The sequence below is a fragment of the Schistocerca cancellata genome, chromosome 10 (assembly GCF_023864275.1).
Source record: "Schistocerca cancellata isolate TAMUIC-IGC-003103 chromosome 10, iqSchCanc2.1, whole genome shotgun sequence".
Classification (NCBI taxonomy): Eukaryota; Metazoa; Arthropoda; class Insecta; order Orthoptera; family Acrididae; genus Schistocerca; species Schistocerca cancellata.
In genome coordinates, this window is record NC_064635.1 from 79826092 (window position 1) to 79898180 (window position 72089).

The following is a 72089-nucleotide window of genomic DNA, read 5'->3' on the forward strand; positions in this document are numbered from 1 at the left end:
AGGATATAATGCTGGTATTATTGAATAAAGAAAGTCCTTTTTTCGTTGTTTTCTACATTAAGTACAGATTTTTTATGTTTAATTACTTTTGGTAAATCGATATAAACAGAACCAAAAATTATATTGTGTTTATCATCATTTAAGTCTAAATTATCTATATAAAATAAAGACCTATCAGATATTTTCCTTTACACTTCTTCCATTGAAGTTAGTAGCTTATTTGTTAATGTTTGGTAATAATCTTCTAAATCTGTTCTTCTTAATAAATTTTAATTATATGCTTTAAAATTAATACTTATACTTCATTTTGTCTTTTAAAATTACAATAAAATTTAACTTTAATTCCTCTTCTTTGAGTCAAGGTATTCTTTAATTTGTTGATTATTTCTTCTTTAATTTGATTTAAAAATTCTTGTGGTTCCACAATATTATCAGTTTTACTAATTCCACAAGTTATTATTCTTTATGTGACAGCAGAACCTTTTCTATAAATTTATTTAGTTGATTTGAAAAAACTTTCATCACCTAGAAAACTAAAACCTGGTAAATTTTTCTGAGAACTTTTTTGTTCAATTTCTTGATTTTACCTGGTAGAATGTTTCTAAAATAATAGCTGTTATCGATATTAACACATTTACCCACATATCTGTTGATTAATTCATTCAATTACTTTTTAAAGATTAGGATATTTTTTTAAAATTTATGTTTACAGATTTTATGAAGATCATTCAAAGATTTTTTACTCAAATCTTTATTGTTACTTATTTTAACTTCAGTTCCTTTGGTAAGTTAGATTATTTCCCTTTTTTAAATTTAGAATAATTATTATTTTTGGCTTTTTGATAACCTTCTTTTACAGTTGTTTCACTTAATTCATTATTTCATTGTTATTACTAAAGTCAAAAGAATTTGCAATAAATTCAATTGATTGACTTTATCTAAGTTTAGAATAATTCCTCAACTTTTCTTCTTTTAGTTGATCAAACTTCGTTAATAAATTATAGATTTTAGTTTGCTGTACTTTATTTCTTTATTCATTTCTTTCCTGTTAAAATAATCAATAAAGTCAAATGGACAGTCACATTTCAATAACCATTTTCTGGACATAAATTTCTAAACCATTTAAACTGAGTCCATAATTTCCTGTACAATAATTTTCTAAGCTATTTAATAGCTCAGCTTTTGTTCACCATTTTTTACACTGTATTTACAGACAACGAAATTTGTTTTTGTTTATTTAAACGTTTTCCGTTAAATGTACCTTTTGAGATTTTAGGTTTGATGGTTCTTATTTATAAAGAATAAAATTTATTAGATTTGAATTTTTTATGAAAAATGAGAATTTGGTGTTTTAGATAGAGGCAAATGAGATTTTTTGGTTCTTACTTATAAGGAATAAAATTAATTATATTTAAAAATTATTAACTTATGAAATGAGAATTTGATTTTTTGAACATGGCAAAATGAGATTGTTCAGTTCTTATTTATAAAGAATCAAACTCATTAGATTTAAAAAATTTTAACTGAGCAAATGAGAATTTTGTTTCTTTTTTAATACATCAAAATGAGACTTTTTGGTTCTTATTTATAAATAATAAAATTTATTAGATTTGAAAATTTTCAAGTGAGGAAATGAGAATTTGGTTATTTGAGTATAGGTAAATGAGATTTTTTGGTTCTTATTTATAGAGAATAAAAATTATTAGATTTGAAAATTTTTAAATGAGGTATTGAGAATTTTGTTTTTCCAGTATGGGCAAATGAGATTTTCTAAAAATTTTCTATTCTTCTTTTAACTAAATCAGATTTCCTTTTCTATAATTTTCTAAATTGTTTCAAATAGAACAGCTTTGATCGCCATTTTTGTTCCCCTTTATTTACGTGGAATTTAATTTTTGGATGTAGGGAAATGAGACTTTTTGGTTGGGGGAAGCTGCGAAATTGGATTCTTGTTTGGCATCCTGGAAATTTGACTCATAAATTCTCTTTGTGCCAGCCTCTCTTAGACATACTCGCCCACCATATGGCTTGGCGACCAGAAGTGATGGTCTATGATGCCATTTCTTTTCATATCATGACCCCTTTGGTTGTCACGCACAGCACACTCATGGAACAGCATCGAATATATTCTACATCCCGTTCATTTTTTCTTAATTGCAGGTCACCCTTACATTTCAACAAGAAAACGCCCACCCGCTCACAACGAGAGTTTCTACTGCATTTCTTCGTGCTTGCCAAACCTCAACTTGGCCAGAAGGAAATCAGATCTCTTTCCAATTGAGAACGTTGGGAGCATGGGATTTTGACGTTCTATCGCGCGAATTTGATAGTTGAGTATGTCATCGCCCAGGAGAACGTCCAACAACTCTTTCAATCAATGTCAATCCGAATAAATGCCTGCACGAGGGCCCGAGGAGGACCAATGCGTTATTTACTTGCTCAGTCTGTGAAGCTCTTTCTCTTGAATGAACCATCCAATTTTACTGAAATTATAATCACTTATTAGTCTGTACATGCACATCAGATTTAGCGATCCATCCCATTCGTATAATTCCCCCATAGTGCGTCGATTTTTCCTTTTCTTTCTTTCTTGTCTTTGTATGTACGTGTAACTACTCATTAGTGATTGGAAGCAGTTACACACACCGGAAGATTACATTAAGTTTTATCCAGGTGGTCCAAATAACCTTTTACGATATGCTTGCATCAGTTATCTCTTCAGTACCTAATTTTTAAACCTTGACTGGTGTCACAGCGTGCGAGATGTCATTCCTTGCTCACAACAGCTTCTGTCTCTTGGCAGAAATTTTTTAACATTGGAGCACAAACTAATCTAATGCTATTAATGAGGAATATTCTTTTAGTACTCCATGTGAATTTTTTGTGATCTAGCTTCAATGTAATCCATTGGAAGCTGACTATAAAGCCTACACCACATGTCAAAATCGATGAAGATAACGACTGCCACTGTAACCTCTCTACTTAAGGCGTATCTTTAGAATATTTTCAAACAAATTCCATCTGAACACCGAGCCTTCTTCCAACTACAAAAATATTCTTCACCATTTCGTACAAATACTGTGTCTGAAATATCTTCACTACACAAATAGCATAATGCTGCAAATACACTTTATATTTAGATATATGACATATTTCGTTATAGTTTACTTCTGTAGAAGTATCTTTCAGACTTCTCTTCCTAGAACAATTTAGCACTTTCATTAAAATAAAAGCTTGGAAAAATCTCCCAACTCAGTTTCATACTCTTTCAACAACATCCCACACACATGACTTTATTGCATATCAGTTGTATGCTATTACATATGATATACATAATTACTGTATTCATGTCAAGGTACATACTATACATAATATTTTCTGGTTAAATGTAAAGATTATCAATTCTTATTAGGATTGTAACTGCTGGAGTTGGTCACAATGCCGACATCTTCTTCTCCTGTATTTCGTAACAAACGATGTCTTAATGTTGATACCACTTACCATGCATTGTAGTGCACATGAGTCATGGTGTGTTGATCATCTAAGTAAATATCAGCACAACTGTCATATGACGATGCATTGATGCAGTACCCTTCCAGCAACTCAGAATGGATTCTTACGGCGTTGTTGCCCTTCAAATGCAAAAAACTAATTTAGCACACAAAAGTTTATTTTATCAATATGCAGGGCCATTTTGCTTCTGTCCTCCTAGCGCCGTGCAGCGGGACTGGGCGTGAAAGAATCCAATGTGTACCAGGTCCATAGACAAGAACCTGCAAACAATTAAAAAATTAATTACATAAATAAATTTTTCATGGTCACAATCAACAATTCTTGATGCCGCCTCGTATATAGATATTTCTTCTATCTTTTAATGCTGGTATGTCCCACAAATGCACTAGCAGTCTTCTCAAACATGGAGCCAGGCCCAAATGATACGAGGCACACCTTGGGGCACGAAGCTGACAAGTGAGACGTCCGCCAGAGATGGCACAACACTAAGATCTCCGCACAGGACGTATCACAATAATATACCGTCCAGTCAGATTAATGTGAGCAGCTGTCAGTGGCCTGAATAACGACTTTCTGGAGCACCACTGAGAGATGTGCAGAAGAGTGTCAGTGAGGTTCTGGCAGGTAGCGATAGGGATGTGGAGCCATGTGTCCAGTGCTGTTGTAAGTAGGCTGTTTAGGTTTTTATGTTGGTAACGTCATGTAGCGCTCTGTATGAAAATCACTGGCTGTGCTGTGTGCAGTCTGTGGCTGGTTGGCATTGTTGGAATATTCGCTATTGTAGTGTTGGGCAGTTAGATGTGAACTGCACGTAGCGTTGCGCAGTTAGAGGTGAGCCGCCAGCAGTGGTGGATGTGGGGAGAGAGATGGCGGAGTTTTGAGAGCGGATGATCTGGACGTGTGTTCATCAGAGTCAGTAAATTTGTAAGACTGGATGTCATGGACTGATATATATATTATGACTTTTGAACACTGTTAAGGTAAAAACATTGTTTGTTCTCTAACAAAATCTTTCATTTGCTAACTGTGCCTAACAGTAGTTAGTGCCTTCAGTAGTTTGAATCTTTTATTTAGCTGGCAATATTGGCGCTCGCTGTATTGCAGTAGTTCGAGTAACGAATATTTTTATGAGGTAAGTCATTCATGAAAGGTATAGGTTATTGTTAGTCAGGGCCATTCTTTTGTAGGGATTATTGAAAGTCAGATTGCGTTGCGCTAAAAATATTGTGTTCAGTTTATTGTTGATCTGAATAAGTAAAGAGCGAAATGTCTGAGTACGTTCAGTTCTGCTTAGCTGTTTGAAAATCAAATAACGTAAGAGTTTTATCAGCACAGACATTCATAAATTTTTCTACGGGGAGGTTTCACTGTTGCCAACTGAGTTACATTTCGCAGGGGAGGTTCCGTGGCGCCAACATCCCGATTGAAGTGGTCCCTCACGTTCCAGACTGGGATTTAATCAAGGGGTGTTTGGTGGCGATAGGGAGGATGGGAAACTCGCCCTGGCGCTCTTCAAATCACGCATGAAACAACACAGCCGGTGACAGGATTCGCGAGACCCCTCTCGACGTTGTGCTGAACTCCAAACCTTTACTGTCTGTTAACACAGCATAATATGCAAGGAGATGAAGTGCTACGAACATATTGTCTATTGCCATGAAGTCGAAAAAATATCTGGACACGGTCAGACTATATAGGCAATGTGGGATACTCTCCTCTGCTGATTAATTGATCTCTTTATTTTTCTGCTGTGTTCAGTGAACTAAAGAAACACACTGTTTAGAAATCCGCTATGCAATAGGAATGAACTACAACTTATCATATTAACGTTTAGGAAAAAAAATATTTTTTAATAGAACAGAGTATCACAAACTGTCATCCATTAGCAGGATGATACACACATTCGGCTTCGAAACGTTCTGTGTCTACTTTCAGTCTACAGAAATAGCGTTACAGAATGGACAACCACGAAATTATCAAAGTGTAGCAGTAGGTATAGGTACGTAACAAGAACCAGTTAATAAAAAAATTTCGTTACACAATGAAGTCAGTACAATCGAAAGAAGCAGAAAAATCAGGCCTTAACAAGTGTGTAAATCTGCAAGTTCTTCACCTTTGGATCTACTGAGTACAGAATTAACATAGCAACAAAACGTATGGAGCAGAAGTTGTCTTAGAATTTGTTTCCTGATTTTCGATGTGCCTGCAAGTGACTCTTTCACAGAAGAGGTAAAAATACTGTCTATAGCGAGATGTATATGTAGTTGTTGGCAGAGTGTATCTCCTGCATCCAGTCAAGGGAGTGCTGTCTTGGTTCGATATTTGGCCATTGGGACGGTTGTAGGCATAACTCTAATAAACACCATCCAGGGCACCAGATGGCAAGATTCCATGAAACGTTTTGACAGTAAATATTAAAAATTGTCTGTAATATCCACAAGCACATTCATAGAGCGTACATGCTACTTTAGTGGGCACATAAATTGTAGCAAGGCAGCGAGGTTCTTTTTTTTTTTTCATAGTAGAATTTCTACCAACTGCCTGTTTTTAATTTCTGATAATTTGGTTCAGTGATTTAGAACATGAGGTTATGGTAGTAAGCATTCACCCCATTTGTCCCATGCCCAGATGATCATTGTCGGTGACTATATTTGTGACCTGTGGAGAGGTGTCGTTCTCCCAGTGCAGTGCAGCTGGCGTCAAGGTGTGGGGAACCGTCTTGGTGTGACTTCAACTCACGCCTGGTGGTGACTGAGGGAACTCTGCTGACACAACGGTACCTCACGGACGTCATGCATCCTCACGTGTCACCCCTAATGATGTAGTAGAGCAGTGCAATTTTTCAACGGAACAATGCTCGTCCACCCATGGCAAATGTCTGTTTGAAGTGCCTCCGCGATGTTGAGGTACTCACGTGTCCACTGAACTCCCGAGATCTGTTCCCGATGCAATGTATGTGGGACGAGGTCAGATGTCAACTCACTCCCAATGTCAGCATCCAGGATATGAAGGATCATTTGCAACATCTGTTGTCCAGTTTGCCTTAGGAAAGGATACTATCGGCCTTGTAATGAACTTCCCAATCATGTCAGTGCACGTTTCCAATGTCATACGGATAACTGTCTGGATTATTGGCCTGTCCTTGAAACACTAACCAAAACGGCCTTGCTGTGTGGTATTGCGAACAGCTGAAAGCAAAGTGAAACTACAGCCGTAATTTTTCCCGAGGGCATGCAGCTTTACTGTATGGTTAAATGATGATGGCGTCCTCTTGGGCAAAATAATCCGGATGTAAAGTAGTCCCCCATTCGCATCTCCGGGTGGGGACTACTCAGAAGGACGTCGTTATCAGGAGAAACGAAACTGGTGTTCTGCAGATCTGAGCGTGGAATGTCAGATCCCTTAATCGGGCAGGTAGGTTAGAAAATTTTAAAAGGGAAATGGATAGATTTAAGTTAGATATAGTGGGAATTACTGAAGTTCGGTGGCAGGAGGAACAAGACTTTTGGTCAGGTGAATACAGGGTTATGAATACAAAATCAGATAGTGGTAATGCAGGAGTAGGTTTAATAATGAGAAAAAATAGGAGTGCAGGTAGGCTACAACAAACAGCATAGTGCAACGCATTATTGTAGCCAAGATAGACACGAAGCCCACACCTACCACATTAGTACAAGTATATATGCCAACCAGCTCTGCAGATGACGCAGAGATTGATGAAATGTATGATGAGATGAAAGAAATTATTCAGATAGTGAAGGGAGACGAAAATTTAATAATCATGAGTGACTGGAATTCGATAGTAGAAAAAGGAAGAGAAGGAAACGTAGTAGGTGAATATGGAATGGGGGTAAGGAATGAAAGAGGAAGCTGCCTGGTAGAATTTTGCACTGAGCATAACTTAATCATAGGTAACACTTGGTTCAAGAATCATGAAAGAAGGTTGTATACATTGAAGAAGCCTGCAGATACTCGAAGGTTTCAGATAGATTGTATAATGGTAAGACAGAGATTTAGGAACCAGGGTTTAAATTGTAAGACATTTCCAGGGGCAGATGTGGACTCTGACCAAAATCTACTGGTTATGAACTGTAGATTAAAACTGAAGAAACTGCAAAAAGGTGGGAATTTAAGGAGATGGGACCTGGATAAACTGACAGAACCAGAGGTTGTAGAGAGTTTCTGAGAGAGCATTAGGGAACGATTGACAAGAATGAGGGAAAGAAATACAGTAGAAGAAGAATGGGTAACCTTGAGAGATGAAATAGTGAAGGCAGCAGAGGATCAAGTAGGTAAAAAGACGAGGGCTGGTAGAAATCCTTGGGCACCAGAAGAGATATTGAATTTAATTGATGAAAAGAGAAAATATAAAAATGCAGCAAATGAAGCAGGCAAAAAGAAATACAAACGTCTCAAAAATGAGATCTACGGGAAGTGCAAAATGGCTACAAATGTAAGGATGTAGAGGCGTATATCACTAGGGGTAAGATAGATACTGCCTACAGAAAAATCAAAGCGACATTTGGAGAAAAGAGAACCACCTGTAAGAATATCAAAAGCTCACATGGAAACCCAGTTCCAAGCAAAGAAGGGAAAGCAGAAAGGTGGAAAGAGTATATAGAGGGTGTATACAAAGGCGATATAATTGAGGACAATATTATGGAAATGGAAGAGCATGTAGATGCAGATGAAATGGGAGGTATGATACTGCGTGAAGAGTTTGTCAGAGCACTGAAAGATCTAAGTCGAAGCAAACCCCCTGGAGCAGACTACATTCCATTAGAACTACTGATAGACTTGGGAGAGCCAGCCCTGACGAAACTCTACCATCTGGTGAGCACGATAGATAACATCGGCGAAATACCCTCAGACTTTAGGAAGAATATTATAATTCCAATCCCAAAGAAAGTAGGTGTTGACAGATGCGAAAATTGCCGAAATATCAGGTTAATAAGTCATGGATGCAAAATACTAATACAAATTCTTTAGAGACGCATGGAAAAACTGGTAGAAGCCGACCTCAGGGAAGATCAGTTTGGATTCCGTAGAAATGTTGGAACACGTGAGGCAATATTGACCCTATGACTTATCTTAGAAAATAGATTAAGGAAAGGCAAACCTACGTTTCTGGCACTTGTAGACTTAGAGAAAGCTTTTGACAATGTTGACTGGAATACTCTCTTCCAAATTCTTAAGGTGTCAGGGGTAAAGTACAGGGAGAGAAAGGCTATTTACAATTTGTACAGAAACCAGATGCAGTTATAAGAGTCGAGGGACATGAAAGGGAAGCAGTGGATGGGACAGGAGTGAGACAGGGTTGTAGCCTCTCCCCGATGTTATTCAATCTGTATATTGAGCAAGCAGTAAAGGAAACAAAAGAAAAATTCAGAGTAGGTATTAAAATCCCTGGAGAAGAAATAAAAACTTTGAGGTTGGCCGATGATATTGTAATTCTGTCAGAGACAGCAAAGGTCCTGGAAGAGCAGTTGCACGGAATGGACACTGTCTTGAAAGGAGGATATAAGATGAACATCAACAAAAGCAAAACGAGGATAATGGACTGTAGTCGAATTAAGTCGGGTGATGCTGAGGGAATTGGATTAGGAAATGAGACACTTGAAGTAGTAAAGGAGTTTTGCTATTTGGGGAGCAAAATAACTGATGATGGTCGAAGTAGAGAGGATATATAATGTAGTCTGGCAATGCCAAGGATAGCGTTTCTGAAGAAGAGAAGTTTGTTAACATCGAGTATAGATTTAAATGTCAGAAAGTCGTTTCTTAAAGTATTTGTATGGAGTGTGGCCATGTACGGAAGTGAAACGTGGACGATAAATAGTTTAGACATGAAGAGAATAGAAGCTTTCGAAATGTAGTGCTACAGAAGAATGCTGAAGATTAGATGGGTAGATCACATAACTAATGAGGAGGTACTGAATAGAATTAGGGAGAAGAGAATTTGTGGCACAACTTGACTAGAAGAAGGCGTCGGTTAGTAGGACATATTCTGAGGCATCAAGGGATCACCAATTTAGTATTGGAGGAGAGCGTGGAGGGCAACAATCGTAGAGGGAGGCCAAGAGATGAATACGCTAAACAGATTCAGAAGGATATAGGCTGTAGTAGGTACTGGGAGATAAATAAGCTTGCACAGGATAGAGTAGCATGGTGAGCTGCATCAAACCAGTCTCAGGACTGAAGACCACAACAGCAACAAGTAGTGCGTAAGCTTAGGGACCGATGACCTCAGCAGTTTGCTCCCATAAGACCTTACCACAAATTTCCAAAATTCATGCTTCTTTCAGGTCGTCTTTCACTGGCGTGGTCCATTTATTGTCTCAGTTTTAATATCATTCCTAGTACATTTAGGCTCATTCATTTTTCATGTTATTGATATACTGATAAGGCTTTATACAAGAATTTATTATTATGGTAAATATGTTCTCAAAGAACTGGACGACGTGTTCTGCAGGTGTTCAATGCAGCTACGTTCTGTACACGACAAAAGTGTGCAGGATGCTGTTGGGAGCATGTTGGTATTATTACTGAAACGTTACGTCAATAACCGGCGCATTCATGAAATTTTGAATTTTTATATTCTGCAACAGTGAGACGATCATATCTGTGGAAAGGAAGAAAACCTTTCAGTAACTGACACCACTGTGCTACCACCTGCTGGATTATCAACATACCTATTCCATTGGTGCAAGTTCTTTACATCGAGATGCATTCTACTATATCTACACCTATACTGCACAAACCAGCTCATGGCGTGTGGTGGAGGGTACTTTGTCCAACACCGACACTTCTCCACTTTTCTGGATTTTAGTTCTTTTTAGCCACACTACTTGGACGCAAACACACGTCAGTTTACAACCGAGTTCCCTGTGTGATGATAATCTATAGATCTTTTTTATGATGGGAACGTAGTATACTAAAGTAGTAGGACACACTGGGAATGAGAACACCTTTTGAAATCATATTGATATCAAATTAATTATGCAAATTAATTAATTTGATCTATTAATTACCCCCATCTCCTTGATGAAGTCATGAGTTTTTCCCAGACGACATGGATCCCTCCACCACAACCCCTCTGCAGACAAAATGGTGGTAAATTCAGTATTCACCAGGAAATTCAAAAAATTGCTCAGAGGCAAAAATTTCGTGTTAAATTCAAATTTTGCAGGTAAATTCAAATGCTAATTACATTGTATTGCAGTAATATTTTCTTTATCTATAGAAATTCAATTTGCATATCATCTTTGGAATTATACACTCCTGGAAATTGAAATAAGAACACCGTGAATTCATTGTCCCAGGAAGGGGAAACTTTATTGACACATTGCTGGGGTCAGATACATCACATGATCACACTGACAGAACCACAGGCACATAGACACAGGCAACTGAGCATGCACAATGTCGGCACTAGTACAGTGTATATCCACCTTTCGCAGCAATGCAGGCTGCTATTCTCCCATGGAGACGATCGTAGAGATGCTGGATGTAGTCCTGTGGAACGGCTTGTCATGCCATTTCCACCTGGCGCCTCAGTTGGACCAGCGTTCGTTCTGGACGTGCAGACCGCGTGAGACGACGCTTCATCCAGTCCCAAACATGCTCAATGGGGGACAGATCCGGAGATCTTGCTGGCCAGGGTAGTTGACTTACACCTTCTAGAGCACGTTGGGTGGCACGGGATACATGCGGACGTGCATTGTCCTGTTGGAACAGCAAGTTCCCTTGCCGGTCTAGGAATGGTAGAACGATGGGTTCGATGACGGTTTGGATGTACCGTGCACTATTCAGTGTCCCCTCGACGATCACCAGTGGTGTACGGCCAGTGTAGGAGATCGCTCCCCACACCATGATGCCGGGTGTTGGCCCTGTGTGCCTCGGTCGTATGCAGTCCTGATTGTGGCGCTCACCTGCACGGCGCCAAACACGCATACGACCATCATTGGCACCAAGGCAGAAGCGACTCTCATCGCTGAAGACGACACGTCTCCATTCGTCCCTCCATTCACGCCTGTCGCGACACCACTGGAGGCGGGCTGCACGATGTTGGGGCGTGAGCGGAAGACGGCCTAACGGTGTGCGGGACCGTAGCCCAGCTTCATGGAGACGGTTGCGAATGGTCCTCGCCGATACCCCAGGAGCAACAGTGTCCCTAATTTGCTGGGAAGTGGCGGTGCGGTCCCCTACGGCACTGCGTAGGATCCTACGGTCTTGGCGTGCATCCGTGCGTCGCTGCGGTCCGGTCCCAGGTCGACGGGCACGTGCACCTTCCGCCGACCACTGGCGACAACATCGATGTACTGTGGAGACCTCACGCCCCACGTGTTGAGCAATTCGGCGGTACGTCCACCCGGCCTCCCGCATGCCCACTATACGCCCTCGCTCAAAGTCCGTCAACTGCACATACGGTTCACGTCCACGCTGTCGCGGCATGCTACCAGTGTTAAAGACTGCGATGGAGCTCCGTATGCCACGGCAAACTGGCTGACACTGACGGCGGCGGTGCACAAATGCTGCGCAGCTAGCGCCATTCGACGGCCAACACCGCGGTTCCTGGTGTGTCCGCTGTGCCGTGCGTGTGATCATTGCTTGTACAGCCCTCTCGCAGTGTCCGGAGCAAGTATGGTGGGTCTGACACACCGGTGTCAATGTGTTCTTTTTTCCATTTCCAGGAGTGTATATTGTATGATATTTTTTATGAATGTCGTGCTCATTATCTTAGCTTGAACATGTGGTCTCAAGACGAAAAAAGAAGGGCTGACCAGGCACCTCCAGTCCAGTCCAGCGCCACATATTGAGTGCCTGAAGAGACGGTCAGCTGGGAAGCAGCTGCTGACTACAGTGGTAACATTCGACATTCGGTCGCCCGACACATTCGGGCCCACTCGCCGCCAGCGGAGGCACAATGCCCCGTGCTTCGACGAACTGCACTTCCACACCCGCCATACACTCCCCAGTTTAAAATAATCCACATTACCCATCTGGAATGGGGTGTTGTGTGTCAAATACACCTCAAATTTCTCACGCAATATGCAGATTCCTTCCTTTAATAGGAGTGCTTTTCAAAGACAGAAGAAAGTGGACCATACACGCTTTTTCACGTCGTAAATGTAATGTTACCTGTTGTGGAAACCCCGCACAATACTACGGCATAGGGTATATTTCCTCTAAGTATTTTCTCGTCAGGTAAAAAGATATCTTGTGTTATCAGCTTTATATCTGTTATGTCCCGCATCAGATTCCTGCAATACCAAACTCATTTCTACCTCATGATAGAGTGATAGAGCAAGCTCTACCTCCATAGGATGCCTCCACACTTTCGAACTCTCTTAAAGCAAACAAATGCCTCATCACACACAAAGTCTCTCAAGGAAACAGCACAGAGGGCTTGTAAATATCACTTTTATAATACGTATCATTTTATAAATTCGGTAATATAGCTATTTTATTACGATGGTCATCCCTTTCTGTGTAGGTGGGAGATTTAAATTTCATTGGAAGATCTCGACGCAGCGAAAACCCGCCTGATTAGCGCTCCAAATCTCGAATCATAACTGTGTTACTCACATACTCGCTTCCACCAGCCAGCAGCACGTCTTTGATAACAGATTTCTAGGCTCATTGATTCAACTGATCATGAAAGCTCCTGTGCATGTTGAGTAATTTTTCCCTGCAGTCAGATTACACTCGGCGGGTAACAGTTACAGACGATTCCGCGACGTCTCTGGAGGCTTCCCACAGGCTAGGTAGTCACTTCCTTCGATACCAAAATGGCTGTCAACCGTTGTCAACTAGCTGAAGATACCCAACGCTAGTTGCGTTTTGTCTCTCGGTTGATTTATCATGCTGGTGGAATTAAGTCATTTAAAAATCTGGTGTACTGCTCCCAAACTAATCAACCTGCGACCTGTCATTCTATGGGGGCAGTTGGGTGTTTCCCTCTCTTTTCCGTCCCAACGAAGCCACAGCCTCTGGGTCCGCGTGAGGGCTGTACCGTTCCCGGCCGACACTGCACCGCTCGTTGTGCTGGACAGCTGTCAATGATTGCAGACTCGCGCAAAAGTTGTACTATTCTTCTCAGAAGGTCAGGGTGCTTAAATGTCTCTGGGATTAATACCAGGATGCTGCTCCTGCAAATCGAAACGTTCTGTTCGAAATATCCAAGAAAGGCTGACACAGTCTGCAATACTGCCCGCCACAAGTCTGCAGTCCTAGGCTTCCCTCACAGAACAGCCCCATAGAGTCATTCTTAATGACTACCACCAAATTAGTGGGCAGATGCTTAAAGAACTCAAATGGGAATCCCTGTAGATGATACGACGTTATTTTCAAGGAATACTAGTGAAAACCAACAATTGAAGCTAATTGCAGAAGAATTAAACTGCTGCCTACATAGATTTTCAGTGTGGACCACAAAGTTGAGATATCAGAAATTAAACGCAAAAATGCAGACGTAAAGGGAGTCATATCATGCCTCGCTCTTATTGCAATTGGAAAGGAAATGACTCGTGGTGGTACAAGGTACCTCCCAACACACACCATACGATGGCTCGCAGTTTGATACATTGTTCTTTGCCGTAACACCTTGGAGCAGTGTATAACTACAGCAGTGTATGCAGCCACACATTTCCTTTTTCTGCGTGACTTCGAGGTCTGTGTCAGGTGTTAAAACCACATTAACATGATTCGATGCACTGGCTCTCGCCGAAAAGTGGACACCACATGGTGTAAGATATCTGCTCCCACGACACATATAATCGTTGAAATGAAAGAATGAGTCAGTGTTTCTTATTGACCAAAATGTGGGAAACATCGCAACATTTGGAAACTGGAAGAGTTTGTGGCATAGTGGAGTATTCGCAGGTGATGACCTCTATAATTAATATCATGTTCCACAGTGACGGGACATTCCATTTTGAAGAGACCAAGAACATTGATATTGCTGCAATGTATGTGATAACTTTTTTGGTGCTAGTCTTCACCAAGACTCTCTCCATCTCAAACAACTGGTCTCTGTCAATCATTATGTGATAATCAACAGCGTACCAGTGGTCATTTGCGATGAAAATACAACCATCCATAAGGGACGATGTACTGTAACAAGTCCGATAGTTGATCTTGCGATCAGTTTTAGCAGTTTTATCAGTTTTGCCGTAATTTCACCACCAACCAATGACACGGCAGGATGCTACACAATTTCTGCATCATCGCTGAATCACCCTTCCACCACTTTGCGAGTACCGTAGACTAGACTGAGAATGTAGATGGATGACTGTGCTGTACATTCATTCATGGTTAATTCTCGGACATGTAGATCAAAGTCTATCAGACAGCGCCATATACCGATGCAGTTAGGATATCTATATATATTTAGCATCATAGTCCTGAATTTACGTTTCTGACTGGCCATTTTTCCCCCTATGTGAATGGGTGCCACAGAGTATTCTCGCATTCATAGCTTAATGCAGTAGATTGAACGATCTCTCGACATTCTCTAAACCGACCCTGCCTGCAACACTGTCGCCGATTAAACTTCCAACTGACCAGGAGTGGGCGCGTACTCTACCCACTAAATTCCACGTTTTCTGAAGTAACAGAGCGACCCGAGTCCATAACTGCTGTTGAGCCGAGACTTTTCCGCACCAATCTTACTTACGATACCAATCCAAGCACTGTGGTGAAATAAAAGACAGTTAAGAAGAAAGGTGTGGTTTATGAATGGTGAACCGCCAGACGATCATAGTTTGAAGTACATTACGAAAACCAAATATGCTATCAATTCTGTGCTATTGTTGTAGTGTCTGGGGTCAGTACCACGTAGGTATTGGGAAGAGAAAAACGATCGTAAAACATAAGGCTACGCAGTTCTGCACTTAAACACACTATAACGTTAAAGCCATAATGTTAAAGCCATATGGTCGGCGAAATACTAGTCGTGTTGAGTGCAGCGCAGACCAGGACAGGTATGCCCAAACATCTGACATCCATCCGTCCACCAATATTTCTGCTGCACTTCCCTACCTTGCCAAACTTTAGGATGACAAAATTACTCACATCAGTTCCACTGTATAAAATGACTGCCAGCAATGGAAACTACACGTTATGGGGGAACATACAAAATCATAGCACACACCAAGCTTCACTAACTCCGTAAACAGGGCAACTGTCAATGTACATGCAGGTTTTTCAGTACCTCACAAATCACTGTCAGTGAATCAGAATCAAATTAGCTATCAAACCGACGACTCATGTAAAAGAAATGCAGTACTTCGCATGCATCTTCGCTTAAAGGAGGGTGTGAAATAGGTTTTCCGTCGGTTTGGTTGACACGAGTCGTCGCACATGCGTTGGAAGTCCCCTGTTGGCTTGGGTGTCGAGGTGTTTGCTGTTAACGATTGAAGGTAGATAGCGCTCTAACTCGAATCCAGATCAAATATCTATAAAACCATCAAATACAGCGGGTATTCCTACCACTTCAGTAGAGATACTGCAGAATGTATTTTATTTTAATCTTGCAGCATATGTTCTGTAAGGTAATTGTTACCACTAAAAAATGGTCGTGATTGGTCGGCAGTACAGAGAAGTACATTGTAAATATTGTTTGTTGGAGTTTAAAACGCTGGGACAGTATTGTCACAGAGTGAAACACACGACGTATGTCGCTGTTTAATGCACCCCAAAAACCGGTAACGCAATAGTCTTTATCTAAGGAGAATGTGAAAGTGTTTCATAAGCACATGTCGAGGCAATTTATAGGCATCAGTAAGGTCGGTGGCTACAGACAACTTTTTGGTCGCACCTATTTTAGTGGTCTGCCATTCATCAATTTGTTACTCTACATTTATAGGTCATCCACGTCAAACTGTCTATTCCAACCGTATATCTTTGTCCAGTTTGCAGCACGATTTAAACGGCTATCTAGACTGCACTCACAAAACTCAAAGCATATTGTAATACGCTTCTTATGGACTCTGCTTTAGATGCGTAATGAATATGATAATCATCATCATCATAGTTGAGTATTGTTTCCTTCAAAGGCAGTTTACGTATAGTATTGTATCTTGCCAAGACGTATACAACCACTCCACAACTGGTGGTCAGATCCTGCTAATGAACTGTACCTCCCCTGCTGTTGGGCTTCAGAGGAGCTATCAAAAAAAAGAGCATCACCACTGAAGTCTGTGTCTGCGATTTTCCTATTAAAGTTCGCATTATGTAGTACCAGAGAGCACGGGAAATAATGTGTTGTGGGTTTAATTTATCTGCCTGTACTCAAGGCTTTATTAGATTCATTTGAGGTAAGTATAATGTCACATGTCAGTTACACACTTAACGACAGGAAAAGTAATCTTTCCAAGAATCATTATTAAGTATCAAGTTGATTTGTAGCGTAAAATGAAATACCACACAACACTGAAAAGGTCATTTTATTCAGTGTAACTGTTTGCATTATTTGTCGCACAACATTTATGCATATGTATGCTCTTATTTACAAACCACACTTGTTCTCAAAGTTACATCGCCAAAAATAGCGACTGGTAGTGTCTCCCGAGTAGCGAAAACACCACCATTTTCTGCCAGTTCACAGAACATAGCGTCACAACACTAGTCAATTTTTATGCAGACAACTCAACTCCTTCTGTGGAGGAGTACTGCCGGATGAGTTGTAGCCAGGAAATTCCTCTTCTTAAGTGCCGTAAGTCTAACACCCAAAATTTATTTTGCAGATAACTTGTCCACATCACGACTGTAACTACAGCACAGGTGTCACACCAGTCAATGAATTAATCTCAGATCTCCTGTGCTCGAATTGTCTGTGAAAACAGCAGTAGTAACTGCACACACTCCACACACAGAGCTACATGACGGTGTTACACTTGGGTGGCCGACTGGGACGCGCCAGCTGCGGGTTCTCAACACCCGATCACAACAGGCGGAACGGCCAACAGAGAGCCAGGGAGACGCGCACATCGACGCGCCACCGACTCTGGCGGCTGACATCCTGCTGATCCTGCTGTGGCTGCGGCTTCGGCTCCAGCTGATTCTGGATCCAGCACTCCAGCTTTCCTTCCACCCAGTGATCCAGCTTCCTCTGCAGATAGTTGGCCAGGTGGTTCGCCAGCTGGTTCTCGAACTCCAGCTCTGGCCACGGTCCCATAAGATCGGCCACTTCGTCCCATTTCTCCATCACCGCCACTGCCGCCACCTGCACCACGTGCAGAAGTCTCACCAGATCCAGCATGAGGACTCTTCTTGTCGTATCACCTAGATTAGGCACTACCGACGGATGCGTCCGTTGAACGCGTCTATCCTCCAAGTTTGGTGCTGTAACCTAACAACAAAAGCAAGCATTTAAGTAGATGCTGCATTGTTCCGTTGCACTCCATGACATGTATAGAACACTTTTTTATTTCCTATCGTCGATTACAAGGGAAATCAACATCATCGATAATTCGCATCACTACAACAAGGAGCAGTAATCCATTTCATAGCGTAAAATGGGTCAGCGCGTTATTAATTATTATAGTGACTGGATCTGCGATTGCCTCTAGGACATTTACATTGTAGCCACTACGTAGCTCCATAATATTAATGACTGACTCGTTCCTATTCTTAATGTTTAATTTTATTCTCAAGCAATGCCGGACATTAACATGGAACATCTAAGACAAAACAAACAAAACGCAAAAAGTAAATGATTATGTGCACTCTAGAGTCTTTGCCGCTGCCCTGTACTGTGCACACGCAACTATTCGTCTGCGTGCTCCCACACAGCCCCCTCCCTGAAGATCGGAGCTCCAGGAATGTCCGGAAACTTGTACCGACCCTTCGCCCGGCTCTTGTGCGAATTTCCGGCTGTACTTCCTCCATCGTCGTACTCTCTCGCAGCTTCATCTGGCTCGCTGTCCTACCATCCGTTGCATTTTCATTTAGACGGTGCGGTTAACAAACAAAATGTACGCTTTTGGGCCACTTAAAACTCACAAGTGCTTCATGAACGACAACATTATGCTCTTAGGATTACAGTCTGGGCACCAGTTTCCAGTCACGGACTTATTGGACCCTTTTTCTTTGAAGAAACTGTGAACAGCGAGCATTATTTGAGCATGCTTCGCAATATCTTCATTTCACAGCTTCTTGCTACTGCCTTGCCCTTCAACGCGCAGTGGTACATGCAATATGGAGCAAAGCCACATACTGCAAACACTATGTTGGAGTTTTTACACGAGCATTTCGACATGCGGATCATTTCACTCAGGTTTCCAGGTCGCTTCAACGGCAGACAATATTGGCCTCCCAATAATCCAGACCTCAATCCATGTGACTTTTTTCTTTTGGGGTACCTAAAGGAAAAAATTTACCCGAAACGTCCACGTGATTTAATGGAGCTCAAAAGACTTATTCTTCAAGCTTGCAGTGAAATTACGGAAGACATGTGCCGTAGGGTAATCACTAACTCTAGTGTTCGTTTGAAGGAAGTTAGGAAACGAAATGGTGGACATATTGAGCATGTGCTGAGTTGGAACAAATCTCCATGGACGGCTCTTCATTGTAGTATATGTTCCTTTCAGATTGTATTGAAAATAAAGTTTATGTTCAAAAACAAAATGGTAACACACTTCGCGCGCCACCCTCATCAGCGCCTGTTACAGAGTCGGAGCATAATGGGGCTGTATATTCTTGTCGTTGAGCACATGGTTGTTGTTTGCAATCATTTCCTCAATGCAAAGCCATAGCTGCTTCGCACGTGGCATCCTCTCCCTCAGTGCACGTTAACGGAGCCACACGTCAGCACACCATACCACACTCAAGAAAAGCACGCCTTCACTCCAGAATTGAATTACCTAACGATTTTCAAAATCGAATGTCCCATGCGTCTAGCCCCAAGTACCAACCGGCGTTCAGAGTTTGCTGATTCCCGTCGTGCCACCATTATCGCGTCGGAAATCTTACCACATGAATCACCTGACTGACAAATGACAGTTCCGCCAATGCACCGCTCTTTTATAGCTCGTGTGCACATACTACCGCCATCTGTACACGTACATGTCGCTATGCCATGACTTTTCACACCTCAGTCTATGCTTTGGGCACTCAGTCACAGTGGCGGTTGCCTGCGGCGACGCATCTTTGAAGCGCGAGCTTCGTCAGTCCTGGCCAGCTCAAGAAACACATCAGCTCCGCTTACATATTCTGCCCTGTCACTAATTTAATGGAGGATTGGTGACGTTGTAGAATACCTTATGCAGCTGCGTGAGCGCCATTTACTTCCTGGAGCTGTTCGAATTACAATGATAAACTGTCGTGTTTTCTTTTCATTTAGATTACACTTTCAGAGTATTGTCACTCAAGGGGTGAGTTACAGATAGCAGATTTATGGGTTTTGTTGGGAAGAGACGAAACTACACTACTGGCCATTAAAAGTGCTAAAGCACGAAGATGACGTGATACAGACGCGAAATTTAACCGACAGGAAGAAGATGCGGTGATATGCAAACGATTAGCTTTTCAGAGCATTCACACAGGATTGGCGCCGGTGGCAACACCTACAACGTGCCAACACGAGGAAAGTTTCCAACCGATTTCTCATACACAAACAACAGTTGACCTGGTGAAACGTTGTTGTGATGCCTCGTGTAAGGAAGAGAAATGCGTACCATCACGTTTCCGACTCTGATAAAGGTCGGATTGTAGCCTATCGCGATTGCGGTTTATCGTATCGCGACATTGCTGTTCGCGTTGGTCGAGACCCACTCACTGTTAGCAGAATATGGAATCGGTGGGTTCAGGAGGGTAATACGGAACGCCGTGCTGAATCCCAACGACCTCGTATCACTAGCAGTCGAGATGAGAGGCATCATATCCACACCACTGTAACGGATCGTGCAGCCACGTCATGATCCCTAAGACAACACATGTGGAAGTTTAGAAGACAACAACCATCTGCACGAAAAGTTCGACAACGTTTGCAGCAGCATGGACTATCAGCTCGAAAACCACGGCTGCGGTTACACTTCACGCTGCGTCATACACAGGCACGCCCGCGATGGTGTACTCAACGACGAACCTGGGTGCACGAATGGCAAAACCTCATTTTTTCGGATGAATCCAGGTTCTGTTTACAGCATCATGATGGTCGCATCCGTGTTTGGCGACATCGTGGTGAACGCACATTGAAAGCGTGTATTCGTCATTGCCATACTGGCGTATCACCCGGCGTGATGGTATGGCGTGCCATTGGTTACACGTCTCGGTCTCGTCTTGTTTGCATTGGTGGCACTTTGAACAGTGGACGCTACATTTCAGATGTGTTACTACCCGTGGCTCTACTCTTCATTCGATCTTTGTGAAACCCTATATTTCAGCAGGATAATGCACGACCGCATGTTGCAGGTTCTGTACGGGCCTTTCTGGATACACAAAATGTTCGATTGCTGCCCTGCGCAGCAGCACATTCTCCAGATCTCTCACCATTGAAAACGTCTGGTCAATGGTGGGCGAGCAACTGGCTCGACACAATACGTCAGTCACTACTCTTGATGAATTGTGGTATCGTGTTGAAGCTGCATGTGCAGCTGTACCTGTACATGCTATCCAAGCTCTGTTTGACTCAATGCTCAGGCGTATCGAGGTCGTTATTACGGCCTGAAATGGTTGTTCTGGGTATTGATTTCTCAGGATCTATTCACCCAAATTGCATGAAAATGTAATCACATGTCAGTTCTAGTATAATATATTTGTCCAATGAATACCCATTTATCATCTGCATTTCTTCTTGGTGTATCAATTTGAATGGCCAGTAGAGTATTTTCTCATCAAGTAAAAAGATATCTTGTGTTATCAGTTTAATATCTGTCGCATCCCGCATCAAATTCCTGTAACACCAAACTCATTTTACCTCATGATAGAGTGATAAGAGCGTGCTCTACCTCTACCATAGGATGCCTCCTCACTTTCGAACTCTCTTAAATCAAACAAATGCCTGATTACACACAAAGTCTCTCAAGGAAACAACACAGAGGGCTTGTAAATATCAGTTTTATAATACGCATCACTTTATAAATTCGGTAATATAGCTATTTTATTACGAAGGTCATTCCTTTCAGTACAGGTCGGAGATTTAAATTTCGTTAGAAGATTTCGCCGCAACGAAACCCCGCCTGATTAGCGCTCCAAATCTCGAATCATAACTGTTGTACTCACATAGTCGCCTCCACCAGCCAGCGGCACGTCTTTGATAACAAATTTCTAGGCTAATTGATTAAACTGATCATGAGAGCCCCTGTGCATGTTGAGTAAATTTTTCTTGCTGTCAGATTGCACTCGGCTGGTAACCGTGACAGGCGCTTCATGACGTCTCTGGAGGCTTCCCATAGGCTAGGTAGTCGCTTCCTTCGATACCAAAATGGCTGGCAACCGTTGTCAAATAGCTGAAGACAGCCAACGCTAGTTGTGCTTTGTCTATCGCTTGCCTTGTCATGCTGGTGTAAATAAGTCACTTAGAGATCTGGTGTACTGCTCCCGAACTAATCAACCTGAGACCTGTCAGTCTATGGCGTCAGTTGGATGTCTATCTCTCTTTACCATCCCAACGACGCCTCAGACACTGCGTCCGCGTGAGGGCTGTTCCGTTCACGGCCGACACTGTACCGCTCGTCGTGTTGGACAGCTGTCAATGATTCCAGACTCGCAAAAGTTGTCCTGTCCTCCGCAGAAGGTCAGGGTGCTTAAATGTCGCTGGGATTAATACCAGAATGCTGAATAATATGCTCCCCCTAATCCCTCCTGTAAACCTAAACGTTCTGAGATGTGTTTTCGAAATAGCCAAGAAAGGCTGACAGAGTCTGCAATAACAAGATACCTGACTACTGGCCGTCCCAAGTCTGCAGTCCTAGGTTTCCCTCAGAACACAGCGCCATAGAAGCATTCTTATTGACTCCCACCTAATTAGTGGGCACATGCTTCAAGAACTCAAATGGGAATCTCAGGAGGTGATGCGATGTTCTTTTCAAGGAATACTAGTGACAACCACAATTTGAACCTAATTGCAGGAGAATAAAACTGCCTACATACATTTTCTGTATGTACCATGAAGTTGAGATATGGGAAATTAACGCTAATATGGAAACATAAAGAGAGTCATAGTGTCTGTCGCTCTATTTGCGAGTGGAATAGGAAAGGAAATGACTAGTATGGTACAAGGTACCTTTGGAGCAGTGTATGACTACAGCTGTGCACTCAGACATACATTTCCTTTTTCTGCCGTCACTTGGAGGTCTGTGTCATGTGTTAAACAACACATTAACACGTTTTGATCCACAGACTTTCACGGAAAGGTGAACACCACGTGGTATAAACTATGCTTCTTCCACAACACATATTATTGTTGAAATAAAAGATTGAGGCCCTGTTACTTGTTGACCAAAATGTGGAAAACATCGCAACACTTGGAAACTGGAATAGTTTGTGCCATAGTGGAGTGTTTCCAAACAGCTGTCCAAAGGTGATGAACCATATAATTAATCTCATTTTCCACATTAGACGTCTCGGTGTTCCATTTTGAAGAGACCAAGAACATCGATGTTGCAGCATTGTATGCGATGACTGTTTTAGTGGTCAGTTGCGATGAAAAACACAACCATCCATAAGGGACGATGTACTTTAATAAGTCCGACAGTTGATCTTCCGATCACTTTTAGTAATTTTATCAGTTTTTCCATAAGTTCACCACCATCCAATGACACGGCCAGATGCTATACAGTTTCTGTATCATCGCTAAATAACCTTTCCACCACTTTGCGAGTACCGTATATCAGACTGAAAATGTAGATGGATGACTGTGCTGTACATTCATTCGTGGTTAATTCTCGGACGTAATCGACCAAACTATATCAGACAGCATCCTATACCGATGCAGTTAGGATATCTACATATATCTAGCATTACGATCATAGTCCTGAATTTAAGATTCGGACTGCCCATTTTTCCCCTATGTGGATGGAAGCCACAGAGTATTTTCTCACTTAGAGGTTAAAGCAGTAGATTGAACGATCTGTCCATAACTGCTGATCAGCAGAGCCTCTTCCACACCAGTTTTACTTACGATACCAATCCAAGTGCTGTGGTGAAATAATAGACAGTTAAGAAGAAACGGGTCGTTTATGCATGGTGGAGCGCCATACGGACATAGTTTGAAGTGTATATTATGAAAACCAACTGTGCTATCACTTCTGTAGTATTGTTGTAGTGTCTGGGGTCAGTACCACGTAGGTATTGGGAAGAGAAAAACGATCGTAAAACATAAGGCTACGCAGTTCTGCACTTAAACACACTATAATGTTAAAGCCATGTGGTCGCCGAAATATTAGTCGTGCAGAGTGCTGCGCAGACCAGGACAGGTATGCCCAACATCTGACATCCATCCGTCCACCAAGATTTCTGCTGCACTTTCCTACCTAGCCAATCTTTAGGATGACAAAATTACTCACATCAGTTCTACTGTATAAAATGACTGCCAGCAATGGAAACTACACGTTATGGGGGAACATACAAATGCATAGCACACACCAAGCTTCACTATCTCCGGAAAGAGGACAACTGTCAATGTACACACAGGTTTTTCACTACCTCACAAGTCACTGTCAGTGACTCAGAATCAAATTAGCTATCAAACCGACGACTCATGTAAAAGAAATGGAGTACTTCGCATGCACCTTCGGTTAAAGGAGGGTGTGAAACAGGTTTTCCGTCGGTTTGGTTGACACGAGTCGTCGCACATGCGTTGGAAGTCCCCTGTTGGCTTGGGTGTCGAGGTGTTTGCTGTTAACGATTCAAGGTAGATAGCGCTCTAACTCGAATCTAGATCAAATTTCTATAAAACCATCAAATACAGCGGGTATTCCTACAACTTCTGTAGAGATACTGCAGAATGTATTTCTTTTTAAATCTTGCAGCATATGTTCTGTAAGGTAATTGTTACCACGAAAACATGGTCGTGATTGGTCGGCAGTACAGAGAAGTACATTGTAAATATTGTTTGTTGGAGTTTAAAACGCTGGGACAGTATTGTCACAGAGTGAAACACACGACGTATGTCGCTGTTTAATGCACCCCAAAAACCGGTAACGCAATAGTCTTTATCTAAGGAGAATGTAAAAGTGTTTCATAATCACATGTCGAGGCAATTTATAGGCATCAGTAAGGTCGGTGGCTACAGACAACTTTTTTGTCGCACCTGTTTTTGTGGTCTGTCATACATCAGTTTGTTACCCTACATTTATAGGTCATCCACGTCAAACTGTCTATTCCAACCGTATATCTTTGTCCATGATTATATAACTGTTTCCTTGGCTTTGCTATGCTACGCCTGGGTGGTTATCAATCGTATTGTCTAGTGTACTTCATGTCCAATGTTGCTCTTGGTGCATGACAGATCACAAATCCGCCTCTTCAGCTATACAGAACATGGTAATTTTAGTTTCTTACCGCTTTTGTATGAATTTCTGCTTACAACCACGTTCACTGTGACTGTGTGTGTGTACGTATTTGGGTAAGTGCGTGAGTGAGTGTGTGTACTTGTGTTCTACAGTCTAGAACTGAATTTATACACAGTTTGCAGCACGATTTAAACGGCTATCTAGACTGTACTCACAAAACTCAAAGCATATTGTAGTACGCTTCTTATGGTCTCTGCTTTAGATGCTTATTGAATATGATAATCATCATCATCATAGTTGAGTATTGTTTCCTTCAAGGGCAGTTTACGTATAGTATTGTGTCTTGCCAATACGTATACAACCACTCCACAACTGGTGGTCAGATCCTGCTAATGAACTGTACCTCCCCTGCTGTTCGGCTTCAGAGGAGCTATCAAAAAAAAGAGCATCACCATTGTAGTCTGTGTCTGCGATTTTCCTATTAAAGATCGCATTATGTAGTACCAGAGAGCACGGGAAATAATGTGTTGTGGGTTTAATTTTTCTGCCTGTACTCAAAGCTTTATTAGATTCAATGGAGGTAGGTATAATGTCACATGTCAGTTACACACTTAACGACAGGAAAAGTAATCTTTCCAAGAATCATTATTAAGTATCAAGTTGATTTGTAGCGTAAAATGAAATACCACATAACACTGAAAAGGTCATTTTATTCAGTGTAACTGTTTGCATTATTTATCGCACAACATTTATGCATATGTATGCTCTTACTTACAAACCACACTTGTTCTCAAAGTTACATCGCCAAAAATAGCGACTGGTAGTGTCTCCCGAGTAGCGAAAACAGCACCACTTTCTGCCAGTTCACAGAACATAGCGTCACAACACTAGTCAATTTTTATGCAGACAACTCAACTCCTTCTGTGGAGGAGTACTGCCGGATGAGTAGTAGCCAGGAAATTCCTCTTCTTAAGTGCCGTAAGTCTAACACCCAAAATTTATTTTGCAGATAACTTGTCCACATCACGACTGTAACTATAGCACAGGTGTCACACCAGTCAATGAATTAATCTCAGACCTCCTGTGCTCGAATTGTCTGTGAAAACAGCAGTAGTTACTGCACACGCTCCACACACAGAGCTACATGACGGTGTTACACATGGGCGGCCGACTGGAACGCGCCAGCTGCGGGTTCTCAACTCCCGATCACAGCAGGCGGAACGGCCAACAGAGAGCCAGGGAGACGCGCACATCGACGCGCCACCGACTCTGGCGGCTGACATCCTGCTGATCCTGCTGTGGCTGCGGCTTCGTCTCCAGCTGATTCTGGATCCAGCACTCCAGCTTTCCTTCCACCCAGTGATCCAGCTTCCGCTGCAGATAGTTGGCCAGGTGGTTCGCCAGCTGGTTCTCGAACTCCAGCTCCGGCCACGGTCCCATAAGATCGGCCACTTCGTCCCATTTGTCCATCACCGCCACTGCCGCCACCTGCACCACGTGCAGAAGTTGCACCAGATCCAGCATGAGGACTCTTCTTGTCGTATCACCTAGAATAGGCACAACCGACGGATGCGTCCGTTGAATGCGTCTATCCTCCAAGTTACGTGCTGTAACCTAGCAACAGAAGCAAGCATTTAAGTAGATGCTGCATTGTTCCGTTGCACTCCATGGCATGTATAGAACCCTTTTTTATTTCCTATCGTCGAATACAAGGGAAATCAACATCATCGATAATTCGCATCACTACAACAAGGAGCAGTAATCCATTTCATAGTGTAAAATGGTTCAGAGCGTTATTAATTATTATAGTGACTGGATCTGCGATTGCCTCTAGGACATTTACATTGTAGCCACTACGTAGCTCCATAATATTAATGACTGACTCGTACCTATTCTTAATGTTTAATTTTATTCTCAAGCAATGCCGGACATTAACATGGAACATCTAAGACAAAACAAACAAAATGCAAAAAGTAAATGATTATGTGCACTCTAGAATCTTTGCCACGGCCCTGTACTGTGCACACGCAACTATTCGTCTGCGTGCTCCCACACAGCCCCCTCCCTGAAGATCTGAGCTCCAGGAATGTGTGGAAACTTGTACTGGAACCTTCGCCCGGCTCTTGTGCGAATTTCCGGCTGTACTTCCTCCATCGTCGTACCCTCTTGCGGCTTCATCTGGCTCGCTGTCCTACCATCCGTTGCACCCTGCAGGGGCCCCTCGTCTTGCTGCAGGCCCGCCTCCTCTTTTCTTGTCTTACATCTTCTAGCAGTAAGTGAGCCGGCTTCACCCGGTCTATTGACACAGTAACACTCTTATCGCGAACTAGGATAGTCATGGCCTGGTCCGTACGGTGTAGTGCTTTGCAAGGTCCCGTATATGGCGGCTGCGATGGAGTTGTGACTGCGTCGGTTCGCAACATTACATGCGAGCATTTGCTCAATTCTCGATGTACAGCGGCGGCCTAACACCATACCGTGTCACAGGTTGTCGCCTAAGCTCGACCAGTTGAGCCCTTACTCTCGTTAACAAGTACGGTAGCTTTATCTCGCTTGTACTCTTTTGAGAAAACTCTCCAAGTAGGCGTAAGGTTTCCCCGTATACTAATTCCGCTGTAGATGCTCCGAGGTCGGGTTTGACAACAGTGCGTCAGCCTAGTAACACTAGTGGCAAAGTTGCTGACAAATTCTCGCCATGGCACATTAACGCGGCCTTAAGTGTTCAGTGCAAGAGACTATTTACAATTTGTACAGAAACCAAATGGCAGTAATAAGAGTAGAGGGACATGAAAGGGAAGCAGCGGTTGGGAAGGGAGGGAGATAGGGTTGTGCCTCTCGCCGATGTTATTCAATCTGTATATTGAGCAAGCAGTAAAGGAAACAAAAGAAAAATTCGGAGGAGGTATTAAAATCCATGGAGAACAAATAAAAACTTTGAGGTTCGCTGATGACATTGTAATTCTGTCAGAGACAGCAAAGGACTTGGAAGAGCAGTTGTACGCAATGGACAGTGTCTTGAAAGGACGATATAAGATGAACATCAACAAAAGCAAAACGAAGATAATGGAATGTAGTCGAATTAAGTCGGGTGATGCTGAGGGAATTAGATTAGAAAATGAGACACTTAAAGAAGAAAAGGAGTTTTGCTATTTTGGGAGCATAATAACTGATGATGATCAAAGTAGAGAGGATATAAAAAGTCGACTGGCAATGGCAAGGAAAGCGTTTCTGAAGAAGAGAAATTTGTTAACATCGAGTATAGATTTAAGTGTCAGGAAATCGTTTCTGAAAGTATTTGTATGGAGTGTAGCCATGTATGGAAGTGAAACATGGACGACAAGTAGTTTGGACAAGAAGGGAATAGAAGCTTTCGAAATGTGGTGCTACATAAGAATGCTGAATATTTGATGGGTAGATCGCGTAACTAATGAGGAGGTATTGAATAGAATTGGGGAGAAGAGGGGTTTGTGGCACAACTTGACAAGAAGAAGGGACCGGTTGGTAGGACATGTTCTGAGGCATCAAGGGATCACAAATTTAGCATTGGAGGGCAGCGTGGAGGGAAAAAATCGTAGAGGGAGACCAAGAGATGAATACATTAAGCAGATTCAGAAGGATGTAGGTTGCAGTAAGTACTAGGAGATGAAGAAGCTTGCACAGGATAGAGTAGCATGGAGAGCTGCATCTATCCAGTCTCAGGACTGAAGCCCACAACAACAACAACAAATGTTCGGTGCCACTGCTCTATCATGCCGTTGCTTTCCGGATGATAACTTGTGGTACGGTGACGGCGGAACCCGCACATGTTTGGCAGCTCCAGGAACAAGGAGGATTCGAACTGACGTCCTTGGTCCATCGTGAGATGTACCGGACATCCGAACCGTGCTATCCACGTTGTCAAGAATGCCCGAGTGACTGTCTCTGCTGATATGTCTGAAATGGGGATTGCTTCTGCACACCTCGTAAATCTGTCAATTGCTGTCAGTAGATACCGATAGCCTTCGGACATTGGCAACAGTCCAACAAAATCCGAATGTACATGTTCGAAACAACCAGCTCGCCCGTCAACTTTACCCACTGGTTTCTTCACATGCATGGCGTCTTACTTTACATCGCTGACAATCCAGACACGTCTGCGCTCACTTCCGAAAGTCTCTCTTAATTCCTGGCCACACAAAACGCTCTGTCATTAATTTTACACTCGCTCTGGGTCCCTGATGAGCCAAACCATGTAACCCTTCGAATACTTCCCATTTCCAACACCTGTTCGAACTCCGCTTTTGTGTCTGCAAATCTGTCTGGGGCCAACCTTCTCGGTCTGAGGGAGACCGGAGGCCCGGGCACGGTGTTTATGTGGTGAACTGTACGATGGGCCACCATGGCTATCGGCTGCGCTGACGGTTCTCTAAGCCGGCATACTTCTGTCACTCCAACAGAACCGCGTACCTTCTCCGTGATTAATCCTACATGACCATGCACCACTTCATTGCCCTTTCTAAGCTGCGATAACCGAATGTATACGGCAATACCGAATGCATATAGAAAATTGCCCCTAATATGCACTCTGGCACATCCGCAATGACAAAAGTCCAATGACAAATAATACTAGGTCCTAAATTCACTTCTTTGATACAACTGCCATACGTCACTATGGGCTGTTTAATTGCAGCCTTGAGGCAAAACGATGTGCTGTCACTGAGGGAAATACATTTCCCCTTTGGCCACGTGCTGTCATCAGATCCCGTGTCTATCAAATAATAACACGAAGATGTCACATCCCGAACATAAAGACGCCGAGATACCGTTAATAAAGGAAGATCCGTACTTACAGTCTCCATGTTATTTACGCGGCGAGCGTGACTGCACGGTAGAATGCAATTTGAGGCCCGCTCCCCGAATCGTTGATGATACCAACACAACTGCTCCTTCCCGGCATCTCCGCTGTCCTTACGTGTCGGAAGGACCTCCGAACCGGTAGCTCTCAACGCCTCCATCTGCCTCTGCAGCCCGTCTAGCTACTCCTTGAGTGTTTGATGTTGTGTACCAGTAATAGCGCGCCGCTGCTTATTCATCGCCGCCGCTTCGTATTCTTCCGTCGTCGCCTCCACCTTTGCTATACTGAGACAATTTGTTGGATCAACCGTCGCATGAACCCTGTCGGCCAGTTTGAGTAGTGCTTGTATATCGTGTCCCTCATTCGCTGCCACAGCTGCTCTTACTGCAGACGGAAGCTGTGCTGCCCAAACGGAATGAAGTGTAGTGTTCGAAAATTCATTTTCCGTCACGATTCCACGCAAATGCCTCCAATATTTGGAGGGAGTTCTGTCACCTCTACGTTCACCTCGCAACACTTGGCAGACTCTTTGATCTAGCGGTTAAGTAAGCCGGCTTATTAAAAAGCCAATATCGCTGCCCTGGCATCCAGACTGTTTGCCGTTATCATGAACTTTTCCCGGTCGTCAGTTACCCGATTATGTACGAACGCCAGTTCTAACACGGAGAACCAAAGTTCCTGTTTATCGGCAAGGAACGGCGGCGGGAGTACTTCCATGCGTTGTCCCAGCGAATCCTCCTCTCGTATGTGTGTTCCGGCCGCGGATTTTGTCCTGGTAATATCACTGTCCCGCTCCACTGAATCCATTCCGTGGTGTCGAACGTCGTTCCATAACTCCCGAACCTGGCCGCGCAGCGTACCCTGCCGGTGTACTGGTCGTGCTGTAGAGCTTCTGCTGTCTGGCGCATGTTGTAGTGTACCTTCGTTGTCCTTCTCCTCTGCCTCTTGCCGTACGTGTTCTTTTGACTTTGGGGTCACCACTTTCTAGCCACTACGTAGTTCCATGATATTAATGATTGACTCCTTCCCATTCTTAATGTTCAACTTTATTCTCAAGCAATGCCAGGCATTAACATGGAACATCCATGACAAAACAAACAAAAAGGAAAGAGTAAATGATTATGTGCACACTAGAGTCTTTGCCGCTGTCCCTGTACTGTGCACACGCAACTATTCGTCTGCGTGCTCTCACAACATTAACCATTTCCGTTAAGAGACGCTAACTGCTCAAGGAAGGGACAGAAGAAGGGAAGATAGATGTCAGTAGAACGTCACGTAGTTTTAGGACATGGGAAAGTAGCAGCTGAGGATATCTTCATTTGACACATAGCAACTCTCTGGTTGATACTTTATTGACAGCTAAATTCCGCCACTAGGATTATCATTAAGTCAACCAAACGTTACCGGTGTCAATTCCTGGTTTTGGTACAAACTTTCTGTATGATATAGAAAGAGGAAGTGTGAGTATTTGAGATCTGAAATTCTGGTCCACAGTTGCAAAAGAATGTAATAATTACGTCCGTACAGTAGTTTGTGAGAAAAGTTAAAGAACATTTCTTGTTCACTGAAAAATGATTTACCTGATTTTGTGAACGGCGCATACGGCTGTAGGACATTCGGAAAACGATTTTTGTTTGCTCCCTGGCGAATCTGCAGACATGGTCACTACATTGGGAAGAAAATGAAACCCATGATTATTTCTGTGCATTTCCTACGGAATTAGTTTGATATGTATTGTTTGTTTCCATATTTCACTGAACTCTTGCAAGCTACGAAGAATCTGTAACTGAAATTAAACAATCATTTTAGTTTCCGGACGACCAGACAACATTTAACAGTTTTGCAGCTGAGCGACGAAATCTTCGAACCCATCGTTGCGGCGTAACTACTTTGAGGTTTCATTTACAACTTCTACGACGAGCGATACTAAATGCACTTCATCATCGAAGCTAAACGTGACTGATGCAATGTAAAAAACGAAAAACTAATATACACAAACTTATAACCAAAACAAAGCTGAAATCCGAAGGAGCCACACTGTTCCAGTGTAGTTCGGCAGGTCATAAAATACGGGGTGGCGCACGAAATGTGTACCAATGGTTTCTTCTAGAATTTACGACGCACATCAGATATCCCGCTGGGAGCAGAGCTTGGAAAAACAAATGAGTTGCAAAATGACGTGTAATTCGAGATACTGCCGCTAGGAGATTAGTGAGCAGCAATGGCTGACAATGGAAGACTGACGACACAGCAACGATCGGCAATTGTGTTACTTTTTGATGAAACGAAAAGCCTTGTTGTGACTCAGAGGCGTTTTCGACAACAGTTTAACACACGATGGGTCCATTGCAAGAAGACCATCCACAGGTTGTACCATAAATTTGTACAGGAAGGAACAGTATTGGAAGCGAAGCGACCTCGGCCTAAAGCCTGTTTGTTCGCCGGAGAATATTGAAGCGGTACGGGTTGCTGTACAGAGAAGTCCCGGGAAATCGTATAGAAAGGCAGCAGTGCAACTGGGAACATCCATACGCTCCGTTCAACGCATTCTTAAAAGTGACCTCTGTATGTACCCGTACAAGATGACCTGTGCACAGAAGCTCACTGAAGAACACAAGCAGCAGAGACTAATGTTTGCTCACTGGACGGAGGATAGGGAAGAAACTCTCAACAACGTTTAGTTTTCAGACGAGGCGCATTTTCACTTAGACGGTGCGGTTAACAAACGAAATGTACGCTTTTGGGCCACTTAAAACTCACAAGTGCTTCATGAACGACAACAGCGTGGGCACCAGTTTCCAGTCACGGACTTATTGGACCCTTTTTCTTTGAAGAAACTGTGAACAGCGAGCATTATTTGAGCATGCTTCGCAATAGCTTCATTCCACAGCTTCTTGCTACTGCCTTGCCCTTCAACACGCAGTGGTTCATGCAAGATGGAGCAAGGCCACATACTGCAAACACTATGTTGGAGTTTTTACACGAGCATTTCGACATGCGGATCATTTCACTCAGGTTTCCAGGTCGCTTCAATGGCGGACAAAATTGGCCTCCCAATAATCCAGACCTCAATCCATGTGACTTTTTTCTTTGGGGGTACCTAAAGGAAAAAATTTACCCGAAACGTCCATGTGATTTAATGGAACTCAGAAGACTTATTCTTCAAGCTTGCAGTGAAATTACGGAAGACATGTGCCGTAGGGTAATCACTAACTTCAGTGTTCGTTTGAAGGAAGTTAGGAAACGAAATGGTGGACATATTGAGCATGTGCTGAGTTAGAACAAATCTCCATGGACGGCTCTTCATTGTAGTATATGTTCCTTTCAGATTGTATTGAAAATAAAGTTTATATTCAAAAACAAAATGGTAACACATTTCGTGCGCCACCCTCATCACCGCCTGTTACAGAGTCGGAGCATAATGGGGCTGTATATTCTTGTTGTTGTGCACATGGTTGTTGTTTTCAATCATTTCCTCAATGCAAATCCATAGCTGCTTCGCACGTGGCATCCTCTCCCTCAGTGCACGTTAACGGAGCCACACGTCAGCACACCATACCACACTCAAGAAAAGCACGCCTTCACTCCAGAATTGGATTACCTAACTATTTTCAAAATCGAATGTCCCATGCGCCTAGCCCCAAGTACCAACCGGCGTTCAGAGTTTGCTGATTCCCGTCGTGCCGCCATTATCGCGTCGGAAATCTTACCACATGAATCACCTGACTGACAAATGACAGTTCCGCCAATGCACCGCTCTTTTGTAGCTCGTGTGCACATACTACCGCCATCTGTACACGTACATGTCGCTATGCCATGACTTTTCACACCTCAGTCTATGCTTTGGGCACTCAGTCACAGTGGCGGTTGGCTGCGGCGACGCATCTTTGAAGTGCGAGCTTCGTCAGTCCTGGCCAGCTCAAGAAACACATCAGCTCCGCTTACATATTCTGCCCTGTCACTAATTTAATGGAGGATTGGCGACGTTGTAGAATACCTTATGCATTTGCGTGAGCGCCTGTAACCTCCCCCTCATTTAACGACCTTAATGACAGTGAAAAATTAAACCGCGTGTACCTAATGGAAATTTGGGAAAAGCAATCGGCACCGAGGTTAATTTGTCGGCAAAGACGGAGGAAAGGGTTACATCTAAATGAAAGGAAAAATTCTAATGAAACTGGTGGAAATTAATTTTGAAATAGGGGTAAAGTTAATAAAGAAAGTAAATGTGCGGCTGTTACGTTAACAATCAACTAGCGGTAATTAGATATTTGAGATTTGGGGGAAATTACGGTCGCCAGTCCTAAGGACAATTGCTATAGTAACTGAAAAAGAAAGATTATTACATATATAATTAGCACTAGAAGCGTGGCAACTGAAGGTTGACAAGTGTACTGTGAAACCTGAAAGTTTGTCAGAAGTAATAAATTTCGCTACACTCTGACTTAATTTAGCAAAAGAATTAATAAAACCGGAAAATCGAAAGTTAATTTAGTGACTGAAGTTAATAGTGAGCTTTCTTTCTGAAGCACATCGAAATTCAGTAAAATACGGTTAGTCTTGGACCACCTCAACAATCATTTTAAAAGCTGCTTGAATCTACGCAATTTAGAAATAAGAGATTTAACTTTGAACTTGAATTAAATGATTCTGAACAATTAACAATAGTAAAATTTAGTACGTACCAAACTGAGCTGCAGTCACAGGTAAGCTAAAATATGGTCACAAAACTAGCACTCTTAATTTGTGCTTGTGTAATCTAAGTATTGTAGCCAGCTATGAATACTTTAACTGAACTTTGAAATTAAAGTAGTGAAATGGAATGATTGTATTTTAATGCTGGCGTCTGAATTTGAACGACACTCGGGTTCATTCCGGAAAAGGGAGGGACACTGCTTGGTAATGAAATTGGGACAATGAGCAACAAAGGTTCATGCTAAGTAGCTGTAATTTCGTGATGCAACAATTTTAAAAGTTTGAAAAGCTGAGGTCTGCCATATAGTTCTAAGACTTTACGTGCTTCCAGTCTTCCTTGTTGGTTGATTGAAGGTTTGAAGCCGTCGATCGAGGAGGTGCCGACAGTCACTCATTGTCGTCCGTCGCTGTTGCAGAAGCTGGATGTTAGCGCGCCTTCTTCTCGACACGGTCACCAGACGAAACGGGCTCTTGATGTGCGCCAGCTAATGCTTCCCATCCGCGACACCATGTCAGAAACTATCATCGCAAGTCGAGCGCACTTACATGCTGCCAAACCCCGAAAGCGCGGCAACTCGCGGGAGCATCACACAACACACCTGCTCCACCCGCTACTCCAGCCAGACTCCCCCTCTGCTCTCCCCGCGCTCCACGAGGCAGAGTTAACACTACCAAAGATCCTACACACTTTGATTCTTTACACGACCTATCGATGTAATCGTTCGATAGCAGTTTTCCCTAGGCAAGACCCAGCGTAAAAATACAAATAATTTTTACGAAACAATCCAATTATACATCGACATAAATGCATATATATATATACAAAGAGTAAAACAATTGCAATATGTAAAGACACAGAAATGTCATATATTCAGGTAACAAAATTAAGGAAAACACATTTATCGTACAATAGATGGAAATAGGAAGATATGCATTTCCGGCGTTACACGCCATTTACTTCCTGGAGCTGTTCGAATTATAATGATAAACTGTCGTGTTTTCTTTTCATTTAGATTACACTTTCAGAGTATTCTCACTCAAGGGGTGAGTTACAGATAGCAGGTTTATGGGTTTTGTTGCGAAGAGAAAAGACTACACTACTGGCCATTAAAAGTGCTAAAGCACGGAGACGACGTGCTACAGACGCGAAATTTAACCGACAGGAAGAAGATGCGGTGATATGCAAACGATTAGCTTTTCAGAGCATTCACACAGGATTGGCGCCGGTGGCGACACCTACAACGTGCTGACACGAGGAAAGTTTCCAACCGATTTCTCATACACAAACAGCAGTTGACCTGGTGAAACGTTGATGTGATGCCTCGTGTAAGGAAGAGAAATGCGTACCATCATGTTTCCGACTCTGATAAAGGTCGGATTGTAGCCTATCGCGATTGCGGTTTATCGTATCGCGACATTGGTGCTCGCGTTAGTCGAGACCCAATCACTGTTAGCAGAATATGGAATCGGTGGGTTCAGGAGGGTAATACGGAACGCCGTGCTGAATCCCAACGACCTCGTATCACTAGCAGTCGAGATGAGAGGCATCATATCCACACCACTGTAACGGATCGTGCAGCCACGTCTCGATCCCTGAGACAACACATGTGGAAGTTTAGAAGACAACAACCATCTGCACGAAAATTTCGACGACGTTTGCAGCAGCATGGACTATCAGCTCGAAAACCTCGGCTGCGGTTACCGTTGACGCTGCATCACAGACAGGCGCGCCCGCGATGGTGTACTCAACGACGAACCTGGGTGCACGAATGGCAAAACGTCATTTTTTCGGATGAATCCAGGTTCTGTTTACAGAATCATGATGGTCGCATCCGTGTTTGGCGACATCGTGGTGAACGCACATTGAAAGCGTGTATTCGTCATTGCCATACTGGCAGCAGCCTTTTCAGTAGTTGCAGGGGCAACAGTCTTGATGATTGATTGATCTGGCCTTGTAACACTAACCAAAACGGCATTGCTGTTGTGGTACTGCGAACGGCTGAAAGCAAGGGGAAACTACGGCCGTAATTTTTCCCGAGGGCATACAGCTTTACTGTATGGTTAAATGATCTGCATCAAACCAGTCTCAGGACTGAAGACCACAACAACAAATACTGGTGTATCACCCGGCGTGATGGTATGGCGTGCCATTGGTTACACGTCTCGGTCTCGTCTTGTTCGCATTGGCGGCACTTTGAACAGTGGGCGTTACATTTCAGATGTGTTACTACCCGTGGCTCTACTCTTCATTCCATCTTTGCGAAACCCTATATTTCAGCAGGATAATGCACGACCGCATATTGCTGATTCTGTACGGGCCTTTCTGGATACAGAAAATGTTCGATTGCTGCCCTGCGCAGCAGCACATTCTCCAGATCTCTCACCAATTGAAAACGTCTGGTCAATGGTGGCCGCGCAACTGGCTCGACACAATACGTCCGTCACTACTCTTGAAGAACTGTGGTATAGTGTTGAAGCTGCATGTGCAGCTGTACCTGTACACGCCATCCAAGCTCTGTTTGACGCAATGCCCAGGCGTATCGAGGTCGTTATTACGGCCTGAAATGGTTGTTCTGGGTACTGATTTCTCAGGATCTATGCACCCAAATTGCATGAAAATGTAATCACATGTCGGTTCTAGTATAATATACACTCCTGGAAATGAGAAAAAGAACACATTGACACCGGTGTGTCAGACCCACCATACTTGCTCCGGACACTGCGAGAGGGCTGTACAAGCAATGATCACACGCACGGCACAGCGGACACACCAGGAAGCGCGGTGTTGGCCGTCGAATGGCGCTAGCTGCGCAGCATTTGTGCACCGCCGCCGTCAGTGTCAGCCAGTTTGCCGTGGCATACGGAGCTCCATCGCAGTCTTTAACACTGGTAGCATGCCGCGACAGCGTGGACGTGAACCGTATGTGCAGTTGACGGACTTTGAGCGAGGGCGTATAGTGGGCATGCGGGAGGCCGGGTGGACGTACCGCCGAATTGCTCAACACGTGGGGCGTGAGGTCTCCACAGTACATCGATGTTGTCGCCAGTGGTCGGCGGAAGGTGCACGTGCCCGTCGACCTGGGACCGGACCGCAGCGACGCACGGATGCACGCCAAGACCGTAGGTTCCTACGCAGTGCCGTAGGGGACCGCACCGCCACTTCCCAGCAAATTAGGGACACTGTTGCCTCTGGGGTATCGGCGAGGACCATTCGCAACCGTCTCCATGAAGCTGGGCTACGGTCCCGCACACCGTTAGGCCGTCTTCCGCTCACGCCCCAACATCGTGCAGCCCGCCTCAAGTGGTGTCGCGACAGGCGTGAATGGAGGGACGAATGGAGACGTGTCGTCTTCAGCGATGAGAGTCGCTTCTGCCTTGGTGCCAATGATGGTCGTATGCGTGTTTGGCGCCGTGCAGGTGAGCGCCACAATCAGGACTGCATACGACCGAGGCACACAGGGCCAACACCCGGCATCATGGTGTGGGGAGCGATCTCCTACACTGGCCGTACACCACTGGTGATCGTCGAGGGGACACTGAATAGTGCACGGTACACCAAACCGTCATCGAACCCATCGTTCTACCATTCCTAGACCGGCAAGGGAACTTGCTGTTCCAACAGGACAATGCACGTCCGCATGTATCCCGTGCCACCCAACGTGCTCTAGAAGGTGTAAGTCAACTACCCTGGCCAGCAAGATCTCCGGATCTGTCCCCCATTGAGCATGTTTGGGACTGGATGAAGCGTCGTCTCACGCGGTCTGCACGTCCAGCACGAACGCTGGTCCAACTGAGGCGCCAGGTGGAAATGGCATTGCAAGCCGTTCCACAGGACTACATCCAGCATCTCTACGATCGTCTCCATGGGAGAATAGCAGCCTGCATTGCTGCGAAAGGTGGATATACACTGTACTTGTGCCGACATTGTGCATGCTCTGTTGCCTGTGTCTATGTGCCTGTTGTTCTGTCAGTGTGATCATGTGATGTATCTGACCCAGGAATGTGTCAATAAAGTCTCCCCTTCCTGGGACAATGAATTCACGGTGTTCTTATTTCAATTTCCAGGAGTGTATATGTCCAATGAATACCCGTTTATCATCTGCATTTCTTCTTGGTGTATCAATTTGAATGGCCAGTAGAGTATTTTCTCATCAAGTAAAAAGATATCTTGTGTTATCAGTTTAATATCTGTCACATCCCGCATCAAATTCCTGTAATACCAAACTCATTTTTACCTCATGATAGAGTTATAAGAGCGTGCTCTACCTCTACCATAGGATGCCTCCTCACTTTCGAACTCTCTTAAATCAAACAAGTGCCTGATTACACACAAAGTCTCTCAAAGAAACAACACAGAGGGCTTGTAAATATCAGATTTATAATATGCATCACTTTATAAATTCGTTAATATAGCTATTTTATTACGAAGGTCATCCCTTTCTGTACAGGTCAGAGATTTAAATTTCGTTAGAAGATTTCGCCGCAACGAAACTCCGCCTGAATAGCGCTCCAAATCTCGAATCATAACTGTGGTACTCACATAGTAGCCTCCACCTGCCAGCGGCACGTCTTTGATAACAAATTTCTAGGCTAATTGATTAAACAGATCATGAGAGCCCCTGTGCATGTTGAGTAATTTTTTCTTGCTGTCAGATTGCACTCGGCTGGTAACCGTGACAGGCGCTTCATGATGTCTCTGGAGGCTTCCCATAGGCTAGGTAGTCGCTTCCTTCGATACCAAAATGGCTGGTACCGTTGTCAAATAGCTGAAGACAGCCAACGCTAGTTGCGCTTTGTCTATCGCTTGCTGTGTCATGATGGTGTAATTAAGTCACTTACAGATCTGGTGTACTGCTCCCGAACTAATCAACCTGAGACCTGTCAGTCTATGGCGTCAATTGGATGTCTATCTCTCTTTACCATCCCAACGACGCCTCAGCCACTGCGTCCGCGTGAGGGCTGTTCCGTTCAAGGCCGACACTGTACCGCTCGTCGTGTTGGACAGCTGTCAATGATTCCAGACTCGCAAAAGTTGTCCTGTCCTCCGCAGAAGGTCAGGGTGCTTAAATGTCGCTGGGGTTAATACCAGAATGCTGAATAATATGCTTCCCCTAATCCCTCCTGTAAACCTAAACGTTCTGAGATGTCTTTTCGAAATAGCCAAGAAAAGCTGACACGGTCTACAATAACAAGATACCTGACTACTGGCCGTCCCAGGTCTGCAGTCCTAATTGCAGGAGAATAAAACTACTGCCTACATACATTTTCTGTATGTACCATGAAGTTGAGATATGAGAAATTAACGCTAATATGGAAACATAAAGAGAGTCATAGTGTCTGTCGCTCTATTTGCGAGTGGAATAGGAGAGGAAATGACTAGTATGGTACAAGGTACCTTTGGAGCAGTGTATGACTACAGCTGTGCACTCAGACATACATTTCCTTTTTCTGCCGTCACTTGGAGGTCTGTGTCATGTGTTAAACAACACATTAACACGTTTTGATCCACAGACTTTCACGGAAAGGTGAACACCACGTGGTATAAACTATGCTTCTTCCACAACACATATTATTGTTGAAATAAAAGAATGAGGCCCTGTTACTTGTTGACCAAAATGTGGAAAACGTCGCAACACTTGGAAACTGGAATAGTTTGTGCCATGGTGGAGTGTTTCCAAACAGCTGTCCAAAGGTGATGACCCCTATAATTAATCTCATTTTCCACATTACACGTCTCGGTGTTCCATTTTGAAGAGACCAAGAACATCGATGTTGCAGCATTGTATGCGATGACTGTTTTAGTGGTCAGTTGCGATGAAAAACACAACCATCCATAAGGGACGATGTACTTTAATAAGTCCGACAGTTGATCTTGCGATCACTTTTAGTAATTTTATCAGTTTTTCCATAAGTTCACCACCATCCAATGACACGGCCAGATGCTATACAGTTTCTGTATCATCGCTAAATAACCTTTCCACCACTTTGCGAGTACCGTATATCAGACTGAAAATGTAGATGGATGAATGTGCTGTACATTCATTCGTGGTTAATTCTCGGACATAATAGACCAAACTATATCAGACAGCATCCTATACCGATGCAGTTAGGATATCTACATATATCTAGCATTACGATCATAGTCCTGAATTTAAGATTCGGACTGCCCATTTTTCCCCTATGTGGATGGGAGCCACAGAGTATTTTCTCACTTAGAGGTTAAAGCAGTAGATTGAACGATCTGTCCATAACTGCTGATCAGCAGAGCCTCTTCCACATCAGTTTTACTTACGATACCAATCCAACTGCTGTGGTGAAATAATAGACAGTTAAGAAGAAACGGGTCGTTTATGCATGGTGGAGCGCCATACGGACATAGTTTGAAGTGTATATTATGAAAACCAACTGTGCTATCAGTTCTGTAGTATTGTTGTAGTGTCTGGTGTCAGTACCACGTAGGTATTGGGAAGAGAAAAACGATCGTAAAACATAAAGCTACGCAGTTCTGCACTTAAACACACTATAATGTTAAAGCCATAATGTTAAAGCCATGTGGTCGCCGAAATATTAGTCGTGCAGAGTGCTGCGCAGACCAGGACAGGTATGCCCAACATCTGACATCCATCCGTCCACCAAGATTTCTGCTGCACTTCCCTACCTAGCCAAACTTTAGGATGATAAAATTACTCACATCAGTTCTACTGTATAAAATGACTGCCAGCAATGGAAACTACACGTTACGGCGGAACATACAAATGCATAGCACACACCAAGCTTCACTAACTCCGGAAACAGGACAACTGTCAATGTACACACAGGTTTTTCACTACCTCACAAGTCACTGTAAGTGACTCAGAATCAAATTAGCTATCAAACCGACGACTCATGTAAAAGAAATGGAGTACTTCGCATGCACCTTCGCTTAAAGGAGGGTGTGAAATAGGTTTTCCGTCGGTTTGGTTGACACGAGTCGTCGCACATGCGTTGGAAGTCCCCTGTTGGCTTGGGTGTCGAGGTGTTTGCTGTTAAAGATTGAAGGTAGATAGCGCTATAACTCGAATCCAGATCAAATTTCTATAAAACCATCAAATACAGCGGGTATTCCTACCACTTTAGTAGAGATACTGCAGAATGTACTTTTTTTTAATCTTGCAGCATATGTTCTGTAAGGTAATTGTTAAACATGGTCGTGATTGGTCGGCAGTACAGAGAAGTACATTGTAAATATTGTTTGTTGGAGTTTAGAACGCTGGGACAGTATTGTCACAGAGTGAAACACACGACGTATGTCGCTGTTTAATGCACCCCAAAAACCGGTAACGCAATAGTCTTTATCTAAGGAGAATGTGAAAGTGTTTCATAATCACATGTCGAGGCAATTTATAGGCATCAGTAAGGTCGGTGGCTACAGACAACTTTTTTGTCGCACCTGTTTTTGTGGTCTGTCATACATCAGTTTGTTACCCTACATTTATAGGTCATCCACGTCAAACTGTCTATTCCAACCGTATATCTTTGTCCATGATTATATAACTGTTTCCTTGGCTTTGCTATGCTACGCCTGGGTGGTTATCAATCGTATTGTCTAGTGTACTTCATGTCCAATGTTGCTCTTGGTGCATGACAGATCACAAATCCGCCTCTTCAGCTATACAGAACATGGTAATTTTAGTTTCTTACCGCTTTTGTATGAATTTCTGCTTACAACCACGTTCACTGTGACTGTGTGTGTGTACGTATTTGGGTAAGTGCGTGAGTGAGTGTGTGTACTTGTGTTCTACAGTCTAGAACTGAATTTATACACAGATTGCAGCACGATTTAAACGGCTATCTAGACTGTACTCACAAAACTCAAAGCATATTGTAGTACGCTTCTTATGGTCTCTGCTTTAGATGCTTATTGAATATGATAATCATCATCATCATAGTTGAGTATTGTTTCCTTCAAGGGCAGTTTACGTATAGTATTGTGTCTTGCCAATACGTATACAACCACTCCACAACTGGTGGTCAGATCCTGCTAATGAACTGTACCTCCCCTGCTGTTCGGCTTCAGAGGAGCTATCAAAAAAAAGAGCATCACCATTGTAGTCTGTGTCTGCGATTTTCCTATTAAAGATCGCATTATGTAGTACCAGAGAGCACGGGAAATAATGTGTTGTGGGTTTAATTTTTCTGCCTGTACTCAAAGCTTTATTAGATTCAATGGAGGTAGGTATAATGTCACATGTCAGTTACACACTTAACGACAGGAAAAGTAATCTTTCCAAGAATCATTATTAAGTATCAAGTTGATTTGTAGCGTAAAATGAAATACCACATAACACTGAAAAGGTCATTTTATTCAGTGTAACTGTTTGCATTATTTATCGCACAACATTTATGCATATGTATGCTTTTATTTATAAACCACACTTGTTATCAACGTTCCATCGCCAAAAATAGCGACTGGTAGTGTCTCCCGAGTAGCGAAAACAGCACCATTTTCTGCCAGTTCACAGAACATAGCGTCACAACACTAGTCAATTTTTATGCAGACAACTCAACTCCTTCTGTGGAGGAGTACTGCCGGAGGAGTACTAGCCAGGAAATTCCTCTTCTTAAGTGCCGTAAGTCTAACACCCAAAATTTATTTTGCAGATAACTTGCCCTCATCACGACTGTTGTAACTACAGCACTGGTGTCACACCAATCAATGAATTAATCTCAGACCTCCTGTGCTCGAATTGTCTGTGAAAACAGCAGTAGTTAGTGCACACACACCACACACAGAGCTACATGACGGTGTTACACATGGGCGGCCGACTGGGACGCTCCAGATGCGGGTTCTCAACACCCGATCACAACAGGCGGAACGGCCAACAGAGAGCCAGGGAGACGCGCACATCGACGCGCCACCGACTCTGGCGGCTGACATCCTACTGATCCTGCTGTGGCCGCGGCTTCGTCTCCAGCTGATTCTGGATCCAGCACTCCAGCTTTCCTTCCACCCAGTGATCCAGCTTCCTCTGCAGATAGTTGGCCAGGTGGTTCGCCAGCTGGTTCTCGAACTCCAGCTCCGGCCACGGTCCCATAAGGTCGGCCACTTCGTCCCACTTGTCCATCACCATCACTGCCGCCACCTGCACCACGTGCAGAAGTCGCTCCAGATCCAGCATGAGGACTCTTCTTGTCGTATCACCTAGATTAGGCACAACCGACGAAAGCGCTCGTTGAACGCGTCTATCCTCCAAGTTACGTGCTGTAACCTAGCAACAGATGCAAGCATTTAAGTAGATGCTGCATTGTTCCGTTGCACTCCATGGCATGTATAGAACTCTTTCTTATCTTCTATCGTCGAATACAAGGGAAATCAACATCATCGATAATTCGCATTACTACAACAAGGAGCAGTAATCCATTTCAGAGCGTAAAATGGGCAAGCGCGTTATTAATTATTATAGTGACTGGATCTGCGATTGCCTCTAGGACATTAAAATTGTAGCCACTACGTAGCTCTATAATTTTAGTGATTGACTCGTTCCTATTCTTAATGTTCAACTTTCTTCTCAAGCAATGCCGGACTTTAACATGGAACATCTAAGACAAAACAAACAAAACGCAAAAAGTAAATGATTATGTGCACTCTAGAGTCTTTGCCGCTGCCCTGTACTGTGCACACGCAACTATTCGTCTGCGTGCTCCCACACAGCCCCCTCCCTGAAGATCGGAGCTCCAGGAATGTGCGGAATCTTGTACCTGACCCTTCGCCCGGCTCTCGTGCGAATTTCCGGCTGTACTTCCTCCATCGTCGTACCCTCTCGCAGCTTCATCTGGCTCGCTGTCCTACCATCCGTTGCACCCTGCAGGGGCCCCTCGTCTTGCTGCAGGGCCGCCTCCTCTTTTCTTGTCTTACATCTTCTAGCAGTAAGTGAGCCGGCTTCACCCGGTCTATTGACACAGTAACACTCTTATCGCGAACTAGGATAGTCATGGCCTGGTCCGTACGGTGTAGTACTTTGCAAGGTCTCGTATATGGCGGCTGCAATGAAGTTCTGATTGCGTCAATTCGTAACATTACATGCGAGCATTTGCTCAATTCTCGATGTACAACGGCGGCCTAACGCCATGCCGTGTCACACGTTGTCGCCTAAGCTCGACCAGTTGAGCCCTTACTCTCGTTAACAAGTACAGTAGGTTTATCTCGCTTGTACTCTATTGAGAAAACTCTCCAAGTAAGCGTAAGGTTTCCCCGTATACTAATTCCGCTGTAGATGCTCCGAGGTCGGGTTTGACAACATTGCGTCAGCCTAGTAACACTAGTGGCAAAGTTGCTGACAAATTCTCGCCAAGGCACATTAACGCGGCCTTAAGTGTTCAGTGCAAGAGACTATTTACAATTTGTACAGAAACCAAATGGCAGTAATAAGAGTAGAGGGACATGAAAGGGAAGCAGCGGTTGGGAAGGGAGGGAGATAGGGTTGTGCCTCTCGCCGATGTTATTCAATCTGTATATTGAGCAAGCAGTAAAGGAAACAAAAGAAAAATTCGGAGGAGGTATTAAAATCCATGGAGAACAAATAAAAACTTTGAGGTTCGCTGATGACATTGTAATTCTGTCAGAGACAGCAAAGGACTTGGAAGAGCAGTTGTACGCAATGGACAGTGTCTTGAAAGGACGATATAAGATGAACATCAACAAAAGCAAAACGAGGATAATGGAATGTAGTCGAATTAAGTCGGTTGATGCTAAGGGAATTATGTTAGGAAATGAGACACTTAAAGAAGAAAAGGAGTTTTGCTATTTTGGGAGCAAAATAACTGATGATGATCAAAGTAGAGAGGATATAAAAAGTCGACTGGCAATGGCAAGGAAAGCGTTTCTGAAGAAGAGAAATTAGTTAACATCGAGTATAGATTTAAGTGACAGGAAGTCGTTTCTGTAAGTATTTGTATGGAGTGTAGCCATGTATGGAAGTGAAACATGGACGATAAATAGTTTGGACAAGAAGGGAATAGAAGCTTTCGAAATGTGGTGCTACATAAGAATGCTGAATATTAGATGGGTAGATCACATAACTAATGAGGAGGTATTGAATAGAATTGGGGAGAAGAGGGGTTTGTGGCACAACTTGACAAGAAGAAGGGACCGGTTGGTAGGACATGTTCTGAGGCATCAAGGGATCACAAATTTAGCATTGGAGGGCAGCGTGGAGGGAAAAAATCGTAGAGGGAGACCAAGAGATGAATACATTAAGCAGATTCAGAAGGATGTAGGTTGCAGTAAGTACTAGGAGATGAAGAAGCTTGCACAGGATAGAGTAGCATGGAGAGCTGCATCTATCCAGTCTCCGGACTGAAGACCACAACAACAACAACAAATGTTCAGTGCCACCGCTCTATCATGCCGTTGCTTTCCGGATGATAACTTGTGGTACGGTGACGGCGGAACCCGCAAATATGTTTGCCAGCTCCAGGAACAAGGAGGATTAGAACTGACGTCCTTGGTCCGTCGTGACATGTACCGGACATCCGAACCGTGCTATCCACGTTGTCAAGAACGCCCGAGTGACTGTCTCTGCTGATATGTCTGAAATGGGGATTGCTTCTGCACACCTCGTAAATCTGTCAATTGCTGTCAATAGATACCGATAGCCTTCGGTCATTGGCAACAGTCCAACAAAATCCCCATGCACATGTTCGAAACGACCAGTTGGCCTGTCAACTTTACCCACTGGTTTCTTCACATGCATGGCGTCCCACTTTACATCGCTGACAATCCAGACACGTCTGCGCCCTCTTCCGACAGTCTCTCTTAATTCCTGGCCACACAAAACGCTCTGTCATTAATTTTACACTCGCTCTGCGTCCCGGATGAGCCGAACCATGTAACCCTTCGAATACTTCCCATTTCCAACATCTGTTCGAACTCCGCTTTTGTGTCTGCAAATCTGTCTGCGGCCAACCTTCTCGGTCTGAGGGAGACAGGAGGCCCGGGCACGGTGTTTATGTGGTGAACTGTACGATGGGCCACCATGGCTATCGGCTGCGCTGACGGTTCTCTAAGCCGGCATACTTCTGTCACTCCAACAGAACCGCGTACCTTCTCCGTGATTATTCCTACATGACCATGCACCACTTCTTTGCCCCTTCTAAGCTGCGATAACCGAATGTCCACCGCAATAACGAATGCATATAGAAAATCTGCTTCTAATATGCACTCTGCCACATCTGCAATGACAAAAGTCCAATGACAAATAATACTAGGTCCTAAATTCTTTGACACAATTGCCATACATCATTATGGGCTGTTTATTTGCAGCCTTGAGGCAAAACGATGTGCTGTCACTGAGGGAAATACATTTCCCCTTTGGCCACGTGCTGACATCAGATCCCGTGTCTATCAAATAATAACACGAAGCTGTCACATCCCAAACATAAAGTCGCCGAGATACCGTTAATAACGAAAAATTCGTACTTACAGTCTCCATGTTATTTACGCGGCGAGCGTGACTGCACGGTAGAATGCACTTTGAGGCCCGCTTCCCGAATCGTTGATGATACCAACACAACTGCTCTTTCCCGGCATCTCCGCTGTCCTTAAGTGTCGGCAGGACCTCCGAACCGGTAGCTCTCAACGCCTCCATCTGCCTCTGCAGCCCGTCTAGCTACTCCTTGAGTGTTTGATGTTGTGTACCAGTAATAGCGCGCCGCTGCTTATTAATCGCCGCCGCTTCGTATTCTTCCGTCGTCGCCTCCACCTTTGCTACACTGAGAGAACTTGTTGGTTCAACCGTCGCATGAACTCTGTCGGCCAGTTGGAGTAGTGCTTGTATATCGTGTCCATCATTTGCTGCCACAGCTGCTCTTACTGGAGACGGAAGCTGTGCTGCCCAAACGGAATGAAGTGTAGTGTCCGAAAATTCATTTTCCGTCACGATTCCACGCAAATGCCTCCAATATTCGGAGGGAGTTCTGTCACCTCCACGTTCACCTCGCAACACCTGGCAGATTCTTTGATCTAGCGGTTTAGTAAGCCGGCTTATTAAATAGCCCTTCAGTGTTGTATACTGCTGCGTATCCGGTGGCCATCTAATTATCTCTTCAACCAATATCGCTGCCCTGGCATCCACACTGTTTGCCGCTATCATGAACTTTTCCCGGTCGTCATTTACCCGATTATGTATAAACGCCAGTTCTAACATGGAGAACCAAAGTTCAGATTTATCGGCCAGCAACGGCGGCGGGCGTACTTCCATGCGTTGTCCCAGCGAATCCTCCTCTCGTATGTGTGTTCCGGCCGCGGATTTTGTCCTGGTAATACCACTGACCCGCTCCACTGAATCCATTCCGTGGTGTCGAACGTCGTTCCATAACTCCCGAACCCGGCCGCGCAGCGTACCCTGCCGGTGTACTGGTCGTGCTGTAGAGCTTCTGCAGTCTGGCGTATGTTGTAGTGTACCTTCGTTGTCCTTCTCCTCTGCCTCTTGCCGTACGTGTTCTTTTGACTTTGGGGTCACCACTTTGTAGCCACTACATAGCTCCATAATATTAACGATTGACTCGTTCCTACTCTTAATGTTCAACTTTATTCTCAAGCAATGCCAGGCATTAACATGGAACATCTAAGACAAAACAAACAAAAAGCAAACAGTAAATGATTATGTGCACACTAGAGTCTTTTCCGCTGCCCCTGTACTGTGCACACGCAACTATTCGTCTGCGTGCTCCCACAACATTAACCATTTTCGTTAAGAGGAGGAGGAGGAGATTAGTGTTTAACGTCCCATCGACAACGAGGTCATTAGAGACGGAGCGCAAGCTCGGGTGAGGGAAGGATGGGGAAGGAAATCGGCCGTGCCCTTTCAAAGGAACCATCCCGGCATGTGCCTGAAGCAATTTAGGGAAATCACGGAAAACCTAAATCAGGATGGCCGGAGACGGGATTGAACCGCCGTCCTCCCGAATGCGAGTCCAGTGTGCTAACCACTGCGCCACCTCGCTCGGTCATTTTCGTTAAGAGACGCTATCTGCTCAAGGAAGGGACAGAAGAAGAGAAGATAGTAGAATGTCACGTAGTTTTAGGGCATGGGAAAGTAGCAGCTGAGGCTATCTTCATTTGACACATAGCAACTCTCTGGTTGATATTTTATTGACAGCTAAATTCCGCCACTAGGATTATCATTAAGTCAACCAAACGTTACCGGTGTTAATTCGTGGTTTTGGTACAAACTTTCAGTATGATAGAGAAACAGGAAGTGTGAGTATTTGAGATCTGAAATTCTGGTCCACAGATGCAAAAGAATGTAATAATTACGTCCGTACAGTAGTTTGTGAGAAAAGTTAAAGAACATTTCTTGTTCATTGAAAAATCATTTACCTGATTTTGTGAATGGCGCATACGGCTGTAGGACATTCGGAAAACGATTTTTGTTTGCTCCCTGGCGAATCTGCTGTCATGGTCACTACATTGGGAAGAAAATGAACCCATGATTATTTCTGTGCATTTCCTACGCAATTAGTCTGAAATGTATTGTTTGTTTCCATATTTCACTGAACTCTTGCAAGCTACTAAGAATCTGTAACTGAAATTAAACAATCATTTTAGTTTCCGGACGACTGGACAAAATTTAACAGTTTTGCAGCTGAGTGACGAAATCTTCGAGAGCATCGTTGCGGCGTAACTACTTTGAGGTTTCATTTACAACTTCTACGACGAGCGATACTAAATGCATTTCATCATCGAAGCTAAACGAGACTGATGCAATGTAATAAAGAAATCTAAATGAAACGAAAAACTAATATACACAAACTTATAACCAAAACAAAGCTGAAATCCGAAGGAGCCACACTCTTCCAGTGTAGTTCGGCAGGTCATAAAATATGGGGTGGTGCACGAAATGTGTTACCAATTGTTCCTTTCAGAATTTACGACGCACATCAGATATCCCATTGGGATCTCTGCAGCAGTACCAGCAGAGCTTGGAGAAAAAAAATGAGTTACGAAATGACGTGTAATTCAAGATACTGCCGCTAGGAGATTAGTAAGCAGCAATGGCTGACAATGGAATACTGACGACACAGCAACGATCGGCAATTGTGTTACTTTTTGATGAAACGAAAAGCCTTGTTGTGACTCAGAGGTGTTTTCGACAACAGTTTAACACACGATGGGTCCCTTGCAAGAAGACCATCCACAGGTTGTACCATAAATTTGTACAGGAAGGAACAGTATTGGAAGCGAAGCGACCTCGTCCTAAAGCCAGTTTGTTCGCCGGAGAATATTAAAGCGGTACGAGTTGCTGTACAGAGAAGCCCCGGGAAATCGTATACAAAGGCAGAAGTGCAACTGGGAATATCCATACGCTCCGTTCAATGCATTCTTAAAAGTGACCTCCGTATGTACCCGTACAAGATGACCTGTGCACAGAAGCTCACTGAAGAACACAAGCAGCAGAGACTAATGTTTGCTCACTGGACGGAGCATAGGGAAGAAACTCTCAACAACGTTTAGTTTCCAGACGAGGCGCATTTTCATTTAGACGGTGCGGTTAACAAACAAAATGTACGCTTTTGGGCCACTTAAAACTCACAAGTGCTTCATGAACGACAACATTATGCTCTTAGGATTACAGTGTGGGCACCAGTTTCCAGTCACGGACTTATTGGACCCTTTTTCTTTGAAGAAACTGTGAACAGCGAGCATTATTTGAGCATGCTTCGCAATATCTTCATTCCACAGCTTCTTGCTACTGCCTTGCCCTTCAACACGCAGTGGTACATGCAAGATGGAGCAAAGCCACATACTGCAAACACTATGTTGAAGTTTTTACACGAGCATTTTGACATGCGGATCATTTCACTCAGGTTTCCAGGTCGCTTCAATGGCGGACAAAATTGGCCTCCCAATAATCCAGACCTCAACCCATGTGACTTTTTTCTGTTGGGGTACCTAAAGGAAAAAATTTACCCGAAACGTCCACGTGATTTAATGGAGCTCAGAAGACTTATTCTTCAAGCTTCCAGTGAAATTACGGAAGACATGTGCCGTAGGGTAATCACTAACTCTAGTGTTCGTTTGAAGGAAGTTAGGAAACGAAATGGTGGACATATTGAGCATGTGCTGAGTTGGAACAAATCTCCATGGACGGCTCTTCATTGTAATATATGTTCCTTTCATATTGTATTGAAAATAAAGTTTATGTTCAAAAACAAAATGGTAACACACTTCGTGCGCTACCCTCATCAGCGCCAGTTACAGAGTCGGAGCATAATGGGGCTGTATAATCTTGTCGTTGAGCACATGGTTGTTGTTTGCAATCATTTCCTCAATGCAAAGCCACAGCTGCTTCGCACGTGGCATCCTCTCCCTCAGTGCACGTTAACGGAGCCACACGTCAGCACACCATACCACACTCAAGAAAAGCACGCCTTCACTCCAGAATTGAATTACCTAACGATTTTCAAAATCGAATGTCCCATGCGTCTAGCCCCAAGTACCAACCGGCGTTCAGAGTTTGCTGATTCCCGTCGTGCCACCTTTATCGCGTCGGAAATCTTACCACATGAATCACCTGACTGACAAATGACAGTTCCGCCAATGCACCGCTCTTTTGTAGCTCGTGTGCACATACTACCACCATCTGTACACGTACATGTCGCTATGCCATGACTTTTCACACCTCAGTCTATGCTTCGGGCACTCAGTCTCAGTGGCGGTTGGCTGCGGCGACGCATCTTTGAAGCGCGAGCTTCGTCAGTCCTGGCCAGCTCAAGAAACACATCAGCTCCACTTACATATTCTGCCCTGTCACTAATTTAATGCAGGATTGGCGACGTTGTAGAATACCTTATGCAGCTGCGTGAGCGCCATTTACTTCCTGGAGCTGTTCGAATTACAATGATAAACTGTCGTGTTTTCTTTTCATTTAGATTACACTTTCAGAGTATTGTCACTCAAGGGGTGAGTTACAGATAGCAGATTTATGGGTTTTGTTGGGAAGAGACGAAACTACACTACTGGCCATTAAAAGTGCTAAAGCACGAAGATGACGTGATACAGACGCGAAATTTAACCGACAGGAAGAAGATGCGGTGATATGCAAACGATTAGCTTTTCAGAGCATTCACACAGGATTGGCGCCGGTGGCAACACCTACAACGTGCCAACACGAGGAAAGTTTCCAACCGATTTCTCATACACAAACAACAGTTGACCTGGTGAAACGTTGTTGTGATGCCTCGTGTAAGGAAGAGAAATGCGTACCATCACGTTTCCGACTCTGATAAAGGTCGGATTGTAGCCTATCGCGATTGCGGTTTATCGTATCGCGACATTGCTGTTCGCGTTGGTCGAGACCCACTCACTGTTAGCAGAATATGGAATCGGTGGGTTCAGGAGGGTAATACGGAACCCCGTGCTGAATCCCAACGACCTCGTATCACTAGCAGTCGAGATGAGAGGCATCATATCCACACCACTGTAACGGATCGTGCAGCCACGTCATGATCCCTAAGACAACACATGTGGAAGTTTAGAAGACAACAACCATCTGCACGAAAAGTTCGACAACGTTTGCAGCAGCATGGACTATCAGCTCGAAAACCACGGCTGCGGTTACACTTCACGCTGCGTCATACACAGGCACGCCCGCGATGGTGTACTCAACGACGAACCTGGGTGCACGAATGGCAAAACCTCATTTTTTCGGATGAATCCAGGTTCTGTTTACAGCATCATGATGGTCGCATCCGTGTTTGGCGACATCGTGGTGAACGCACATTGAAAGCGTGTATTCGTCATTGCCATACTGGCGTATCACCCGGCGTGATGGTATGGCGTGCCATTGGTTACACGTCTCGGTCTCGTCTTGTTTGCATTGGTGGCACTTTGAACAGTGGACGCTACATTTCAGATGTGTTACTACCCGTGGCTCTACTCTTCATTCGATCTTTGTGAAACCCTATATTTCAGCAGGATAATGCACGACCGCATGTTGCAGGTTCTGTACGGGCCTTTCTGGATACAGAAAATGTTCGATTGCTGCCCTGCGCAGCAGCACATTCTCCAGATCTCTCACCAATTGAAAACGTCTGGTCAATGGTGGGCGAGCAACTGGCTCGACACAATACGTCAGTCACTACTCTTGATGAATTGTGGTATCGTGTTTAAGCTGCATGTGCAGCTGTACCTGTACATGCTATCCATGCTCTGTTTGACTCAATGCTCAGGCGTATCGAGGTCGTTATTACGGCCTGAAATGGTTGTTCTGGGTACTGATTTCTCAGGATCTATTCACCCAAATTGCATGAAAATGTAATCACATGTCAGTTCTAGTATAATATATTTGTCCAATGAATACCCGTTTAACATCTGCATTTCTTCTTGGTGTATCAATTTGAATGGCCAGTAGAGTATTTTCTCATCAAGTAAAAAGATATCTTGTGTTATCAGTTTAATATCTGTCGCATCCCGCATCAAATTCCTGTAACACCAAACTCATTTTTACCTCATGATAGAGTGATAAGAGCGTGCTCTACCTCTACCATAGGATGCCTCCTCACTTTCGAACTCTCTTAAATCAAACAAATGCCTGATTACACACAAAGTCTCTCAAGGAAACAACACAGAGGGCTTGTAAATATCAGTTTTATAATACGCATCACTTTATAAATTCGGTAATATAGCTATTTTATTACGAAGGTCATCCCTTTCTGTACAGGTCGGAGATTTAAATTTCGTTAGAAGATTTCGCCGCAACGAAACCCCGCCTGATTAGCGCTCCAAATCTCGAATCATAACTGTTGTACTCACATAGTCCACCAGCCAGCGGCACGTCTTTGATAACAAATTTCTAGGCTAATTGATTAAACTGATCATGAGAGCCCCTGTGCATGTTGAGTAATTTTTTCTTGCTGTCAGATTGCACTCGGCTGGTAACCGTGACAGGCGCTTCATGATGTCTCTGGAGGCTTCCCATAGGCTAGGTAATCGCTTCCTTCGATACCAAAATGGCTGGCAACCGTTGTCAAATAGCTGAAGACAGCCAACGCTAGTTGTGCTTTGTCTATCGCTTGCCTTGTCATGCTGGTGTAAATAAGTCACTTAGAGATCTGGTGTACTGCTCCCGAACTAATCAACGTGAGACCTGTCAGTCTATGGCTTCAGTTGGATGTCTATCTCTCTTTACCATCCCAACGACGCCTCAGCCACTGCGTCCGCGTGAGGGCTGTTCCGTTCAAGGCCGACACTGTACCGCTCGTCGTGTTGGACAGCTGTCAATGATTCCAGACTCGCAAAAGTTGTCCTGTCCTCCGCAGAAGGTCAGGGTACTTAAATGTCGCTGGGATTAATACCAGAATGCTGAATAATATGCTTCCCCTAATCCCTCCTGTAAACCTAAACGTTCTGAGATGTGTTTTCGAAATAGCCAAGAAAGGCTGACAGAGTCTGCAATAACAAGATACCTGACTACTGGCCGTCCCAAGTCTGCAGTCCTAGGTTTCCCTCAGAACACAGCGCCATAGAAGCATTCTTATTGACTCCCACCTAATTAGTGGGCACATGCTTCAAGAACTCAAATGGGAATCTCAGGAGGTGATGCGATGTTCTTTTCAAGGAATACTAGTGACAACCACAATTTGAACCTAATTGCAGGAGAATAAAACTACTGCCTACATACATTTTCTGTATGTACCATCAAGTTGAGATATGGGAAATTAACGCTAATATGGAAACATAAAGAGAGTCATAGTGTCTGTCGCTCTATTTGCGAGTGGAATAGGAAAGGAAATGACTAGTATGGTACAAGGTACCTTTGGAGCAGTGTATGACTACAGCTGTGCACTCAGACATACATTTCCTTTTTCTGCCGTCACTTGGAGGTCTGTGTCATGTGTTAAACAACACATTAACACGTTTTGATCCACTGACTTTCACGGAAAGGTGAACACCACGTGGTATAAACTATGCTTCTTCCACAACACATATTATTGTTGAAATAAAAGATTGAGGCCCTGTTACTTGTTGACCAAAATGTGGAAAACATCGCAACACTTGGAAACTGGAATAGTTTGTGCCATAGTGGAGTGTTTCCAAACAGCTGTCCAAAGGTGATGAACCCTATAATTAATCTCATTTTCTACATTAGACGGCTCGGTGTTCCATTTTGAAGAGACCAAGAACATCGATGTTGCAGCACTGTATGCGATGACTGTTTTAGTGGTCAGTTGCGATGAAAAACACAACCATCCATAAGGGACGATGTACTTTAATAAGTCCGACAGTTGATCTTGCGATCAATTTTAGTAATTTTATCAGTTTTTCCATAAGTTCACCACCAGCCAATGACACGGCCAGATGCTTCACAATTTCTGCATCATCGCTAAATAACATTTCCACCACTTTGCGAGTACCGTATATCAGACTGAAAATGTATATGGATGACTGTGCTGTACATTCATTCGTGGTTAATTCTCGGACATAATAGACCAAACTATATCAGACAGCATCCTATACCGATGCACTTAGGATATCTACATATATCTAGCATTACGATCATAGTCCTGAATTTAAGATTCGGACTGCCCATTTCTCCCCTATGTGGATGGGAGCCACAGAGTATTTTCTCACTTAGAGGTTAAAGCAGTAGATTGAACGATCTGTCCATAACTGCTGATCAGCAGAGCCTCTTCCACACCAGTTTTACTTACGATACCAATCCAAGTGCTATGGTGAAATAATAGACAGTTAAGAAGAAACGGGTCGTTTATGCATGGTGGAGCGCCATACGGACATAGTTTGAAGTGTATATTATGAAAACCAACTGTGCTATCAGTTCTGTAGTATTGTTGTAGTGTCTGGGGTCAGTACCACGTAGGTATTGGGAAGAGAAAAACAATCGTAAAACATAAGGCTACGCAGTTCTGCACTTAAACACACTATAATGGTAAAGCCATAATGTTAAAGCCATGTGGTCGCCGAAATATTAGTCGTGCAGAGTGCTGCGCAGACCAGGACAGGTATGCCCAACATCTGACATCCATCCGTCCACCAAGATTTCTGCTGCACTTCCCTACCTAGCCAATCTTTAGGATGACAAAATTACTCACATCAGTTCTACTGTATAAAATGACTGCCAGCAATGGAAACTACACGTTGTGGGGGAACATACAAATGCATAGCCACACCAAGCTTAACTAACTCCGGAAAGAGGACAACTGTCAATGTACACACAGGTTTTTCACTACCTCACAAGTCACTGTCAGTGACTCAGAATCAAATTAGATATCAAACCGACGACTCATGTAAAAGAAATGGAGTACTTCGCATGCACCTTCGGTTAAAGGAGGGTGTGAAACAGGTTTTCCGTCGGTTTGGTTGACACGAGTCGTCGCACATGCGTTGGAAGTCCCCTGTTGGCTTGGGTGTCGAGGTGTTTGCTGTTAACGATTCAAGGTAGATAGCGCTCTAACTCGAATCTAGATCAAATTTCTATAAAACCATCAAATACTGCGGGTATTCCTACCACTTCTGTAGAGATACTGCAGAATGTATTTTTTTTTAAATCTTGCAGCATATGTTCTGTAAGGAAATTGTTACCACGAAAACATGGTCGTGATTGGTCGGCAGTACAGAGAAGTGCATTGTAAAAGTTGTTTGTTGGAGTTTAAAACGCTGGGACAGTATTGTCACAGAGTGAAACCCACGACCTATATGGCTGTTTAATGCACCCCAAAAACCGGTAACGCAATAGTCTTTATCTAAGGAGAATGTAAAAGTGTTTCATAATCACATGTCGAGGCAATTTATAGGCATCAGTAAGGTCGGTGGCTACAGACAACTTTTTGGTCGCACCTATTTTTATGGTCTGTCATTCATCGATTTGTTACTCTACATTTATAGGTCATCCACGTCAAACTGTCTATTCCAACCGTATATCTTGGTCCATGGTTATATAACTGTTTCCTTGGCTTTGCTATGTTACGCCTCCATGGTTATCAATCATATTGCATAGTGTACTTCATGTCCAATGTTGCTCTTGGTGCATGACAGATCACAAATCCGCCTCTTCAGTTATACAGAACATGGTAATTTTAGTTTCTTACCGATTTTGGATGAATTTCTGCTTACAACCACGTTCACTGTGACTGTGTGTGTGTGTACGTATTTGGGTAAGAGCGTCAGTGAGTGTGTGCACTTGTGTACTACAGTCTAGAACTGAATTTATACACAGTTTTCAGTACGATTTAAACGGCTATCTAGACTGTACTCACAAAACTCAAAGCATATTGTAGTACGCTTCTTATGGTCTCTGCTTTAGATGCTTATTGAAAATGATAAACATCATCATCATAGTTGAGTATTATTTCCTTCAAAGGCAGTTTACGTACAGTATTGTCTCCTGCCAAGACGTATACAACCACTCCACAACTGGTGGTCAGATCCTGCTAATGAACTGTACCTCCCCTGCTGCTGGGCTTCAGAGGAGCTATCAAAAAAAAGAGCATCACCATTGAAGTCTGTGTCTGCGATTTTCCTATTAAAGTTCGCATTATGTAGTACCAGAGAGCACGGGAAATAATGTGTTGTGGGTTTAATTTATCTGCCTGTACTCAAAGCTTTATTAGATTCAATGGAGGTAGGTATAATGTCACATGTCAGTTACACACTTAACGACAGCAAAAGTAATCTTTCCAAGAATCATTATTAAGTATCAAGTTGATTTGTAGCGTAAAATGAAATACCACATAACACTGAAAAGGTCATTTTATTCAGTGTAACTGTTTGCATTATTTATCGCTCAACATTTTGTGCATATGTATGCTCTTATTTAGAAACCACACTTGTTCTCAAAGTTACATCGCCAAAAATAGCGACTGGTAGTGTCTCCCGAGTAGCGAAAACAGCACCACTTTCTGCCAGTTCACAGAACATAGCGTCACAACACTAGTCAATTTTTATGCAGACAACTCAACTCCTTCTGTGGAGGAGTACTGCCGGATGAGTAGTAGCCAGGAAATTCCTCTTCTTAAGTGCCGTAAGTCTAACACCCAAAATTTATTTTGCAGATAACTTGTCCACATCACGACTGTAACTATAGCACAGGTGTCACACGAGTCAATGAATTAATCTCAGACCTCCTGTGCTCGAATTGTCTGTGAAAACAGCAGTAGTTACTGCACACGCTCCACACACAGAGCTACATGACGGTGTTACACATGGGCGGCCGACTGGAACGCGCCAGCTGCGGGTTCTCAACTCCCGATCACAGCAGGCGGAACGGCCAACAGAGAGCCAGGGAGACGCGCACATCGACGCGCCACCGACTCTGGCGGCTGACATCCTGCTGATCCTGCTGTGGCTGCGGCTTCGTCTCCAGCTGATTCTGGATCCAGCACTCCAGCTTTCCTTCCACCCAGTGATCCAGCTTCCGCTGCAGATAGTTGGCCAGGTGGTTCGCCAGCTGGTTCTCGAACTCCAGCTCCGGCCACGGTCCCATAAGATCGGCCACTTCGTCCCATTTGTCCATCACCGCCACTGCCGCCACCTGCACCACGTGCAGAAGTTGCACCAGATCCAGCATGAGGACTCTTCTTGTCGTATCACCTAGATTAGGCACAACCGACGGATGCGTCCGTTGAACTCGTCTATCCTCCAAGTTACGTGCTGTAACCTAGCAACAGAAGGAAGCATTTAAGTAGATGCTGCATTGTTCCGTTGCACTCCGTGGCATGTATAGAACTCTTTCGTATTGGCAATCGTGAATACAAGGGAAATCAACATCATCGATAATTCCCATCACTACAACAACAAGAAGTAATCCATTTCATAGCGTAAAATGGGTCAGCGCGTTATTATAGTGACTGGATCTGCGATTGCCTCTAGGACATTTACATTGTAGCCACTACGTAGCTCCATAATATTAATGAGTGACTCGTTCCTATTCTTAATGTTCAACTTTCTTCTCAAGCAATGCCAGACATTAATGTTGTGTCCAGTCTAGACAAAAGGCGGTGAAGCCGAAAGGGCACGCGTCAACTCACGCAGGCTTGCTTATGTCTGAAACAGGATATGTAATGAATGCTATAAAGAAAAGTACGTAGCTTCTATCATACTTAACTTTAATCCATCATTGTGGTACATCGCTCTTGACGATACAAATGAGACTCTTTAAATACAAGCACTGTAAGGCTAATGGCGCCTTGCTAGGTCGTAGCCATGGACTTAGCTGAAGGCTATTCTAACTGTCTCTCGGCAAATGAGAGAAAGGCTTCGTCAGTGTAGTCGCTAGCAAAGTCGTCGTACAACTGGGGACGAGTGCAAGTACGTCTCTCTAGACCTGCCGTGTGGTGGCGCTCGGTCTGCAATTACTGACAGTGGCGACACGCGGGTCCGACATGTACTAATTGACCGCGGCCGATTTAAAGCTACCACCTAGCAAGTGTGGTGTCTGGCGGTGACACCACAATTAACATGGAACATCTAAGACAAAACAAACACAGAGCAAAGAATAAATGATTATGTGCACACTAGAGTCTTTGCCACTGCTCCTGTACTGTGCACACGCAACTATTCGTCTGCGTGCTCCCACACAGCCCCCTCCCTAAAGATCGGAGCTCCAGAAATGTGCGGAAACTTGTACCGGACCCTTCGCCCGGCTCTTGTGCGAATTTCCGGCTGTACTTCCTCCATCGTCGTACCCTCTCGCAGCTTCATCTGGCTCGCTGTCCTACCATCCGTTGCACCCTGCAGGGGCCCCTCGTCTTGCTGCAGGCCCGCCTCCTCTTTTCTTGTCTTACATCTTCTAGCAGTAAGTGAGCTGGCTTCACCCGGTCTATTGACACAGTAACACTCTTATCGCAAACTAGGATAGTCATGGCCCGGTCCTTACGGTGTAGTGCTTTGCAAGGTCCCGTATATGGCGGCTGCGATGGAGTTCTGACTGCGTCGGTTCGCAACATTACATGCGAGCATTTGCTCAATTCTCGATGTACAACGGCGGCCTAACGCCATACCGTGTCACAGGTTGTCGCCTAAGCTCGACCAGTTGAGCCCTTACTCTCGTTAACAAGTACGGTAGGTTTATCTCGCTTGTACTCTTTTGAGAAAACTCTCCAAGTAGGCGTAAGGTTTCACCGTATACTAATTCCGCAGTAAATGCTCCGAGGTCGGGTTTGACAACAGTGCGTCAGCCTAGTAACACTAGTGGCAAAGTTGCTGACAAATTCTCGCCATGGCACATTAACGCGGCCTTAAGTGTTCAGTGCAAGAGACTATTTACAATTTGTACAGAAACCAAATGGCAGTAATAAGAGTAGAGGGACATGAAAGGGAAGCAGCGGTTGGGTAGGGAGTGAGACAGGGTTGTGCCTATCGCCGATGTTATTCAATCTGTATATTGAGCAAGTAGTAAAGGAAACAAAAGAAATATTCGGAGTAGGTATTAAAATCCATGGAGAACAAATAAAAACTTTGGCATTGTAATTCTGTCAGAGAGAGCAAAGGACTTGGAAGAGCAGTTGAACGGAATGGATAGTATCTTGAAAGGAGGATATAAGATGAACATCAACAAAAGCAAAACGAGGATAATGGAATGTAGTCGAATTAAGTCGGGTGATGCTGAGGGAATTAGATTAGGAAATGAGACACTTAAGGTAGTAAAGGAGTTTTGCTATTTGGGGAGCAAGATAACTGATGATGGTGGAAGTAGAGAGGATATAAAATGTCGACTGGCAATGGCAAGGAAAGCGTTTCTGAAGAAGAGAAATATGTTAACATCGAGTATAGATTTAAGTGTCAGGAAGTCGTTTCTTAAAGTATTTGTATGGAGTGTAGCCATGTATGGAAGTGAAACATGGACGATAAATAGTTTGGACAACAAAAGAATAGAAGCTTTCGAAACGTGGTGCTACAAAAGAATGCTGCATATTAGATGGGTAGATCACATAACTAATGATGAGGTATTGAATAGAATTGGGGAGAAGAGGAGTTTGTGGCACAGCTTGACAAGAAGAAGGGACCGGTTGGTAGGACATGTTCTGAGGCATCACGGGATCACAAATTTAGCATTGGAGGGCAGCGTGGAGGGAAAAAATCGTAGGGGGAGACCAAGAGATGAATACGCTAAACAGATTCAGAAGGATGTAGGCTGCAGTAGGTACTAGGAGATGAAGAAGCTTGCACAGGATAGAGTAGCATGGAGAGCTGCATAAACCAGTCTCAGGACTGAAGACCACAACAACAACAACAAGCGTTTGGTGCCACTGCTCTACCATGCCGTTGCTTTCCGGATGATAACTTTTGGTACGGTGACGGCGGAACCCGCAAATATGTTTGCCAGCTCCAGGAACAAGGAGGATTCGAACTGACGTCCTTGGTCCGTCGTGACATGTACCGGACATCCGAATCGTGCTATCCACGTTGTCAAGAATCCTCGACTGACTGTCTCTGCTGATATGTCTGAAATGGGGATTGCTTCTGCACACCTCGTAAATCTGTCAATTGATGTCAATAGATACCGATAGCCCTCGGACATTGGCAACAGTCCAACAAAATCCCCATGCACATGTTCGAAACGACCAGTTGGCTTGTCAACTTTACCCACTGGCTTTTTCAAATGCGTCCCACTTTACATCGCTGACAATCCAGACACGTCTGCGCCCACTTCCGACAATCTCTCTTAATTCCTGGCCACACAAAACGCTCTGTCATTAATTTTACACTCGCTCTGAGTCCCCGATGAGCCAAACCATGTAACCCTTCGAATACTTCCCAATTCCAACATCTGTTCGAACTCCGCTTTTGTGTCTGCAAATCTGTCTGGGGCCAACCTTCTCGGTCTGAGGGAGACAGGAGGCCCGGGCACGGTGTTTATGTGGTGAACTGTACGATGGGCCACCATGGCTATCGGCTGCGCTGACGGTTCTCTAAGCCGGCATACTTCTGTCACTCCAACAGAACCGCGTACCTTGTCCGTGATTATTCCTACATGACCATGCACCACTTCTTTGCCCCTTCTAAGCTGCGATAACCGAATGTCCACCGCAATACCGAATGCATACAGAAAAACTGCTTCTAATATGCACTCTGCCACATCTGCAATGACAAAAGTCCAATGACAAATAATACTAGGTCCTAAATTCTTTGACACAATTGCCATACATCATTATGGGCTGTTTATTTGCAGCCTTGAGGCAAAACGATGTGCTGTCACTGAGGGAAATACATTTCCCCTTTGGCCAAGTGCTGACGTCAGATCCCGTGTCTATCAAATAATAACACGAACCTGTCACATCCCGAACATAAAGTCGTCGATATACCGTTAAAGAAACATCCGTACATACAGTCTCCATGTTATTTACGCGGCGAGCGTGACTGCACGATAGAATGCACTTTGAGGCTCGCTCCCCGAATCGTTGATGATACCAACACAACTGCTGCTTCCCGCCATCTCCGCTGTCCTTATGTGTCGGCAGGACCTCCGAACCGGTAGCTCTCAACGCCTCCATCTGCCTCTGCAGCCCGTCTAGCTGCTCCTTGACTTTTTGAAGTTGTGTACCAGTAACAGCGCGCCGCTGCTTATTCATCGCCGCCGATTCGTATTCTTCCGTCGTCGCCTCCACCTTTGCTATACTGAGACAACTTGTTGGTTCAACCGTCGCACATGAACCCTGTCGGCGAGTGGGAGTAGTGCTTGTATATCGTGTCCGTCATTCGCTGCCACAGCTGCTCTTACTGGAGACGGAAGCTGTGCTGCCCAAACGGAATGAAGTGTAGTGTCCGAAAATTCATTTTCCGTCACGATTCCACGCAAATGCCTCCAATATTCGGAGGGAGTTCTGTCACCTCCACGTTCACCTCGCAACACCTGGCAGATTCTTTGATCTAGCGGTTTAGTAAGCCGGCTTATTAAATAGCCCTTCAGTGTTGTATACTGCTGCGTATCCGGTGGCCATCTAATTATCTCTTCAACCAATATCGCTGCCCTGGCATCCAGACTGTTTGCCGCTATCATGAACTTTTCCCGGTCGTCAGTTACCCGATTATGTACGAACGCCAGTTCTAACACGGAGAACCAAAGTTCCGGTTTATCGGCCAGAAACGGCGGCGGGCGTACTTCCATGCGTTGTCCCAGCGAATCCTCCTCTCGTATGTGTGTTCGGGCTGCGGATTTTGTCCTGGTAATATCACTGTCCCGCTCCACTGAATCCATTCCGTGGTGTCGAACGTCGTTCCATAACTCCCGAACCTGGCCGCGCAGCGTACCCTGCCGGTGTACTGGTCGTGCTGTAGAGCTTCTGCTGTCTGGCGCATGTTGTAGTGTACCTTCGTTGTCCTTCTCCTCTGCCTCTTGCCGTACGTGTTCTTTTGACTTTGGGATCACCATTTTGTAGCATGTCATCTTCGTGGAGTAGCAATTTTAATGGCCAGTAGTGTATCTTCCACATGTGAAAATAGATGTATCATCCGCAAATTGTGCCAACTGTGACAGTTGGCATGTCATTTTCAAAGAGATTAAATAATTGTGGGGAAAAACGGATCCTTGATGCAGCCCAACCTGAGCCAGTCAGTTATCAGACGATTGGACCTCTATTGTAAATATCTTCTTTCTGTCTGTCAAAAACCACCTATTTCACATAACAATTGGGTATAGACATCACCTTCTAATAGAGCGTTCCAGTACCTAAGAAGACCGCTACTGCATCACTAGACACATTAAAATTTCGGAGCCGCGTGGGATTAGCAGAGTGGTCTAAGGCGCTACAGTCATGGACTGTGCGGCTGATCCCGGCGGAGGTTCGAGTCCTCCCTCGGGCATGGGTGTGTGTGTTTATCTTTAAGATAATTTAGGTTAAGTAGTGTGTAAGCTTAGGGACTGATGACCTTAGCAGTTGAGTCCTATATTATTAAAAAAAAAATTCGGATAACATGTTCCCCTAGACGAAGGAGCTGAGCTCTGCGGATAGTTTACATTTGAAGCCATACTCTTTTGCCCTGAGCGTACCATCCGCCACCACTGGTTCGAAAACGCAGGCCTGGATGACTCTCTCAAAGGTTTTGCCCAAACAACTCAAAATACTAGTATGGCTATAAATCTGTGCCCCTGTATACAGGACTCGTGTAGCAACATCCTTTGGTAATGAAACACATATATACCTATTTACGAATGGCAAGTCACACCCTAGCCTACAGAAACACAGGAAATATATTGTATGATATTTTTTATGAATGTGCTGCTCATTATCTTAGCTTGAACATGTGGTATCAAGACGAAAAAAGAAGGACTGACCAGCCACCTCCAGTCCAGTCCAGTGCCACATATCGAGTACCTGAAGAGACGGCCAGCTGGGAAGCAGCCGCTAACGACAGCCGTAAGATTCGACATTCGGTCGCCGACACCTGCGGGATCACTCCTGCTGCCGACCGAGGCACAATGCCTCGTGCTTGGACGAACTGCACTTCCACCCTCGCCATACACTCCTCAGTTTAAAATAATCCACATTACGCATCTGGAACGGGGTGTTGTGTGTCAAATACACCTCAAATTTCTCACGCAATATGCAGATGCCCTCCATTAATACCAGTGCTTTTCAAAGACAGAAGAGCGTGTACCATTCACGCTTTTTCACGTCGTAAAAGTAATGTTACTTGTTGTAGAATCCCTGTACAATACTATGGCATAGGATATATTTCCTCTAAGTACACTACTGGCCATTAAATACGGAACGCCGTGCTGGATCCCAACGGCCTCATATCACTGGCAGTCGAGATGACAGCCATCTTATCCGCATGGCTGTAACGGATCGTGCAGCCACGTCACGATCCCTAAATCAACAGATGGCGACGTTTGCAAGACAACAACCATCTGCACAACCAGTTCGACTACTTTTGCAGGAGCAAGGACTATCAGTTCGGAGACCATGGCTGTGGTTACCATTGACGCTGCACCACAGACAGGGGCGCATGCGATGGTGCACTCGACGACGAGCCTGGGTGCACGAATGGCGAAACCTCATTTTTTCAGATGAACCAGGTTCTGTTTACAGCATCACGGTGGTCGCATCCGTGTTTGACGACATCTGGGTGAACGCACAGGAAGCGTGTATTCGTCACCGCCATACTGGCGTATAACCCGTCGTGATGGTGTGGGGTCACCTCTTGTTCGCATTGATGGCATTTTGAACAGTGGACGTTACATTTCAGATGTGTTGCGACCCAGTGCTCTACCCTTCATTCGATCCCTTCGACACCCTACATTTCAGCAGGATAATGCACGACCGTATGTTGCAGGTCCTGTACGGGCCTTTCTGGATACAGAAAATGTTCGACTGCTGCCCTGGCCAGCACATTCTCCAGATTTCTCACCAATTGAAAACGTGTGCTCAATGGTGGCCGAGCAACTGGCTCGTCACAATACGCTAGCCCTATTCTTGATGAACTGTGATATCGTGTTGAAACTGCATGGGCAGCTGTACCTGCACACGCCATCCAAGCTCTGTTTGACTCAATGCCCAGGCGTATCAAGGCCTTTATTAAGGCCAGAGATGGTTGTTCTGGGTACTGATTTCTCAGGATCTATGCACCCAAATTCCGTGAAAATGTGATCACATACCAGTTCTAGTATAATATATTTGTCCAATGAATACCCGTTTATCATCTGCATTTTTTCTTGGTGTAGCAATTTTAATGGCCAGTAGTGTATTTTCTCATCAAGTAAAAAGATATCTTGTGTTATTTGCTTAATATCTGCTATGTCCCGCATCACATTCCAGCAATAGCAAACTCATTTTTACATGATAGAGTGATAAGAGCATGCTCTACTTCCATAGGATGCCTCCTCACTTTCAAACTCTCTTAAATCAAACAAATGCCGCATCACACACAAAGTCTCTCATGGAAACAGCACAGAGGGTTTGTAAATAGCAGTTTTATAATACGTATCACTTTATAAATTCGGTAGTGTAGCTATTTTATTACGATGGCCGTCCCTTCCTGTACAGGTGGGAGATTTAAATTTCGTTAGAAAATTTCGCCGCAACGAAAACCCTCCTGTTTAGCGCTCCAAATCTCGAATAATAAGTGTGGTACTCACATAGTCGCCTCCACCAGCCAGCGGCACGTCTTTGATAACAAATTTCTAGACTAATTGATTCAACTGATCATGAAAGATCCTGTGCATGCTGAGTAATTTTTTCCTGCAGTCAGATTTCTCTCGGCGAGTAACCGTTACAAGCGTTTCCTTCGATACCAAAGTTGCTGGCAAACGTTGTCAAATAGCTGAATACACCAAACGCTAGTCGCATTTTGTCTCTCAGTTGCCTTGTCATGCTGGTGCATTAAGTCATTTAGAGATGTGGAGTATTGTTCCTGAATTAATCAACCTGAGACCTGTCAGTTGGATGTTTCTCTCTCTTTTCCATCCCAACGACGCCTCAGCCACTGGGTCCGAGTGAAAAGCTGCCGCGTCATGGTTGTACCGTTCCCGGCCGACACTGCACCGCTCGTCGTGTTGGACAGCTGTCAATGATTTCAGACTCGCAAAAGTTGTCCTATCCTCCTCAGAAGGTCAGGGTGCTTAAATGTCGCTGGGGGTAAACCAGGATTTTGTACAAAATGCTACTCCTCATATCTACTGTAAACCGAATCGTTCTGATATGTCTTTTCGAAATAGCCAAGTAAGGCTGACACAGTCTGCAATAACAAGATACCTGACTACTGGCCGTCCCAAGACTGCAGTCCTAGGTTTCCCTCAGAACACAGCCCCATAGAAGCATTCTTATTGACTCCCACCAAATTAGTGGGCAGATGCTTCAAGAACTCAAATGGGAATCCCTGGAGGTGATGCGATGTTCTTTTCTGGCAATACTAGTGAAAATCAACAAATGATGCTAATTGCAGAAGGATTAAACTGCTGCCTACATACATTTTCTGTATGTACCATGAAGTTGAGATATGAGTAATTAGCAGACGTAAAAAGAGTTATATCCTCTCTCGCTCTATTTGCGAGTGGAATAGGAAAGGAAATGACTAGTTGTGGTACAAGGTACCTCGCACCACACACCATAGGATGGCTTGCAGTTTGGTAAACTGTTTTGCTCTAACAAAAATATGGCTATGAGCACTAAGGGACTAAGCTACTGAGGTCATCAGTCGCCTAGAACTTAGAGCTACTTAAACCTAACTAACCTAAAGACAGCACACACATCCATGTCCGAGGCAGGATTCCAACCTGCGACCGTAGCCGTCGCGCGGTTCCAGACTGTAGCGCCTAGAACCGCTCAGCCACTCCGGACGGCTTTTGCTGTAACACCTTATAGCAGTGTATAACTACAGCAGTGTACGCAGCCATACATTTCCTTTTTCTGCCCTGACTTCGAGGTCAGGTGTTAAAACCACATTAACATGATCAATCCACAGGCTCTCGCAGAAAGGTGGACATCACATGGTGTAAGCTATCTGTTCCCACAACACGTATGATGGTTGAAATAAAAGAATGAGGCGGTGTTTCTTATTGACCATAATGTGGGAAACATCGCAACATTTGGAAACTGGAGACTTTGTGGCATAGTGGAGTGTTTCTAAACAGCTGTCCGAAGGTGATGACCTCCACAATTAATCGCATTTTCCACACTGACGGGACATTAGACGTCTCGGAGTTCCATTTTGAAGAGACCAAGAACATTGATATTGCCGCAATGTATGCGATAACTGTTTTGGCAGTAGTCTTCACCAAGACTCCCTCCATTTCAAAAAACTGGTGTCTGTCAGTCATTATGTGATCATCAACAGCGTAACAGCGGTCAGCCGGTCGCTGTGGGCGAGCGGTTCCAGGTGCTTCAGTCTGGAGCCGGATTGCTGCTACGGTCACAGGTTCGTATCCTGCCTCGGACTTGGATTTGTGTGATGTCCTTAGGTTAGTTAGGTGTAAGTAGTTCTACGTCTAGGGGACTGATGACCTCAGATGTTAAGTCCCACAGTGCTTAGAGCCATTTGAACCAACCAGTGGTCAGTTGCGGTGAAAAACACAAACATCCATAAGGGACGATGTACTGTAATAAATCCGACAGTTGATCTTGCGATCAGTTTTAACAATTTTATGGTTTTGACGTAATTTCACCACCAGCCAATGACACGGTAGTATGGCGGCTGGATCCTGTGGAGGTTCGAGTCCTCCCTCGGGCATGGGTGTATCTGTTTGTCCTTAGGATAATTTAGGTTAAATAGTGTGTAAGCTTAGGGGCTGCTGAAGTTTGCAGTTAAGTCCCAAAAGATTTCACACACATTTGAACATTTGAACACGGTACGGTGCTTCACAATTTCTGTATCATCGCTAAATAACCCTTCCACCTCTTTGCGAGTACAGTATACCAGTTTGAAACTGTAGATGGATGACTGTCGTGTACATTCGTTCATGGTTAATTCTCGGACATATATACCAAATTATATCAGACAGCGGCTTATACCGATGCAGTTAGGATTTCTATATTCGTCTAGCATTACGATCATAGTCCTGAATTTACGATTCTGACTGGCCATTTTCCCCTATGTGGATGGGAGTCACAGAGTATTCTCGCATTCATAGGTTAAAGCAGTAGATTGAAAGACCTCTCGACATTGTCTAGATCAACCATCCCGGCAACACTGTCGCCGATTAAACTTCCACCTGACTAGGAGTATGTGGGTATTCTACCCACTAAATTCCACGTTTCCTAAAGTAACAGAGCGAGCGTAGTCCATAACTGCTGTTCAGAAGACTGTTCCGCACCAGTCTTACTTACGGTACCAATCCAAGTGCTGTGGTGAAATAATAGACAGTTAAGAAGAAACGTGTGGCTTATACATGGTGGAGCTCCAGACGGGCATAGTTTAAAGTATATTATGAGAACCAACTGTGATATCAATTCTACAGTATTGTTGTAGTGTCTGGGGTCAGAACCACGTAGGTATTGGGAAGAGACAAACGATCGAAAACGTAAGGTTCCGCAGTTCTACCCTTAAACACACTATAATGTTAAAGCCATAATGTTAAAGCCATGTGGTCGCCGAAATATTAGTCGTGCAGAGTGCTGCGCAGATCAGGACAGGTATGCCCAACATCTGACATCCATCCGTCCACCAAGATTTCTGCTGCACTCATTACCTTGCCAAACTGTAGGATGATAAAATTACTCACATCAGTTCTACTGCATAAAATGACTGCCAGCAACGGAAACTGCACGTTACGGGGGAACATACAAATGCATAGCACACACCAAGCTTCACTAACTCCGGAAACAGGACAACTGTCAATGTACACACAGGTTTTTCACTACCTCACAAGTCACTGTCAGTGACTCAGAATCAAATTAGCTATCAAACCGACGACTCATGTAAAAGAAATGGAGTACTTCGCATGCATCTTCGCTTAAAGGAGGGTGTGAAATAGGTTTTCCGTCGATTTGGTTGACACGAGTCGTCGCACATGCGTTGGAAGTCCCCTGTTAGCTTGGGTGTCGAGGTGTTTGCTGTTAACGATTGAAGGTAGATAGCGCTCTAACTCGAATCCAGATCAAATTTCTATAAAACCATCAAATACAGCGGGTATTCCTACCACTTCAGTAGAGATACGGCAGACTGTATTTTTTTAAAATCTTGCAGCATATGTTTTGTAAGGTAATTGTTACCACGAAAACATGGTCATGATTGGTCGGCAGTACAGAGAAGTACATTGTAAATATTGTTTGTTGGAGTTTAAATCGCTGGGACAGTATTGTCACAGAGTGAAACACACGACGTATGTCGCTGTCTAACGCGCCACCAAAGCCGGTAACGCAATAGTCTTTATCTAAGGAGAATGTAAAAGTGTTTCATAAGCACATTTCGAGGCAATTTATAGGCATAAGTAAGGTGTGTGTCTACAGACAACTTTTTGGTCGCACCTATTCTTGTGATCTGACATACATCAATTTGGTACTTTACATTTATAGGTCATCAACGTCAAACTGTCTATTCCAGGACTATATCATTGTCGATGATCACATTACTGTTCCCTTGTCTTTGCTATACTACGCCTCGACAGTTGTCAATAGCTTTGTATAGAGTACTTCTTGTCAGACGTTGCTGTTGGTGTATGGTAGATCACAAATCCGCCTTTTCTATTATACAAAACATGGTAATTTTAGATTCTTACCGCTTTTGGATAAATTTCTACTTACCACCACGTTCACTGTGATTTTATGTCTGTGTGCGTGCGTGAGTGAGTGTGTGTACCTGTCTTCTACAGTCTAGAACTGAATTTATACACAGTTTGCAGCACGATTTAAACGGCTATCTAGACTGTACTCACAAAACTCTAAGAATACTGTAGTACGCTTCTTATGGACTCTGCTTTGGATATGTAATGAATATGATAATCATCATCATCATAGTTGAGTATTGTTTCCCTCCATATTCAGATTACGTATAGTATTGTGTCCTGCCAAGACGTATGTTACCATTCCACAATTGATGGTTAGATCCTGCTAATGAACTGTACCACCTCTGTTGTTGGGTTTCAAAGGAGCTATCAAAAAAAGAGCATCACTATTGTAGTCTGTGTCTGCGATTTTCCTATTAAAGTTCGCATTATGTAGTACCAGAGAGCACTGGAAATAATGTGTTGTGGGTTTAATTTTTCTGCCTGTACTCAAAGCTTTATTAGATTCAATGGAGGTAAGTATAATGCCACTTGTCAATTACACACTTAACGACAGGAAAAGTAATCTTTCCAAGAATCAGTATTAAGTGTCAAGTTGATTTGTAGCGCAAAATGAAATACCACATAACACTGAAAGTGTCATTTTATTCAGTGTAACTGTTTGCATTATTTATCGCACAACATTTATGCATATGTATGGTTTTATTTATAAACCACACTTGTCCACAACGTTCCATCGCCAAAAATAGCGACAGGTAGTGTCTCTCTAGTAGTGGAAACAGCGCCATTTTCTGCCAGTTCACAGAACATAGCTTCACAACACTAGTCAATTTTTATGCAGACAACTCAACTCCTTCTGTGGAGGAGTACTGCCGGAGGAGTACTAGCCAGGAAATTCCTCTTCTTAAGGGTTGTAAGTCTAACACCCAAAATTTATCTTGCAGACAACTTATCCACCTCGCGACTGTAATTACAGCTCAAGTGTCCAATGAATGAGTTAATCTTGAACCACCTGTGCTCGAATTGTCTGTGAAAACAGCAGCAGTTGCTGCTGCATACACGCCACACACACCACTACCTGACGGTGTTACACAAGGGCGGCCGACTGGGACGCGCCAGCTGCGGGTTCTCAACGCCCGATCACAACAGGCGGAACGGCCAACAGAGAGCCAGGGGGACGCGCACATCGACGCGCCACCGACTCTGGCGGGTGACACCCTGCCGATCCTGCTGCGGCTGCGGCTTCGTCTCCAGCTTTTTCTGGATCCAGCACTCCAGCTTTCCTTCCACCCAGTGATCCAGCTTCCGCTGCAGATAGTTGGCCAGGTGGTTCGCCACCTGGTTCTCCAACTCCAGCTCTGGCCACGGTTCCATAAGAGTGCCCACTTCGTCCCATTTGTCCATCACCGCCACTGCCGCCACCTGCACCAAGTGCAGAAGTCGCACCAGATCCAGCATGAGGACTCTTCTTGTCGTATCGCCTAGATTAGGCACTACTGACGAAAGCGTCTGTTGAAGGTGTCTATCCTCCAAGTTAGGTGCTGTAACCTAGCAACAGAAGCAAGCAGTTAAATAGATGCTGTATTGTTCCGTTGCACTCCAATACATGTATAGAACTCTTTCATATTGGCTGACGTCGGATACAACGGAAATCAACATCATCGATAATTGCCAGAACTACAACAAGGAATAGTAATCCATTTCATAGAGTAAAATGGCCCAGTGGGTTATTAATTATTATAGTGATTGGAAGTGCGATTGCCTCTAGGACATTCACGTAAACTATTTACGTAATAGACGTTAACTGCTTAAGGATGGGACAGAAGAAAAGATGGTAGGTGTCAGTAGACACGTAACGTAGTTTTAGGGTATGGGAAGGTAGCAGCTGAGGTTATCTTCATTCGGTGTTTACAGAGGCGGTAACGGGATGACTTGTAATTTTCACATGTTGGACGCTGCTGTTAGACGTATCTGTTTGCTTGTAGGATGTACTGGCTGCTAATAACTATCATGTTTTATATACAGCTGATGGAGTAATAGTATTAATTCTGACTCTCTCTCACTCTCTCTCTCTCTCCTGCCGGACCCTTCGACGCACCGATCATGGACTCTAGAACAATACTTTACACATGATAGATTGGATGATTTGCTTAAAAATCTATCGAACTACTTTGTGTATAAATATCGCTCCGTTCTTGTTCTTCTTAACTGTATGCTATTAATTTAAGACACTTTGAGATCTGTTACTATAGACCGATATGGTGTGCTAAGCTCCAAGACTTTGTTACATTTCGAGAAATATGGTGCACTTGGATGGGTTAGGACTAGGAAAGCTCTATTCAGTCAAGAGAGGTGGAGTGTAGCTGTATTCGTCTGCTCGGTTGAGGAATAATTGGGTAGCGATGTTGCGGGGGGGGGGGGGGGGAGGTAGATCAC